We start from the raw sequence: 72,089 nt of genomic DNA, 5'->3' as shown, positions 1-72,089 counted from the left end.
TGATGGGAAAGGAAATCCCCCACTACCACCATTGCCACCAGTTAAAGGAGTGAAATAGTGGGGCTGGGCAATGGGTTGTGTGTGTGGTGTGTGAAGCATCTTTGACATTTGGCAGGAAGGAATGGTGTCCTGCCCTGCCTCCCTCCTGCTGCTGCTTCTGGAGAAGTTAGAGGATGGGGCAGTGGGGGGGGGGGGGATATTTTCAAGATTCTATGTATAGAAAGAAAAAAAATAACTGAAAATCAGGGGATGATCCAAACTTTATAAAACTTGATGGGTTAAAGATGGTAGATGTGACCTCCATGTGTTGTGATTTTCACCAGATGGTAAGGGGAGCCTGGGTAAGCCCACCCATTGCCTCCAATGGACTAGAAATTATTTTCGGCGGCAGAACAAAATTGCCCATTAAGAAAGGCAACTATTTTCGTCAGGTGCTTGAAAATCAAAATGGGGGCCTTATGAATGAAACAAACAGAAACAGATAGTGATTCTATATGAATGCACAAGTCTACTCTCTATCAGCAATTTTCAGGGGGCGGGGGCTAACTCATCACAAGCCTCCTGGCTCCTCTTGGAAACCGTCTTCGGGCAGGCGGGGAGGGGGGTGGATCATGGAGCTCACAAATAAGCCCATGAGAAGGCCTCTATGGCACAGTGGTAAGATCAGCAGCTTCATCCTTCCTAGCCCATTCAAGGACAAATCTTCCCCAAGATGTGGGATGAACCTCTGCCATTCAACATGGCTCACTGCCAGGTCACCCCTCCCCCTAGACTTACACTGACAAGGAGCTCCTCCATTAATCCATCCTGCCTTCCCATGCACTGAAAACCAAGAAAAAGAAGCATGGGCAGATCAGCCTTTACAGTTACCTTCTTTGATATCTTTGATATAATCCAGGAGGAGGGAAGTCTCTGATGGGTGGCCAGAAATGGCTTAATTGTCATGCTGAGTGTCAGGGTAGTGGTGTCAAAAATTGAGCTAACCTGACATAAATCTATACACATAATACAGAATTACAGTGTGTGAACACTTGCATTATTTGAGGTAGTTCATTTTTATTGATAGTATGCTAAACAAAAGAAGAGTATATGGAATGGAATGCCTTTAATAACACATAGGTTGACTCATGTCTCTAGTAGCCAGAGGTTACATATTATCTTTCCTTGGCAGAATTTCACAATTTGCCCGAGGTCACTAAGTAAAGGGATAAGAGAAAGAGCTGAGTGAAAGCCCCTCATGAGCAGGTGGTGGGAAGGAGAAACAGATTTTTTGTCATTCACTGTAGACAAGAAGAAAACAATAAAAAGCGAAGAGAAGCCCTTGGCCCAAGACCAGAGAGCAAAACTAGTAGCCTTACACAGAAGGATTGTAACTATTAGAAGAGTCTTTGTAAGCTAAAGTTCTACTTGTTTTCTCTCCAGAGTCTCAAGGAAGCAAACGATCCCTTATTTGCCACTTTGCTCTCTTTCCAGTTGAAGCCATGATCCTGACCCTGGGGTGAAATGAAAATTGCTTCGTGTGAAGGTGTGAGCTCTGCAAAGTGCCAGGGGGTAGCTGTTTTGCCTCTTTCCCTCTCCTTCCCCTCCTTTCCTGTCTCTTTGCCTGCAGCAATGGCTCTGGGCAATACGCGTACCAGTTAAAATTGGAAAAAAGTATCATATCATATATTATAGTGCTGACACTCAGCAGCTTCATAGTTATCCATTATAATCCCCTTTAATTCTCACTTTGGTGGGATAATGTCCTCTGCGGTAGGATAGTGCAGCCAGCGCAAAGTTGTGATTGATGAGAATTCAGCTTCATACTTATTTAAGCAAGCCCATTCTACTCCTGTTTGGCATTCAGTTCTCATTCTCAGAAGGCACAGGCATTGTGTTCTTTTAATTTCCTATATTGCTTTTTTGGTTTCTCCCTTTAATGGCTTCAGGCTGGCAGATCCCTATTGCTTGGGGAGACACATCAATTTTCTATTTTGCAAATGGGAGCAGATGATCTTAGTTAACACAAAAATACTGAACAACCACTATAAGGAAGGTGTGATGTCACCTGGAAATTTCATTAGCCTCATGAGAGTTGGAATCTCCCTTGAAATTCTTCATTGAACATCCTGGGTTGAGAAGGCAATTTTTCTTTTAATTTCATTTTAGGAGGAATCTAGAAACAATTTGCTGATATGTGAAATTTTCTTGTGAAATATTAATGATTTCATTTCTAAAAAAATACTTGATGTTTTTTTCCTTAAAATTTCTTAAAATCTTAGTTGGCATCCTGTTCATGGCATATGCAGGGATAAGTCCATCTTATTTCTGATAATTGCAGAGATTGATGTTCTCTTCCATTATTTACAATGACTTCCACTATCTCTGGCTACCAACTGGCATCCAATTGGGGAAAGTGGAAAGGTTTGGAGGAGTGTTGGGCTATGATTTCATAGTCAAATGCAGGCCAATGACATCATCTATTGAAACCTCTCAGTAAATTGCAATTGTTTTCAGTTTTCATCTAATTAAGGAAAAGGTGTCCCATGTTCCTGTCAGCAAATGACCCAGAAGTCAGATGCTTGCAAGGCAAGGGCTGCTGTGTATTTAACTCAATGTATAGCAGTTGGGTTATTCAGAAAGATGAAAGGAAAACAAGAGGCAAGTCATCGGCCAGTCATGCAACAAAGATGCCAGAGAGCTATTGAGAGATTTATAGGTAAGTGTCTCAAGACACCAGTTGCTTAATGAGTCAGTGTTTCCTATTAAATGGATATTATAATTTGTGTAGCATATTTTTATCTCTTTGGCAATCTTCAAAGGGTGGAGGTGAGCCTTTAGCAACAACCACCTCCTGCCGGGAGTCTCCCACTGTCTCATTCCCCTGTTTCAGAAGTGGAAAGGCCACCATAGTCTGAAACTATAAATTTCTGAACACATACGCCAACTATTAATTGCAAAGGATGGGCAAATCATTTCGTTGATCTGGATTATGTGGGCCATGATCATTGCAATACAGCCTTTAACTGGTTTAATTAAAATCACAGGTTATCCCCAATAATCCAGAGCAAAATGCAACTTTTGGCATATGTAAATGACTTGGCTGTTTACAAGATGGAACTGACTGCAGCTGTTTACATGGCTATCCTATACACCTCAGGCTCAGATGGCCTAGGAACAAGGGGCTGGCAGTATAGTATAGATCCACCCTACGTTTTAGTCTTTTGATTCTAGAGAGTGGGTTGACAAATATAGTCAAATGCCTCTCTGATCTCCTTTATTGTTCACCAGTAATTGATTGGCTACAAGGAAGTACCACAGCACAACAATGAGTATTGGGAGTGGTGACTCAGAAGCTATAGTTAGAGTCTCATGTGCAAAATTCTTAATCTACTCTCAACCATGTAGAATTTCAACCATTCAACAGTTGAGAGACTTAGATGAAAAAGAGTGACACGCAAAGGCCATACATAGTTTCTGGTTTCATTTGCTCATGTAGGATTTGAGGTGTTTTGGATGGGAAAGATGAACTTTCCACGATCCCAGTTTTTATGTTCCTGATATATAAACATTCCCCCTCCCTTACAGAACACTAGTTTATGATGGGGTCCTAAAAATCTAGCATTACTGTTGATGCTTTCTTTCTTTTGCATTAGGCCAGTGGTTCTCAACTTGTGGGTCCCCAAGTATTTTGGCCTACAACTCCCAGCCAGATATCCCAGCCAGTTTACCAGCTGTTAGGAGATTTCTGGGAGTTGAAGGCCAAAACATCTGGGGACCTGAAGGTCTTATGAAAATGAAGCTGGCATGACCCTGATGTTTGAAAATTGATGGTGCTGGAGACAACCAGCAGAAGCTGAACAGTTGACACTAAAAGTTCAAAGTAATGTAACTCTTAGCTTGTCTTGTTCTCAAATGGTAAACATTAAATTAGAAAATAAGTAAACAAAGCAAGAATTTTTAAAAAAGAAATCTTCATGAATGAGATGATAATTCAACCAATCTATTTTAAATGGAAATAGCAGCTATATTCAGATAATCATCTTTACATCCTGTTAGTTAGTTTCTAGAGCACAGGTAGAAAAACGTGACAGTTCTAGGAACAATTTTATGTCCCGAAATTCTTTAAAGTCTTTAATTCTGGCCATATATAGCAAAACAATAACAAAAGCAAACCCATTCATTTGTACACCCAGAAGTATATGTTCGCTTTTGAATGATACATATTTTTGTGTCAAAATGTGCAAGGAGATCCTGTGGATTTGTGCTTTGGGGAACATTTTTGGAGACACTTGAACCTTTTTGGCCCAGAATGGGCTGTCCATGGAGTTTGGAGCAGTTAAGAAGCCTCTGGAGGATTTTTTTTCCTGTGTTGTATCTTGTCTTCTGTGTTCTAGAAGTTTCTGCACAACCATTTTTGGAATGATAATCCTGGATTACATGGATCCTTTCTCTGATCCTGCAAGGTAGTTCTATATTCTTGCAAACAGGGCTTATAGGAAAAATAAATAAATAAAGCACAGCTTCCACTCAGCCAGCCAATTAGCCATGTCTCTTCCCCATGATGCCTTATTCCATTTCCCTGCCCCTTTCCGAACTCCCACAAACAACCATTCACAATTCTTTGTGACCACCAAGAAAATATAGTTGCTACTGCCCTCTTTGGGGGCTATTTTGGCCCCTTAGGGTTTTCTTTCCTCCCAAAGATCATCTTGTGTTTCTGCAAACCAGAGGGTTCTTGTAATGACAAGGTTGATGATACATCTATGCTGCACAGGTTTGTTCTTTTCGGCTACATAAGAATCTGTACTTTGAAAAGTGTGCTCTTTTTTGGTATCCCAACACAATTGAGCTGATAGTCTTTGAAAACTTTGGCAATATGATGTTCTCCCACAGAAACCAAGGCTAAATCTTTGTGTGGGTCACAGTACAGCAGGCAAGAATCCATACTGTATTGTGCAGTACAAAATTAGAACTGGGTCATGGAAAGGCAGATGTAATAAAGTCCTTTTTGGTTCCTATTCCGCTAAGTGAAGAAGGCTTGTTCTTCACAGCAGTTATTCTTGGAAAGACTGAAATCCAGAGCATATAGAGCAAACAACCACAGTAGGGCAATAGATCCAATTTCTTGCTATTCAATTTCTGTGGCTACCTGAGATTATTCAGTGGCAACTTGCTGTGCATTTCATCTTGAAGATTCGGTGTGTGATTATCTGGGGATGGATGGGAGGGAGGCTTGTCCTGCAGTTTCAGGCATAAATGGTTTGCAGTTCGAACTGAATTAGATAAGAATGGATTACTCATCCCAATCAAACTCAAACACCTGTGGGGATGGAAAGTACTGCCCAAACTGCCTTTCAAGTGGGGAAACACTTTTGAAGATAGTTGAACAAATCATCTCTCTGTTTGGGACTATTTTGGCTGTCAGTGGAAATGTATCCTGCTGTTTTGATTTCAGGTGTTACCTTCAAAGAGCTAATTTCACTTTAAAATCTTCTAGCAGGCCTGTCAGTTTGACATTAGCCAAATGTTGCCCTAGCATGCTGACATGAAGTAGTCTATAGTGTCTAAAAATAAATGTGATGGAAGGCAACTTGGAAATCTACAAATGCCTGGAAAATGTGAGGAAAGACTTTGATTTACCCCTTTTCCTGTGTCTCCTCTGTCTTGTTTACACAATGTGCTCATCACCTGAAAACTCAAGAATGTCTGTTTAACTCTATTCAGGTGTTCTCTCAGGGGCTTGAGGTGGCAATTCCATTGGTCTATGGTCCATCTCCTTCAAAGAAACACTCTAAGCAGAATACATTAAATAGTATCAGAATTTGTTTTTCCCATTTGTTATTCACCTTTGTTAATGTTCAGATGCAATTCACTATAGTCTTTTCGTTGTTGAACAATGCACCCCCCCCACCTCTGAGATTTATAGTTCACCAAGGACACCTAGGTCAAATTAGATGAAATAATTTCTTTTTTCTGTGGGATCTCCACGACCCCTAAAACAGACCACCAGCAGCAAGCCTCCCTCAATCACTCATCTCCCTCCCTCCCTCCCTCTCTCTCTCTCTCTCTCTCTATATATATATATATATAAGTGTGTGTATATATATATATAGGGCATGCAAAATTATCATTAGTCCTTGTAAGTCAGATCAAAGTTATTAAAATCATACTTATGACACAATATCTGACACATGGGTGTGACCCACACCAAAACTTAAGAATCAAAACTTACCCAATATTTTTCCTTTTAATTTTGTAAATCCTGGAAGCCTCCCAAAGTCAGTTTCATTTTCAGCGCAAGCAAACAAAGCAAAGCAAAAAATACTGCCTTTCCTCTTTAAAATAATGGTCTCTCACCATTAGGAGAGGGAAGCAGCAGGAAGAAAGCAGAGTTTGCTGGGAAAGAGACCGAGAAAGCACAGAATTCTGGGAAATGTAGTTTGGGAAGACGAGGAGCCCTACAGCAAATAATTCAAAAGGCCTTGCTCTGAACTACATTTTTCAGAACTCTGCTCAGCATCAGAAAGCCCCAATCAGGATAGGGGAGAGATTTGTACCCCTGTAGCAGCAGCCAGTCAGAATTCCAATAAACTGTTGTATCTGTAAAGCAGAGAACTGACTGATACTTCTAATAAGTAAAGTTCTGTGCTGTGCTGGGAAGGAATCCCTAAATGGAAGTTCCATTGGTTAATATTAGATACATTTAAAATTCTGTAAAATCAGTAGATGTATGAATATTTTTGAAAGTTGGGGGGGGGGGATGATCCCTTTCTATCTACAAGATAGCTCATATAATTATTTTTAAAGAAAATTGTTGTTCAGCCTGTGATTGTGTCTAATGATCAGGGCTCTCTAGATGTTGGGAATGACAATGCTGTTTCTAATGATGTTGGGAATGACAATGACAATGCTGTTTCTAATGATGAGGTTGCTTTAGATGCAGAGAATGACAATGGGATTCCTGTTCAAAGTGTCTTTGCTGATGAGAATGTTCCTGAAGAGTTTGGGAATGATGGGATGGTCTCTAGAGGAGGGCCTGATTTGTTACCAGAGAATGCCCAGGCTTTTGAGCCTGAGAAAAGCTCGGCACCTGGCCCAGCTGCAGAAATTAATGATCAAGAAGATAGAAGGCTGGTTTTCAGACAAAACAGAATTGTTCAACAATCTCTCTGGTGCTCTGCCAGACTGAGAGAAAAACTGATAATAGAAATAAATTTCTGGCTGGGATTTAGAATAAATTATGGGATAGAAGTGCCAAATACAGAATCTGTGGTCAGTCGAAGCAACATTTGGAACTGGATCAAGACATAGTGGCGAATCTTGCAGTCTTGCCTTGGAAATATTTAAGTTATATCTAGTTTGATTTCATGATTTAGAGGTTTACCTTGGAAGTTTCTGCTTTGGGTTTTTTCATGTACTTTGATGGATTTGTTTCCTGGATTATTTGTTCCTGCTTATCTTTCTACCTACTTGGATTTACCTATTTCTTTGGAGTGTTTTACTGCTAATGCTTTTTAAATTACCTACACCAGTGGTTCTCAACCTGTGGGTCCCCAGGTGTTTTGGCCTACAACTCCTAGAAATCCCAGCCAGTTTTTCAGCTGTTAGGATTTCTGGGAGTTGAAGGCCAAAAGATCTGGGGACCCACAGGTTGAGAACCACTGACATACACTAAACTGCTGGCATATATAATTCAGCTGTGTGGTGTTTTAAGTCAAAGGGCTTCTTCCTGACTTGGAGTACAACAAAAATGTTGTTTACAAAATTTTTGAAAATTCCCCAAAAATCCATGGATAAGTGAAATGTTCTGAAATTTGATGGGCTAACAGTGGTAAATTTGTTATACCATTATAGCAAGGCTCATTCCAATAGCTGTACAAATGAGGGAGAAAGAAGCCCCTGCCTTTCCCCACTTGCACAATTACTATAGCGAAAAAGTAATTAAATTTTGTTACTCTCATTACAGTAACAAAATTTTCACTAATGGTATTTTAGAAACACTTTAGAAATGAAACACCAGGACCCCCTAATTTTGTAATGATTTTTGAAACATTGTTATTGTTCACAAAGCCTATATATATATATATATATATATATATATATAAGGCCTGGGCGGTTTCGTTCGTTAATTTTGTAATTCGTTAAATATTCGTTAATTTTAGCAATTAAAAAACGATTACAAAACTTATTTTTAAACCCGGAAGTGTTTTTAAATATCGGAATGGCAGGCGCCAAAAAATTTTGTATTTCCGTCCATTTCGGAAATACGTAAGATGGCCGCCTGGCGATGCTTGCTGGGAGCTCTCCTCTCTCTCCTCTCTTAGCCAGTCAGAGGCAGAGCCTGAAAGAGAAGAAGGAGGAGGAGGAGGAGAGGGCGAGCGGCGAGCGAGAGGGCGAGTGGTGAGCGAGAGGGCGAGTGGCGAGCGAGAGGGCGAGCGAGAGGGCGAGCGGCGAGCGAGAGGGCCCGCCAGAGTGAGTGCCTGCCTTCCCTCCTTAATAATAATTTCTCCTCCCTATTCTAAATTAATAATTAAATTAAAAAAATATTTAAAAAATATTGAAAAAAAGGGCGCCATCTTTACAAAATGTTTTGTAAATATTTACGAAATTTCGTAAATACCGAACTTTTTTAAGGGAAAATTTTGTAATTATTTTAAATATCGAAACAAAAAAAACCCCCAATTACAAATCGATTTTAGAAACAAATTTTTCCGTTGTTACCCAGGCCTAATATATATATATTAGAACATTTATAGACCAGATCTGATGCAGAAACTTTTTTGCAAAGGTAAAAGCTCCCCAACCTTTTAATAGAATATATCCTTTCTCACTGATCTGCCTACATTATATCAGCTTTTTCTCATATTATATATTTATGATTTATTTCCTATTATAGCCATCTATCTATCTATCTATCTATCTATCTATCTATCTATCAAACTGTGTTAAAATAGGATTTCTGCCAGAGTGAGCTACCTTCCCTTGATCTCACATAGGAATTTCCTGGGCTCTCAGGGCTGGGTTACTCCTTAAACAAACATAGCCATCAAGAACCATTGTGAGCAAAGCTCAGCAGGAGGTTTATGTGCACACATTTGACACCCAAAGCTTGATTACAGGAGATCAAGGCTAAAACCAGCAACACCTATCATATTTGTATCTGTTCACAGTGGCTATCCATATTTGTCTGTATATTTCATCTATTTCATAGATCTATAAAATGTATAAACTTCTTTATCAAAATATAACCAGATAGGCACAGAGACATGCATCTCCCTGGACAAAAAGGGGGTAACAACCCACCCCTACCCTCTGCTGCCCCTGGGCTTTTTTCCAAGCCAAAGCAATTAGACAGATCCAATGTTTCAGAGATGAGTGATCTCCCAGCCAAACACAAGCCTGTTTATCTAGCAGTTTGTCTGTCAGCATGTATCAAATCTCTTTTGTTGACATCCAAGCCTTTGAGTACCCAAGAACAACATCCATGCCTTACACCTTTCTTTGACATGGAACTGGACACATGGGTCCTTTGTTTCAATAGAAAGCCCCTAAACTCTCCAAATATGGGCATAGAATTCCTGGGCCTGGCTCCTTCCAGGATGCCCTCCCCCTTGATTGCTGATTGGCTCTTCTTGGGGTAAATCTGTCTTCTCCTCCTTACCAAGGAATTACCACCTGAAGGTGGCAAAACAATCTCCATTAGAATGGGACATACATCACAGCACCAGCCAATCTCAGGAAGGGGCAGGAGAATTGAGCTGGGGCAGGAGAATTGTCTCACATGTTGTTTAACATCAACATGAAGCCACTGGGGGAGATCATCTGGAGTTTCGGGGTGCAGTGTCATCTGTACGCAAATGATGTCCAACTCTGTCACGCCTTTCCACCTGCTACTAAGGAGGCTGTTCAGGTCCTGAACCGGTGCTTGGCCGCTGTGAGGGTCTGGATGAGGGTGAACAAATTGAAATTGAATCCAGACAAGACAGAGGTACTCCTGGTCAGTCACAAGGCCAAACAGGGGATAGGGTTACAGCCTGTGTTGGACGGGGTTACACTCCCCCTGAAGACGCAGGTTTGCAGCTTGGGTGTGACCTTGGACTCATTGCTGAGCCTGGAACCCCAGGTTTCAGTGGTGAGCAGAGGAGCATTCTCACAGTTAAAACTTGTGCGCCAGCTGCCCCTGTACCTTAGGAAGTCTGACTTGGCCACAGTAGTCCACGCTTTGATTACATACCGTATAGACTACTGCAACGCTCTCTATGTTGAGTTGCCTTTGAAGACTGCTCGGAAGCTTAAAATGGTCCAACGCTCAGCAGCCAGGATACTAACAGGAGCGGCACTCAGGGAGCATACAACTCCTTTGTTGTGCCAGCTCCACTGGCTACCAGTCTGCTACCGGGCACAATTCAAAGTGCTGGCATTAGCCTATAAAGCCCTAAACGGTTCTGGCCCAACTTACCTGTCTGAACACATCTTCTCCTATGAACCAGCTAGGACATTAAGATCATCTGGGGAGGCCCTACTCTTGGTCCCGCCTGCATCACAGGTACGTCTGGCGGGGACGAGAGATAGGGCCTTCTCAGTGGTGGCCCCTCAGCTGTGGAATGCCTTCCTACAGAAATTAGATCGGCCTCCTTTCTATTGGCATTTCAGAGGAAAGTGAAGACCTGGTTGTTCAAGCAGGCATTTGAATAGGCAATCTAATGCATATAGGAATACGGAACAACGGATGATGAGATTGGATCTTGATTCTACTTTGAGACACTAATGAGATGTTATATTGATGTTTAACTGTTTATTATGTTATTGTTTTAATTGTTTTTAACTGTTTTTATGATGTTGAGCATTGAATTTTGCTATTGTTAACCACTTTGAGTCGCCCAGGGGCTGAGAAAAGTGGTATATAAATGAAGTAAATAAATAAGTAAATAAATAAATAAATAAATAAGCAAATACAATTTTAGCAAATGTGTTTTTACTGTATAAAAATGCTTGCAAACCACAATGTGGTTATGCTTGAATTTATCTCATTATTCCATAGCATTGGGTCAGGCTGTTAAAATTGTGTCAAACAGAATTAATTCTCCAGTGTAGATGCATTCTGGGAATCACAGAATCTTACAAAACATAGAAAATCACAGTTAAAACAAGCATAGCTAAAATGCAAAAGTTGAGAACAAAAGAGTATTAAAGTAACAAATGAATTTAAATCTCTTAAAATATTACTTCAAAAGGGTGTTAAAATCAATATAGTACCATGTAAGGCTTCATTCTTGTTAATTTCTAATTCTCAAAGGCTTGCTAAAATAGAAAGGTGTTCAGAAGCCATAAAAATGCAGCAAAGAAAGAATACAGTAGAGCCTCACTTATCCAACCTTTTATCATCCAATGTTCTGTATTATTCTACACAGTATGCCTCCTGCCAGGATCCACAACTATTTCAATACACTGTGATGTTTCGGTGCTAAATTACTACATAACATTACTGTGCATTTAACTGCTTTTTCTCTCGTTTTTGTTGAAAAGCATGATGTTTTTGTGCTTAATTTGTAAAATCATGATGTAAACCCTTATTATCCAACATTTTTTGCTTACTCAACGTTCTGCCAGCCCGTTTATGTTGGATAAGCAAGACTCTACTGTAATCCTAACATCCTTAGGGAGGGAGCTCCACAGTTTGGGAGCAGCCACAGAAACACTAAGCTGTACCTGCCAAAGATGCCTATGAAGGTTCTAGCATGGAAAAAGGTGACTTCTCTGAAGATCTTAGCACTCCAGCAGATTCAAATAGGAAGAGAGGTTCCTCCAGATTATCTAGATCTGACCAAACCCAACTTTATGAACACTAATGTCATGTTTGCAAATCTCCATGCTGTTCTTTGGCCACAGTAATAATGTGCAGTATGTTTTTACATCAACTATGTTTCTTCTAAATGAAATCAAGGGATGTTGACATCATTAGTGGATGTGGCATTTTTCCAGATAACACAAACATGAAATAGATTAAGGTGGTAATTGCCTGGCAATGGGGAATTACTGAGCAGCAATTAGACCCAATAATGCACATGCAGTGACCTATCTTCATCTTATTGGGTGACAGATTGCACAGGACTTACATACAAAATATTCCTTCAACTAGTGTTTTAAAATAAGAACTATTCCCTTTTGTACATTCCCTTTCCAGACATTTTCTTTTTATTTTGTGCAGAACCAGGATTTACCATGAAGGGGAAAAAAATAAGCATAGCATCAGCCAATTTTCTTTAGTAGAGAGGTTTGCAATAAATCTAATTAGCATCCAAATTAAATTCTGGGAATTATTATTATATAGTAATGTACTGTACAGTACTCAGAAATGATTTATTCTGGTAACTGATCAGGAAATGAATCTCTCGTGTCCATTTATATATATTTGTCTGAGCTCTAATTGTGCACAGAGAAAATAACAAGTTTTAGGGGGAAAATATGGCTGAAAACAGAAATGTTAAGAAAAAGCATTCTTCATTAAGATAAAAAAGGCTCTCAGCTGCTTAGAACTGTGGAAGCCAGACCATTGTGGTCATTTATCTTTTGTTGAATGCAGCAGTTTATCAGTTCCTTTTTTGCCCTCTGTTATTTTTTCTCTCGTTTCTTTTTTCCCCCATCTCATCGAGCAAGTCAACCTCCCTAAGGTATTTGGCCAGCAAGTGATAAAATAACTTTTGTTCTGCTATCTATCTTAAGGGAGATATTTTCTCCTATCCACTTTACTACTCTTCTTCAAACCCCCCCCCCCTTCCTTTTTTTTTTTTTTTTTTTGGCTTGGGCGTTTAAGAGTCTTGTTAAAAGGAATGACTGCCAGGTCAAACTTGGCTGGGTAGCTCAGACTCCAGTTACTGCTGGAATCAACTCTCCATTGGTTGGTTGTGCCTGGGAGACACATGCAACATAGAATATGGACATATTTAGGATACTTGCAAAGTTGTGTTCTACTAAAAATTGTAGCTAAAGAAAGGGGGAAGAGCTAGCAATACATTTTAACACAAGAGGCATTGCAGAAAATGGTCCGCCAAATGTCATAAAATGCAAAGTACTCAATGCCAGTCAATTTATTTTGCCACTTAGAGAAGAAAATCCCATCCCAAGCATCTATTCCCATTCCTTGAAAAAAAAAAAACCCAGGAGAAACAAAGTAATTTCCTCTTCTTTATAACACTCCACAAATGGTGTGCTTATGGCAGGGTGGGAGAGATGGGAACTTCTTTCCACCAAAGGAAACATTCCTTTCAGACCCCAAATTTCTAGAATAGCATACAGAGTGGAAAATAAAAAGTTGGTCACACCTCAAACTCTTCTCTCTGCTATGTTCACATTCCCTTGGACATTTTGCCCACCTTTTTTCTTTAGGTGCCCAAAATGTATTTCTGAAGTTAAAACTGAAGTTCTTAGTTACTGCAATGCTTGGAATGTGAGACTCAAGGATAATTTCACTGTCAGGGTGAAATACATTTTTGCATGGGCACTGTCTTCTACCTGTAATTACACCTCAATATTCTGCATAATGGTAAAGCTAGCTCTGAATGAGATAACGTGACACTTGGCTACCACTTGGTATTTATATGTTGAAAGGTAGGATATACATTAGAATGTATGAAGAATTGAATGGATTTTGTTGGTAGATTCACGGTTCTTATATTTGGAGGGAGCTCACAAGTACTGTTCTATACATAATTTTATATCTAGCACATAGGAGGAAAACATCAAAGAAAACAATCAGTTAAAAGTTGAGGTTTCTCTCTCCCCCCCCCCCAACACTTTCCCAATGGCACTAACAAATTTGAAGTATATAATTTCCTTTTATACATGAGCAAAGACTGTATATTTAAGGAGATACATCTTCTTGGAATAGGATGTATATATCCTATTCCAGGTATCTATTGGTATGCCTTTCATGACGATGCTTTTGTTATTGCTGGATTGATATTAGATTGTGTCTTGTATTTGCACCCTGTCCTCTCTATGTTGTACACCGCTGTGAGTCGCCCCCGGGCTGAGAACAGCGGTATATAAGCACAGTAAATAAATAAATAAATAATTTCTGAGTAATTCCAAAATATAGGACTTTATTGCATGTCATGGAGTAGGGCTTACCATAAACTATCTCCATAAGTATGGGATGTGCATACAGAATATTGTAGCTTAAAAGTACTGGTAAGAATGACAGTCCCTAAGTAATACAAAATTTTACTCTTAGCATCCATTTTTACTGAACAAATATGGTGCTATGATTCCGCCTGTATACTATAGTTCCTTCCTGTGGAACACTAATATTTCTTTTTCAGAGGAGCATTTAGACTTCATACCGAGAGAGCTCTAGTGCTTCAACATATTACACCCTCCAGAATTCAACTGGATGTAGCTACAGCAGATAAAATGGAATTATACTGCTATAACTAAGTAGCATATAAAAACCCTCCATCAATCACATTGTTCCCCAAAATGTCCATTCTGAAAATAGGAACTCATTGAGTATTTCTTCTCAAAGCAGAGCCTTACTTAAAGTTATGTAAGTTTTTTTGGTATCAGAGCTCTATGTAATCTCTTTTTGGATATACTGAACTTCATATAGTAAACAATTGTGAGGAAGAGCTGGAGGTCTAGAGTCAAGGAGCAGGAAAGAAAGTGAAGACAGAATGGCCTTAAACAGTCCATCTTGCAGACAACAACAGATCAGGAAGGGAGGATTTTTTTCATATCATCCTGCTTAACCAGAAAACATACTTCAAAGGATTAATATTGTATTTGATAGCCATTGGAATATAGGAGGATTTTGACTTTGAAGTTCTTTACAGTACATCGAATGCAAGCCTACTGAATTCCTTTTCTTGCAGTGCTTCATTTTGGCTTACTGGCATTTCTGTTTTAAAACAAAACACAGTATAAAATCTGACAGTTATAATTCAAGGTTGTGGAAAGGTTTGTATCAAACTTGATTTTATTTCCAATTGGTAACTGAACACTTGACTGACTGATTTTTTTTTGTTTTGTTTCTTCAGATTGTTTCCAATGAATGGAGACTCTAAGGTGAGCATAACCCCCTTTTCTGTTTGCCTACCTCTGAGGCTGAGAGAGTGAAACTTGCCCAAGGTTACCAAATGTGTTTCCATGGCTAAATAGGGATTTGAACCCTGTTTTCCAGGACCATAGTCCAGTGCTTGAACAACTAAACCATGTTGTTCTCGCTATAGCATGATGTCCATGGTACTGAGAGCATTTTTGTCAACACTTTGGGCTGGTCACCCTTTTCTGTCTACAACTGATGGAATGATAAACCTCTGGGTATATGTGTATGGAGGAGTGGGATTATCAGGAAGCAGCACTTGACACCAGCTTCTCTTTTAAAAGGGACTGAAGGCATCAGATCCCCTCTAATCCCAAAATCTAGGTAAAGTTCTAGATAGCCATTGGATATGAGGGATTGCCATAGAAAATTAGTCACTGCAGGAAGGCAATGTTAAACCACCACTAAATATTTTTTTTGCACAAGAAAACCCAAAAAAATGCATGGGGTCATCACAGGTCAATTGGAGACTACAAAATATACACATCCACACTCCTTTTGTTAACTAGAAGTTGTCTGAAATATAAAAAACACAAAAATACATGTCATAAAAGAAGTACATCATATATATGCAACCTATCCCATTTGATTTTAATAAATGAGTTATGAAATGGACTAGATCTTTTATTAGATAAACAGTGCAATTTGATTAAAATGTGTGTGTGTGTTTATATATCCATACTATTGTGTGTATAACAGTCACCTTTGTGTCTGAGTATGACAAAACTCACCAGTATCTATTATTAAGTATCTTCTACTGAATTGAATAAAACTAATATTACATTTTTTTTGTCAGAACTACCTATGGCAATTGTTTTGCAAAGAAAAGCAGTGGCAACTGGAGACATGTCAGCTGAGCAGTTCAAGCATACAAAGCTTTTGTCCTAACTTTAAAGGAGCTGTTCAAGGTGCTAAACCCCTTTTGGGGAATAATGTTCAGCACCCTGAATAAACCCTTTAAAACTCAGAGTGGAGTCTGGTATTATTTCCCTACCCCATTGACATAGAGACTCCAGTTACCACTGACAAAACACTTTTCTCCTTTGCCTGCAGTGAGTTAAAGTTTCAAGACACTTCTTCAGTCTCTGAAGACAAATTGCCACTCCTTAGTATCATGGAGGACTTGGGTTTCCTCAGTCTAATGCAGCTTCATTCATTTGCACTGTGTAGCTGTGTAGCACAAGGTTCTTATCTTTCACCCCTGTTATTTAATACTGATATAATGTATTATGCCACTCAGAGAAATCATTCACAGTCTTTTTATGACTCCTCTGCATATGATAAATCACTCTGGATGACAGATTCTTCCAGTTCAGAGCAGGATTGTCTTCCATCTCTGTCTCCTTTATTGATAACCATCTCAGAATGAAGAGCTGGCTGCTGCCCAGTTCTAATGAATCTGAAATAGTAGATTGTTCAGTGTGAAATGGTTCCTAGAAAACAAATACTACCCGCACTTTCTTTATTGGGCAAACACACAGGGAGTAATCATTTGAATTTTGATTTTGAAGATGCACATATCATGAACACATTCACACAAATACATTTCTACAATATTTCAGATATGGTAATTAATCTCATCTGTTGAAGAAAATGCTTTTATTCAGGGGATGCTGCATTTTCCTTTATTGGTGTGCTTATTATTTTTTATTTTTCATTTTTGCAGAGGTCCTGTGCTTCTAACCCAGTGAAGGTGGAGGGCTGACTGTGCTGGTACAGCTGTACCAGGAGCTCCAATTTTGTTTGCTTTGCATTGAATGTTTGTTTGCAATCCCAGACTTGGGATTTTGCAGCAGGGTGGCTTCCTGTTGTAGTTCGCAATCATAGGGCAAGCCACCTGTCAATTATAGTTAGGTTCCCTGGTCCTGCCCCTTTTTGAGTTTTGGAGGGAATAGAAGTCTTTTTGAGTCAGTTCTCACAGAGAAGCCTTTCGCACTGGACATAAAACCAAGAGCTCCTGTAGAAAGCTTCGTCTTCTATGGCTTGGCCGGGGAGATATACAGCCTACAGCTTGGCCGGGGAGAAAAGGTCCCACAGCTTGGCTGAGGATTTTACAGCCTTACAGCTCTTTTGCTGAGGAACTTCAGCCAGCCATCACAGCAACCTGAACTCCTTCTTTTCCCCTGGAAGTCTACAAAGCTCTGCTTGGTAAGGGTCGCTCATGGAAGCCAGACGCAGTTGGTACCGGGTGCAGGGGCTCCACGCCAACAGAGGCAAGTACAGACTGCCCAGATTAGAAGTTAAGGATTTCCCCATTAGTTAGTATACAGTTATGAAGATAGTGCCTGTTCCCAGTGAACAAGATTGCAAGAGACAATAGACGGTTAAGAAAGCTTTAAAGTACCTGTTTTGTTTTCATCAATAAAGAACTTTGTTGGACTTACTTTAAGCCTCTACAGAACTTTGTTTTAGGGAGGTCCAAGGGCCTTTAATCTGAGGAAGCCCCAGCGTCCCGTTGGGCACACATAATTTATGTCCTGTCTACAGTCATATGCACAGGCCCAGAGTGCGACAGCACACTGACTGTATTCATAACTCTCCAAGAGTGTTCTGGCCTATATTTGCTCATGAGTATTTTGTGAAGGTTTCTCAATATTCCAGAAATGTACTCTTGTCCATTATTTGCATAATTCAAAATGTTCTTTCAATCTCCCCCTGGGTCTTTCTGGTTGCAAAACATGTGTATCACCACAGAGCAATGGCATTTTTTTCCATGCAAACTCTGAACAGAGAGAGAAACATATGTAGCCTTGTGCATGCACCAAAGATCTTTGAGGAAATTCTGTTCTCCTTGCCCTGAGTAATGGGAAGTCTGGAGGACTGTCACGGAGGTAGCGTCAGTGTGGTACTTGCTTTTTATTATTATTAGTAAAGCTTCACTGCTCTAGAGGAAGTCTGACAAAGATGTATTTTGTTGGAAGGGTTCTTATACCCAACTGAATTTCACCGCAGGTTTTCAGAGCTGTGAATTATTTCCAGAGTAGCACTGATTTCACAATCCAATTTTATTGTCTCCGTTTGCATAAAACAAATGAATACAGTTTCCTTTGTACTTCTGTTCAGCACACTGGCTTTATGCATTTTTTACCTTTGTGTTTACTGATGTTTCATGTTATGTTTTATTACATATTTAATGCTTTACTATTATGTATTGGGAAAAGTAGCTGGCTTTGCATGGATTGGAATAGCCTGAAGTTTGTTACACATACACCCCTGAGTAAAGCTATATTGTTGTAAAGGTTTGGATGCATTGACCTAAATACTGTTATTACTCTCAACTAGAATAAATCCATTGATTTTTTTTCTATACCTTTGCTTGATGTAGACTACTAAGTATTATACCCCAATAAGGAATTCAACGAACCAGGGTCAAAGTGACCTCTATATAATATACATGATAAACATGAATTCTCTGCATCTCTTTTTACCCCAAGATTAAGTATTTATACAGTTTCAATCATTTCTAACAATATTATTAAACTACTAAAACATTTATTAGTTTAAAATATCTCCAGACTTTAGGAATGTGCCGAACCCATATATTACAAACAATAATAACAATGGATCTGACAAGTAGCGATTTAAATGGAATTAATTTCCCCTCAGGGTTTCAGCAAACCCATAAACCAATCAAGCCCTCTTCTTGTGTTATATTATATGGTTGGATTCCAAAAGCCTTAGTGAAATTATTTCCTTGTAAATCACTGCAGCTCATCCATTATGCTGAAGAAATATGATTTTCAAAAGTGAGAAATAGAAAAGGCCATAGACTTTTCCTCACTCTACAAATATCTGCCAGAAATCCCTTATGCCACCTGAAGGGCCCAGAGTTTAAGCAATTGGATCATAGAAATGTGGGGAAAAATCCACAATTTGAGATAGGGCAGAGACAGAATACACCATTAGCTTTCCACGTGCTTCTTTGTTGCCTGCAAATTTTTCTCTCCTTTTTTGGATAGTGCCTTATGAAATGCATGCAGTCCCCAAGTTACAAACATCTGACTTACAAATGACTCATAGTTAAGAACAAGGGTGAGACAACAGGAAGTGAGAGAAATCTACCCCTTGGAAGGGAAATTCACTCCTGAAAGAGTTATCATGGGGAAGAGGTGTCGCAATTGAAGCTTTATGCATTTTTGTATGTCTCTGCTGAAAGTTAATATATAAAAGCTTAATTATCATGGCTTCCCCAGTCATCCCATATATCATGATCCAAACTGCTTTTGATGTTGCCTCCACCATTCTAATGATCAGGAGAAAACAAAGAATCATTTCAGGCATTTCCATCCACAGACGTCTTTAGAACACGTTGTTTAGAAGTCTGTATTGTGGTGTTCACACTAGTACAGCCTAAACTTCCTATACTGGCAGACCACATCCTTGTTATCTATATGCAGCATATATAGACTGCTATCACTCACATTTTTAATATGACATCAGACTTACCCACTCACAAAAAATATATATACTTCTATTAACTTTTTACCAATAAGGTGAGTGTGACTGAGGATGAGTCACCACTGGTCTCTACATCTGTGGCCAATCTGTAACAGAAATGCTCATGGCTGGCCTGCAGGGACCCACATGCACCCTACTAAATGCTTAACATTATATATAGGACCTATGTAGATTTTATGAGTAATGCCTGGCTCATGTATGATGGGCATTTCTGCATGGATGTGATCAATACCCCATGATGAAGTAGGAGCTTATTGATAATCAGTTGTGTATGCAGGTTATGACTACATCATGGCCAGATAACAGGGAGAGACCAGATAGTGGACATATGATTCAGAATTCAAAAGGGGGGCAGTCTTTTTGTCAGCTGGCTGCCTTCTAGCAGTAGCAACAGCAGAAGATGCTTTGCTGGGAGTTCTTTGCCCATGGGAGTTCTTATCCCATGCCAACAATGGCTGGGGGATGGTGACCTGTAAAAAATGGATGTGGCCCAGAAAAGGGTGAACTCAGAGATTTTCAAAACACTGGGAAGAGAGTTTGTATTTTATATCCATCACAAGGACATCACCTACCACAAGTGTGGCTTGCTTTTCAGATGGTACTATCAATCTCCCTGAGGAGGACAACCAACAGTTTCTTTGTGATATGCAAGGAGGCATTAGGTCTGTTTTGGCAGACTTGGTGGAGGATAGAGACAAAGCGGACACTTTCCCCTAATCTGTGGAAGGAAACTGGGATGGAGTTTCCATCTCAGTGTGCATCTAAAACACTCTGTTTGGTGCAAGCCAGGAACGGGAATTCTTCCCACCTGTGTGTTCAGGCAACCAAGGTGGGGAAAAACATTATTTCAGTGGTGGTGGAGTAAATGCCATTATAGAGTCATGTTTTGTGTGTATGTGCCTTCAAGTTACCTGTTTCATTTATCAACTCCTTTTCTTGAAATATAGCATCTAGCACCTGGTATGGGCAGTGGACCCCCATACAAATACTAACCACCTTATAAGTGCCATAAGTCAGAAGTGACGTGAGGGCACACAACAATAACAGATAAAGATTTGTGATACCTTTGAAATAATCAGGGACTATTAAATATCACAACAGACATCAACATATTACCACGAATGTGTGCAAGTCCTTTTTTGTTAGAACAAAATGATTTGTGCTGTTTGTTGGGTTTTACCCATCAATGAAAAGGTGCACTACACTAATGGATGGGATGCAAATAGATAGGAGGATAGATTAGATATTGTGTGATACTACTGTTACCCTGCCCAAATTTTTCTTTGCTAGCTTTCCGTGATAAAGTCCTCAGTGGTGATTCTACAGAGGCTTCTGTGGGCTGTAGTCACATCTACTTACCATATTTTCACAATTTCACTCCTCTGCTAAGGTTAATCTCAGAAGTTCACCTTATGTTCAAGCACAAGCACCAGAATGGGGGAAAAGATTTGCTATGTATTCATCTCCAGCACTTTCTAGGTTCTTCCCACTAGGCCAGAATGTCTGCACTGAAAATTTGTCATCCTTATGTCCATAAAACAATATATGACTGCTATCTGTTCTTAGAGAACTGGGTTATCACACTCTGAGATATCTATTCCAGAAAAACCATATAGATTGGAAGCAATTTATTTTGCTCTACAACATGACACATAGAGTATACCAAATAAAGGATATAATAATCTTCCAAATGTCGATAAGAATTATTGGAAGGTAAAGGGTTTTGCAATCTGATATCTGCTCTCTGATATTTTGGGTGCTTTTTATTAAATTCACAAGAGATATTATTGTCTCCTAGATAACCTGCTTTGTTTGCATTTGCTCTGAAGTTTCATTTCCTAACTTTTCTTTTTCCTGAAGATAGCAAGTGAAGTTTTCCATGGCATGATATCCTCTTTGCTTCTTTGACTTCCATTGTTTCTAGACTGGGTGGTATGTAGGCTTGTTGCAGTGATTATGAAGAAACAACATTCTTATGGCAGTATCATCTTCCTCCCCTACAAGATCGATAAGTGCCACATTGATTTTGCAGGGAGTATTGCTGGGAATTAAGAATTAAATTGCCTATTTTGAGGTGGCCTCTAATTGTGAAGAGTTTTCCATTTTGTCATAAATATTGCAGTGGTCTTGCTTCTATTTGGATGATCTATTTCAATGAGTAGTGCTGGGGGATTATTCACATCTCTTGCAATAATTATATTATGGGATTCCTCAGTGTCTTATGTGTTTAATATAAATTGATGATTAGATGCAAATGGAGGTGGTTGAAATATGCATGTGATAACTACAACAGATGTAACCATACCTCCTATTTATATGTAATCCAGGTAAGGGAGTGGTTGTCATGAACAAGTCTTAGGGTATGGTGATGAATGGATAGGGATCATAAAGTTGGGAGTGATACCCAGAACCACCCAGTCTACCCCCACTTCTCTATGCAGGAATATACAACTCCATTCAGCCTCTGTTTAAAAACCTCCAAATGACACTCCACCACACATATCCTGATGTTGAACACCTCTTACTATCAGCATTTTCTCCCTAGGTGTTAGGTGAAATCTGTTGTTTTCTGTAATTTGAATCAATTCCACTGTGACTCATGGAACTACACTACAATTTGGTGTTCACTGCCATGGCTCAATACTATGGAATCATGGAAGTTTTAGTTTGATGACGCATGAGCGCTCTTTTGAGGAGAAAGCTAAAAAAATCTTGTAAAACTGCAACTCCCAAGTTTCTATAACATTGAGCCATGACAGTGAAAGCTTTTCATAGGGCTTGACTTCCAAATATTTTATCACTTTGGTTGCTCTTCCTTGGACACATTCTTGCTTGTTAATATGCATGACACTGGAGTTACTAATATTGGGTGACCTTTTGAATGGCATTGAATCTAATTTAAAGGGATTGAACAAAGGATCAGGTTTGTTATTTGCAAGTGCTTCTAAATTTAAGGTTAGAAAAATGTAGATGATGGGCTAAGTGTGACAACCACTTATCAAATATGACAACTGTCCAGTATCCCAAAGATTTTAAAAAAAGAATTATCACTGACACATTTTTTTTAATTTTTGAAAGTATTGACTCAATGGTTTGCAACTGAAATTTGACAGCAAATGACTAAATGCACTATTATCGGTGGGAAGCCAAGACCAAACACAATAATAGTTTAATTACAATTGATTTAAGTACATGTCAACTTTGTATAAATACAATTAATGAAATATGAATATACAGGCTTTTATTTGCTTTATTTGTTCATGAGTAGGGAAACTTTAAACTAGGTAAATATTATTTACTAAAATATTTGACATAATAATTTTAATTACTCTCAATCAATATAGATTTTTAAAAGATATTTCAGCAGTTATCCCCCGCCCCCAAGCAGTGCAGGGTTTAAACATATAATACTAATACCCGGTTAATGTTTAAACTGTATCTTGGAAAACATTAATCCCCTGCATTATTCTACTTCTCAATTTTCAGGCAAATCTCCTGAACATCACATTTCTCTACAGAATAAAGCTGAATGTCAAGGGTATAATATGTAGATTATAGATTATTACAAAAATGTAATAAACAGAAATCATGGCCCTGTAAAAGTATAATTTTTATCTTTTTCCCTTTTGCCATTGTCAATCTATTTTAGTTTCCCCAAAAGACCAATTTGCCTTTTTTAAAAACTTCATGACTTTGCTGTCTTCCCGTACTTAGCAAACTTTTTATCACATGAGTGGATAAGTAGATAAAGTCTTTGTGCAATTACGTCTTATCATGGGAGTTCTAGTTTGGTGAGGTATCAGCACTATTTGGCAGAAAAGTCTGAAAAGTTTGCAAACCTACAACTCCATGATGCCATTGTGAAGTTTGCTTACTTTTATATATGTTGATATGTCTTTGCACTTTTTTAAAAAAAAATGATTCTTTAAAAGAACACAAAAGTTAATCCCTTGACTAATGTGAAATCTGCCCAGTCAGTCTTAGGGCACATCTACATGGACCGCTTACTGCAGGGGTCCTCAAACTTTTTAAACAGAGGGCCAGGTCACAGTCCCTCAAACTGTTGGAGGGCCGGATTAAAATTTGAAAAAAATGAATGAATGAATGAATTCCTATGCACATGGCACATATCTTAATTGTAGTGCAAAAAATTCCACTTAAAAACAATATAACAATTAAAATGAAGAACAATTTTAACAAATATAAGCTTATTAGTATTTCAATGGGAAGTGTGGGCCTGCTTTTGGCTGATGGGATAGGGTTGTTGTTGTTGTTGTTGTTGTTTGCTTTCAAGTATTTTCATACTTAGGTTGACCCTGAGCAAGGGCCGGGTAAATACTTTGGAGGGCCATATCCAGCCCTCGGGCCTTAGTTTGAGGACCCTTGGCTTACTGTGAATGTCTGGTGAATCAACTCCACACACAAATGATGGAATTGATCTGGGTTAATGTGAACCAAAGCTGCTCAATTCTAACCATACTAACTAAACTCACAGATTGCTCCAAAATCTCCCCCAGAAACCAAAGCAAATCATGACATGTAATCAGTTGGTTCCACTTGGAACCAGCTGCAACAGTTTACATGGGCATCTTGTGTTCCACAGGCTTTCCTGTGTTCTCCAGACTTATGTAGCTGGGGGACATGGAATGACACTCATGGTAGTCTCTGGTTTTCTTTGCTACAGCAGCCTGTAGGCACAACCTTTATCGTACTGGCAGCTTTTTACCTAGAGTGATGCTGAGTGGAGTGATGAAATGATCAGAAAAGGGATGGAGAAGAGAAAGAGAGGATTCATCTTCTCCCTCCTTCCTTGTTGCTCTAGGTGCCCCTACTGATGTTACATCAGATATTGAGTGACTGGCACAACCCATGCCATGACTGTTGACTGCTGTGATAAAGAGAATGGAAAAGAACAGTAAAAGTGTCTGTCCAGCAATACCGAATTGGATTACACAGTGCTCGATGGTCAGGATTTCCACCTTAACAGCATTGGGGGAGGGAGCAGTTAACCATCTCAGGGCCAATCCAGTGTTTGCCACTCTGGATTGGACTCGAGATAAGTGGTCCATGTAGATCTTCCCTTAAAGTCAGCATTATGATTGGAGACACAAAAGACCTCATTGGCTTGTGTCCATGTAACCCTAATACAATATGTCATCAACAATTTTAATCATACAGAATGACCTTGCAACACTTAGCTAAACCTCATGTATTGTATATGGAACTATCTTTGAAAATTGTCTGAAAACTCCCTTTAGTTCAAAACTAAAAGGATTGTCAGAGCTTATTCATTCATGCTGGCACTTGCTTCCTTGTGGGACAAAATTCAAAGTGCTGAAGTTAATCTTTAAAACTCTAAATGGCTTGAATAACATATTTAAACAGATGTCTTCTCCCATATATATTTACCTGGACCTTCTGGTCATATTCGGATGTCTTCTCTTGTTCCCATAGTAATAGAGGTGAAACAACTAGCTTCTTGAGAGAGAGAGAAAAAACCTTTTTAGTGGTTGTTTTTCAAATATGGAATGCTCACTTCAGACAAGCTTACATTGTTCTCTTGTTGGCACCATGGAGAGACCTTGTTATTTTCCTGGGCTATGAAGTCCTTCATTTTTCAAAGCACGTTAATGCTTTTTAGATACTTGCTGTGCTGGTGTTTTCCTCTGCTGGTGTTAACTTGATTTTAGTTTGTTTCCGCTTTCATTTGTTTTATATTTTTCGTCATTTTTTATTTTTATATATATGCACTTTATGCTTTCAGTATCTATTTGGTGAACCACCCAGAGTGTTCCAGCAATTGGGCAGTATAAAAATGTGTTGAATAAAAAAAGGGACAAAAGCCACATGAGGGCACATTCAAGTGAAATATTCATCATGCAAATAGACATTGCATATTTTTTCTGTTGTAATGTGGATCTTTGACTGTAGGAAATAAATTCAAAGAACCCTAAGTAACTTTACTGTGTTGAATAACATGATTTGTTAAAAGGCCCATCATCTGGTTGTGCTTGAAATAGCCCAAGCAATTTTGAAATGGAAGGAGAAGAGAGCTATCAGACAAGGGGGTTGTCATATTCTCCAAAAGATAGTTTGTAACCTTTTCTTGTTAACTATACAAGTAGTACATTCCTTGTTCAGATTTATCCAGGTCCATGCCCATTTCTCAACTGTATACTGATGAGCATGCTACAAAATTCCAGTAACCAAAAACAAAATGAGTCAATGGTATATCACTTAAGGATCCCGGTTTAATTATTTGTAGAGTTATGAGGTTGCTGCAAGAATCTGTTTCTAAAATCGATTTGTATTTGGGGTTTTTTTTTGTTTCGATATTTAAAATAATTACAAAATTTTCCTTTTAAAAAGTTCGATATTTACGAAATTTCGTAAATGTGAAAAAAATTACAAAACATTAACGAATCGATTTCCGAAACAATAACGAATCGATTCGTTAATGGCGGACGCGACCGCGAAATACGCTAAAAAACCTCCAAAAACTTCTGAAGCTTTCCTCTCCCTCTGTTGTTGACTGTTGGTGTGATATTATATTTTTTTTCACTAATTAAACAAAAAACTTGCCCCAGACATGCGGAAATAATAATGAAACGACCTCAGAACAATAACGAAACGAACACAATAACAAAATACGAAGCATTTGCAAAACGTGTTTAAAAATTCGTTTTTTTAAAAAAATGCTCCAGAATGGTTCGTTATCGTTTTGTAATTGAAAAAATTAACAAATTATTAACGAATTACGAATTAACGAAACGAAACCGCCCAGCCCTAATATACAGTACGTATATAGTGCATGTGTTATGCCAATATTTTGCTTCAAATGCAGGTTTAGAATACTTTGTATGACCCTGGTTAAACTAAGGTTCCAAGGAATTTTAGGGTGCATAGAAAGGATTATGACAACACTACTATGTCCAGAAGAGGAAACAGAACAATCTCATTTGGATCCACATTGATGCAGGTTGTAATGTGAGGTTTCCCAGAAGCAGCATCTGCCCCTCTCTAGCAAAATCTACCCTATTAAATGCTTGCATCAGTATAAGGTCTAGGACTGATTGTCACCTAAAGTGAACTTTTGAGGCAACTTTGGAGGCTATTGCTAGGTAAAAGAACACATGAGGAATCTTGAGGGAAGAATGACAAAGCATGTTTATAAGATTAGCAAAATCTCTAAAAGCACAGCAGAACATCCTTATGGAAGGTATGTGACTAAATTGTCAATGTGTACTTCTTGATTTTTAGTACACATTTTCAATTTCTCTGTAACTTATATATTTAATTATAAAGTGCTTACATTTATTGGATATTTTAGAACTGATTTATCAACATATATATTTCTGCTGAAAATGATATCAAAAAAAATAAACATTTGATGCTGAGGAGTCCCTCAGCTTGCTTTAGACTGGAAGTTGGTATTAGTTTTAGATTAGAGATAAGATAAACAAAACAATTGCAAATGTGAATCTGTCTATTTCATTTATATGCCACCTCTTCTAGTGTGTCACTATCTATGCCGCCATTAGGCCCCAAGTGGCAACCAAACTAAATTGTTATGTAACCCAAAGCACTTCGCCAGTACTCTGAAGCTTGCAATCTCCTCCTTAAGAGAAAATGTTAGCCTCAAAACTGTTTATAAAAATCCTAATTTGACATGAATGAAAACATCCTCTAGAAGCTGTCCAAGTGGGGAATCATTTATTTATTAACAGCATTTTTATCCCACCCTTCTCACCCCGAAGGGGTCTCAGAGCAGATCACAGAACACATATATGGCAAACATTCGATGCCATTATACACATCTTTGGCATCTTGGAGGCTGTGCTTGGTTCCAGCCACTGGGTGTGTTTGTGTGCTGTCACTCCATTTTCCCTGCCAAAGAGTTTTGTTCGTAAACTTCCTCCTTGATTGAATAGCTGGCATTTTTCTGGCATTTCCTTATGGGTGCCTTAAATACCTCCCTTTAAGCAGTACCTATTTATCTACTCACATTGCTGTTTTTGAAACTACTAGGTAAGCAGAAGTTGGGCTAAAGGCCAGGAGCTCACCCTGGCCCAGGCATCAACCTTTTGGCTGGCAAGGTTTACTGCAGCTGGTGGATAACCTGCTATGCTAAAGCCCGACTAAAGATTGTGCTAAAGATTGGACTTTAGCTCCCATGCAGTGGCTCATTTCTGATATATATCCCAAATACATATATTATTATTCCTTTTGGACATTTCACCTTTACAGCTTTGGCAGCTTTACCATATATTTGCGCCTTATTTCACATCTGAATCATTTCTGTTTTGCAAAGTATAATGCTCTTTACCCATATAGCCTGGTTCCTTCTTTATTGCCTGTCCAGAGTTAGACATTTTGATTCTACCAGATATTAAATAATTCCTTAGACTCTTTTTAATTTTATTCTTCCTTTGCTTCATATGTGACTTTACATATTGCATTACATTGATTTTACACTGTCTACTTTTCATCATTTTATATTCTGTTTTCACTTCATAAATAAATGTTGGATATCTTATCAAGGTCTTGATAATATGTTTAGCAATCGTCTTTTGACTAATAATACTGTGGAGTTGGCTGAATTGTAGGCCTGGGTAACAACGGAAAAATTTGTTTCTAAAATCGATTCGTTTTTTGGGGTTTTTTGCGTTTCGATATTTAAAAGAATTCCGAAACTTTCCTTTAAAAAGTTCGATATTTACGAAATTTCGTAAATGGTAAAAAAATTACAAAACAATAACGAAACAATAACGAATCGATTCGTTAATGGCGGCCGCGATCGCGCAATATGCTAAAAAAACTTCTGAAGCTTCCTTCTCCCTCTGTTGTTGACTGTTGGTGTGATATTATAATTTTTTTCACTAATTAAACAAAAAACAACTATAAAACTTGCCCCAGACATGCGGAAACAATAACGAAACGACCTCAAACCAATAACGAAATGAATACATAACGAAATACGAAGCATTTACGAAACGAATTTAAAAATTTTTAACGAATTACGAATTAACGAAACGAAACCGCCCAGCCCTAGGCAATAGATGTTGGATGGATGGATAGTTATAGATAGATGATACATTGATCTACATTTTCTTTACATGTTAAGTTCTAAAACTCTTATGGAAAGCAGTGGAAAATAAGTCAACATTTATTTGTGTTCTATTGTAGTCCTACAGCAAGTTACTTGGGTTTTAGTTCTATTAAATTGAGTAGATATGCAAAAGATTCTGATGTTAAATGTCAAAATAGGGCAATAGCAAATGGCCTATGTCTTCCAGCTATTTATGTTTTTTTATTAACAGTACTTGATTAAAAGTATTTGTACCACTTAGCTAGGTTTTAGGCCAGCAACTGAGGGAAAAAACTATTCAATTAGGCATCTATGCAATCAAAACAGATCACTCATGTACCATTATAAGAAAAGGCACACTATAACTCTTTTAGTATTAAGTGCCATTATCTTTTTCTGCATTTATTTTTTTCTGAACTATGGAGCTAAATGGATGTGAAGTATCAGTCTTGATGGCACATAATAATGAGATAGGCAGGCTGTATCCTCAATTTACAGAATGTGGACTTACTTCCAAACAATGTATTTTTATTTAAATAATAAATACACGAAATAGCTCAAAGGAAAGTTGGGAATATTTATTATTCTCTGAGAAACCTATATAGCTTTGACAGGGTTCTACTCTGTGTACGTGGCAACAAAGGAGTTCTAGAGATGCATTGCAGCCAGCAAAGGAGACAGTTCTTCAATTTTTTGGGACAGCCTCCTTGCTGCACTTGTACCATCCTGTCAGTGTTGACACCAATTTTGAATAAACTAATTAGCATATATAGCAAAGTTCAAGTGTTCAAACTGCTGAATTGGGGGGGGGGTGTTAATGGGTTTTAAAGCCATTTTAAGTGTATTTATATTGCATTTTAATTCTGTTTTTACCACACTATTTAATATTTTTTTTAAAAAAATGTATTGTACTTTTAAAACTTGTCTATTGTGGGATTGTTAGCTACCTTGAATCCCTGGGAGAAAGGTGGGGTATAAATAAAGTTAATAAATAATAATAATAGTAATAATAATAATGAGTGGAACCACTTGTTCATTCCTCTTGAATGTTTCAATAGATTTCACAGTGCACCTGTGTGCTCAGAACTCAAAGCATATCATGAAATATAAAATAGATATCCATAACCCATTCTTCACCACTTCACCAACCTCTCAGTCCATTTCTAAAATAGGCCCATTAGGGGTAGAAGACAGTATTCTTTGGTTACTTCAGATATGCCTCCACTCTACTCATCATATAGAGCAAGTCAGTAATTTGTTCACTGACATGTCGCTGGTTTCTACCAATCAAGATTGTATTTACACAGACCAAATAAAATTGACATACCTCACAACTGTTTCTGGGAGTCCATATGATATATGTCTGGATTTGTAGCCAAAGTGCATCATCCAGTCATTACTGACATCAAGAAATATGGGATTGATATGGGATAATTTTGGTGTTTTGGTGTATACAACTGGATTAGGTTGGATCAAGACCGTTTCGAGTTCCACACATCCAATGGACTCATCACTGTATCATCAATTAGAAGCAACGTATTATTTATTTATTTAGTTTGCTTAATTTGCATACCACTTTTCTCACCCGGGGGAAAGGGCAGACTCAAAGTGGTTTCCAACATATATACAGTAAAATTCAATGCCTCACATATATAAAAACCTAACATAAAACAGCTATCAATTAAATCATAAAAAGAAAATGACATTTAAAAATGTAAAACTGGAGTTAAAAACATATTAAGATAAACATTAAAATCACACAACCCAACAATCCTAGTCCAGGGCCATTTCAAATATAAATACAGTATCTACTGCACATGATCCTGATCATTCCTTGTATTGGTGACTGCTCAAAGGCTTGGTCCCTTAGACAGGTTTTTACTTTTTTCTGAAGGCTAAGAGGGAAGGCACTGATGTAATTTCACTAGGGAGGGGATTCCATACCCAAGGAGCCACCACTGAGAAGGCCCTGTCTCTCATCCTCACCAGTCACACTTGCGAGGGAGGTGACACAGGATAATCTTAATTTCTGAGATGGTTTATAGAGGGAGATACATTCAGACAGGCAAGCTGGGCCCAAATCATTTAGGACGTTATAGGCTAAAGCCAGCACTTTGAATTGTGCTCGGTAGCAGACTGGCAGCCAGTGGAGCTGGCGTAACAGGGGGGTTGTGTGCTCACAACTTCCTCACAGAGGCTTGCTAGCAGTGTTTCTTCTGGTGAGGCGACAACAGGGCTCCCAGCCATGCAACCAGCAGAAGCCATGTGTCCAGCAAACCTATGTGAGGGTCTCTTCTGGCTGGAAGCACAGCAGTTCCAGTTCCAATGCACTCTCAGCCTGGCCATCAATCTTCATGTCGAAAGGAGATAGATTTTCATATTTTTGACCAGCCAAAAGAAGAACCCTTAAAAAGCTCTAGGTAGATCCATGTTCCTCCCTCTCTTCTTCCTTTCCTTTCCTTCTTTCCTTCTTTTGTTTCTTTCACTTCTAAACATTTCACTAATCGGAATCCTTTGGGAAAATGGATACTGCTTTACAGTCTAATGTATTTTATGGGCTCTGATACAAAAGGAAACTAAGCCCTGTAGCACTTTCAGTTGGTAGGAGAGGAGAGTGCACTGCATAACACAAAGCTGCACATAGATCTAAAATTAACAAATTAATGATATGCATTCACAATGTGCTAGAATTTTACCTGAAAGGTTTCTGAAGGTCTACAGCTCACATACCATACCACTTTGGCGTCCTTACAATGCAATAAAGCTGCTTTCCTATATTATCTCTTTATTTATTTATATATGTGGATCGCTTTGACAGGACTTTGATGAGATTCCATTGTGTGGAAGTCTTATCATAGCATTGCAGCTCTCCCTCATTAACATTAGTGGAGCATGCAAGAGGAGTCATAGCGGGGGAAACAATTTCTGTTATGCAGTAGGTATAGCTTTTATGTTAGGTCTTCAAACTGTTGGATGGGAAGATCATTTTTGTGTTATAAATGGAAGCAAACATACAAGGGAAAGAGAATCTTGGGTGATAACAGTGGCACACTGGATGTGAATAAGCTTCAGAGTGGGCTGCAGCATCAAATACATTAATAAGAATTTAATTGCCATGTCTAAGTCCATTCAATGATTTCTTAACACTTTTGTAAAGATAACCTCATCTTATTCAGCATGAAGGGCACTTGGAATTTCTTTTACTTTTCTTTGTACATATATAAGGCTTCAGTCACCAATCTATGCAACTCTTTCCAGACAACACAAAGAGAGTCTTAAACTACAATGGCAAGTCAACCCAAGGTATTTCATGCAGTGTTGTCACTATGAAGGTGTACACCAATGTCAACAGAGGGTGTGAAACCAACCACGTGGGGTTGGGAGAAAGGTGGCAAAGGCAGAGTAGAATACTGGAAAAGGTGGAAAAGACCCAGTAATGCTGAAGAGCTGTTTTTATTCCTTCTGCTCATTGAAGGGTGGCAGGGAAAAGTTAAGTCCTGACTCTGTCATTTAGAATTCTGTACTGCAAGTCACTCCAGCAAAGGATCGCTGCCTTGTTGTAGTGCTGGAGCTTGAGCACCTCAATGATGTCACGAGTGAAATCGTGAAGGGCCACCCAAGTCGGGACAGTAATGGCAGAAAGGTCAGACCAAGCATGATCCCTGGGGAAGGCAATGGCAAACCACCCCAGTATTCTTGCCAAGAAAATGAAATGGACCAGTACAACCAGAGATATGTCGGTATACCATTGGAAGATAGGACTCCCAGGTCGGAAGATGGCCAAAATGCTACGGGGGAGAAGCAGAGGATAAGTTCAACTAACCCCAGATGTGATGACACAGCTAGCTCAAAGCCGAAAGGAAGGCTAGCGGCTGACGGTACTGGAGGTGAATGACGAATCTGATGCTCTAAAGATCAACACACCATAGGAACCTGGAATGTAAGATCTATGAGCCAGGGCAAACTGGATGTTGTTATTGGTGAGATGTCAAGACTAAAGATAGACATTCTGAGGGGTCAGCAAACTGAAATGGACTGGAATGGGCCACTTCACATCAGATGACCACCAGATCTACAACTGCGGACAAGAGGAACACTGAAGAAATGGAGTAGCCTTCATAATTAATAAGAAAGTTGCTAAAGCAGTGCTTCGATACAACCCAAAAAAATGACAGAATGATCTCAATTTGAGTGCAAGGAAAGTCTTTCAACATTACAGTGATCCAAATATATGCCCCAACCACAGCTGCTGAAGAAGCAGAAGTAGATCAGTTCTATGAGGATCTGCAGCACCTACTGGATAATACATCAAAAAGAGACATTATTTTCATTACAGGAGACTGGAATGTCAAGGTGGGAAGTCAAATGACAACTGAGATCACAGGCAAGCATGGTCTCGAACAACAAAATGAAGCAGGACACAGGCTGATAGAATTTTGCCAGGAAAACTCGCTGTGTATAAAAAACACTCTCTTCCAACAACCTAAAAGGCAGCTTTATACATGGACTTCAGCAGATGGTCAACGCCAAAATCAGTTTGACTACATCCTTTGCAGTCAAAGGTGGCAGACATCCATCCAGTCGGTGAAAACAAGACCTGGGGCTGACTGTAGTTCAGATCACAAACTTCTGTTCAATTTAGAATAAAACTAAAGAGATCGGGGAAAACACACAGACCAGTTAGATATGATCTCACTAACATTCCTAGCGAATATGCAGTGGAAGTGAAGAACAGATTTAAAGGACTAGATTAAGTAAATAGAGTCCCAGAAGAACTGTGGACAGAAGTCTGTGATATTGTTCAGGAGGCAGCAACAAAGTATGTCCCAAAGAAAAAGAAAGCCAAGAAAGCAAAATGGTTGTCTGCTGAGACACCGGAAGTAGCCCAAGAAAGGAGAAAGCAAAAGTATTTATTTATTTATTTACTTTATTTGTATACCACCCCTCTCAGCCCAAAGGCGGTTTACATTTGGATATAAATGGCCTATAAGATAAAAATATAGTCAAAACAATTACATATGAAATAACCATGTAAAACAACAAACAATTAACAATTAATAAAATAAATACAAATCTCAGCGTCTTATCGTTAAAATCATTTTCTGTCGCATCGTCTTGTCATTCCATGAATCTCAATCAATCAGTTATACTAAACAGTGATAAGGGGAGACATGCCCAATTAAATGCGCAATTCCAGAAGTTAGCCAGAAGAGATAAGGAACTACTTTTAAATAAACAATGCATGGAGGTGGAAAAAGACAACAGAATTGGAAGGACAAGAGACCTCTTCCAGAAAATAAGAAACATTGGAGGTAAATTTCAGGCAAAAATTGGCATGATAAGAAACAAAGATGGCAGGGACCTAACAGAAGCTGAAGAGATCAAGAGAAGGTGACGAGACTATACAGAAGATCTGTATAGGATGGATAATAATATCGAGGATAGTTGTGACGGTGTGGTGAGTGAATTAGAACCAGACATCACGAGGAGTGAGGTTGAATGGGTCTTAAGAAGCATTGTTAACAACAAGGCAGCAGGAGACCACGGGATCCCTGCTGAACTGTTGAAAGATGATGCTGTCAAGGTGATGCATGCCAGCAAATATGAAAAACACAAGAATGGCCATCAGACTGGAAATAATCAACTTATACCCCCATACCAAAAAAGGGAAATGCTAAAGACTGCTCAAACTTCAATACAGTGGCCACCCTTCCACCGCATGGATGACAAGGTGGTGTGGAATATACCATTGGGTGGCTCCAGGGTACTTGAGTTTGTGTGTGACCTGGAAACAGTCGATGTAGCCCCAGGAGCTGGAACAATTTATTCTTCCTCAGCCTGCTCAGGGGAACTCTCTTGTACTTGTTCTGCAGGCTGAGAAGTAGTAGCTTCTTCCATCAATGGTTCTTCAAAGCTTAGCTGAGGGAGCTACTGGGCACTGCTGGACTCTAGCTTGTTTGCTGAACCTTCCACCAGCATCTCCTTAATCTTGCTTACCAGGCTGTCCATGACACCTGTGTGCTCTCCCTCTCTCACACACACATATACACAATTTCAGGATGCAGGAAATATTGTGGGTATGGATATTTGAAGAATCTGCTAATTTAGCTACAATATTGAAATACAGGATGAAATGCATGACGTGACATCATGAGTTACCTCACTGGATGGTACCAATCTTAGGGATGTTACTGGTTTCATGAGGCTTACCTCAGGTAAATATGTATTGTATTTCAGCCTAAGAGTGCAATCTTGTACACATTTACTCAGAGGTATGCCCCATTCTTTGATCTCCTCTTATTCCAACATTGTTGTAAGCTTCAAAGAGGATGTAATATACTTGAAAATACTAAAATCCAATATAGCTCTAGACCAGTCCCTATTTCTACAAGATAAAGAAAACTACACAGACAGTAAACAAGAACCAGATCTCCATTCCACTCACAACAGCCCTTAGCATTCAGTGTTATGACAAATTGCTTTAATGACAAAGCATTATTTCTCTAGGCCTGATGCAACCCTATCACTTGATCTTCTTACCTTTTGTCTGTTTTGAGAATCATAGAATCAAAGAGTTGGAAGAGACCTCATGGGCCATCCAGTCCAACCCCCTGCCAAGAAGCAGGAATATTGCATTCAAATCACCCCTGACAAATGGCCATCCAGCCTCTGCTTAAAAGCTTCCAAAGAAGGAGCCTCCACCACACTCCGGGGCAGAGAGTTCCACTGCTGAACGGCTCTCACAGTCAGGAAGTTCTTCCTAATGTTCAGATGGAATCTCCTCTCTTGTAGTTTGAAGCCATTGTTCCGCGTCCTAGTCTCCAGGGAAGCAGAAAACAAGGTTGCTCCCTCCTCCCTGTGGCTTCCTCTCACATATTTATACATGGCTATCATATCTCCTCTCAGCCTTCTCTTCTTCAGGCTAAACATGCCCAGTTCCCTAAGCCGCTCACAAGGAGGTTGTTTTGGGGGGGGTGGGACCCTGGAATATTTCTGTTATTTTCTAGTTCCTTTTCCATAAGCACCTGTCTTTTCTAGTTGCCTAATATGGATTTATAGGCAAGTATGGCAGTATGGAATATATGTATAATAAATATTCAAGTGTAATGAATGTCATTTAAACACATTCCTTCTCCCAAAGATATCATGCCACTTTTTGATGAAATCTAGAAATTAAAACCTAGGTTGTTGATTACCATATTCCCTTGACATTCTACTTTGAAACTTCACAAAATACCAAGATTACTAAATGGGAAAAAAGGCTAACCAACTTGGTTCCCCATATGTTTACGTAAGTCTAAAGGGAAAGACCTAATGAGGTTTGTGTTATCCGGTCTTCTATAGGCACAAATGGAATTCTCAAATTGTTTTGGTTAAGTATTGAAATGAAAAGTAGAAAGAAGATTTGCAATTTTATCATTAGCTGGATTAATAGGTTATATAACTGGGACTATTTCCAATTGAGTTTCTGCTTAAATAGCCGTAAATGAAAATGTGTCTTTTCTAGCTCATAATAAAACCCTCCTTTACACTATTTGATTGAAAAGAAAGTATAACAAAGGGAAGCTGCTGAGATGTCTGTGATCCCACATAAATACAGGGATCTTAATGATGAAATTATCAATTTGACAGCTACATTATAAAAGAATGAATGAATGGAGTCTCTCAAAAGATGTTTTTAATTTGGTTGGGAAGCAAATATAGCATGAAATCTTAAACGTCTACTATTAGATGATGTTATCAGCCATGAAACCCCTGAGCTGACAAATTTAGAATGTGTATGAATAAATATTCCCAGTTATTTTTAAGAAGGGAAAACATCAATTTATTTCTAAGTGATGTTATGGATCTGAATTGCCCATATGCTCTTCCACATTATTATTCTCTTGTATGAATGAGTACAATTCACAACAAAATTAAGTTCAACAGGGTCAAATGCAAGTCACTCCACTTAGGCAGAAAAAAATGAAATGCAAAGCTACAGAATGGGGGATGCCTGTTTCGACAATAGTACGTATGAAAAAGATATTGGAGTCCTCATGGACAACAAGTTAAACATGAGCCAACAATGTGATGTGGCAGCTTAAAAAGCCAATAGGATTTTGGCCTACATAAATAATATCGTGTCTAGGTCCAGGGAAGTCATGCTACCTCTCTGTTCTGCCTTGGTCAGAGCATACCTGAAATACTGTGTCCAATTCTGGGCACTGCAATTGAAGGGAGATGTTGTCAAGCTGGAATATGTCCAGAGGAGGGTGACTAAAATGATCAAGGGTCTGGAGAGCAAGCCCTATGAGGAGTAACTTAAAGGGCTGGGCATGTTTGGTCTACAGAAGAGAAGGTTGAGAGGAGAAATATGGGCCATGTATAAATATGGATGTCAGAGGGAGGAGGGATGAGGCTTGTTTTCTGCTGTCCTGGAGATTAGAATGTGGAGCAATGGCGTCAAACTACAGAAAAGGACATTCCACCTGAACATTAGGAAAAACTTCCTGATAGTGAGAGCTGTTCAGCAGTGGAACTGCCCCAGAGTGTGATGGAGGCTCCTTCTTTGGAGGCATTTAAACAGAGGCTGGGTGGCCATCTGTCGGGGTGCTTTGAATGCAATTTTCCTGCTTCTTGGCAGGGGGTTGGACTGGATGGCCCACGAGGTCTCTTCCAACTCTATTATTCTATGATTCTGTGATTCATAAACAACAGTTGTTGGGGATGTGTGTGTATGTGCTTTCAAGTTGCCTGTCAACTTATGATGATCCCATAGGAAATATAAGAATGTCTCTTACATTATGTAATAATAATAACATTAATGATAATGATAATGATAATAATAATATGCATTTGTACCCCGCCACCATCTCCCCAAAGGACTTGGGGTGGCTCACAGAAGAATCCCAAGTACCATATGCAGACAACAATACATAAGTATAAATACAATGACATAAGTATAATGTATAGGTCAATTATGACCAGATGTATCAGTGCAGCAAAATTACAAGCTCCTGAAGATGGCACATTCTGCACACTGACCCAATGCAATATTCTCCGTGGGCAATCTTTAAATAAGGCATTCTCAGAGGAGTCTTCCTCTCTCAATGGACTAAACACCTTCTTACACAACTGCTGTCAGTTGTTGGTGTCCCTTCTCATCACATCTACCACCGTTTTGAAGAGGTAATGAGCAAACATGTGGCTTATTATTAGTGCCATTGATTGATTTTTATCTTTTCAATGAAAAAAGGACAAACTGGCAAATAGGCTGTAATTACAGTGAAAGGAATAAGGTGTAAGAGAAGAAGCATATTACTGAGAAGAATGAGCAAGTCATAATTTACCTTGTTTTGGTAGCTAGCTACCCATCTATACTGACTTTTGATATCAACCCTTGCTGCTCCTAGGAGGAGGTCATTCTTATTCTCAGTTGTATGAGTGTACCACAATAGTAAAAAGAAGGTTTTTTTAAAAACGTCAAATAATGTGTGCTTTAGTAATCAGAACTCTTGGAAACATGGACCCACAATGTATACATCGGCTTTGTTCTTATATAGTAGCTATAATAGTCCTACCTAGCACATAGAAGTCCCCAATATAACACATTTGCCCACTAGGAATAGTTTTATTCTGAGCATCAGAAAACCAAGGTGTGTACAATAGAAAGCCATTATCTGGCTTTTTCTATCAGGTATGTCTTTCCTGTTCCTTGCTAACCAAAGATAGAACTGGTCATAAAAACAATCTATTCCCTGTCCACAACTTCATGTTTGATTCAGTAGGCTTGTTAAAGACATCCATGTATATCCAAAGGTGCTAGCTGGAGGAGAAAAATTTGACTTTATTTATAGGTCTGTCAACAATCCTCTTTCTTTTGTATTAGAGGGGAAAATATGTCTTGGGGGATAGCAGAGGTTGCGCATAAAGATAGGGAAGTCGACAGAAAAAAAATCACCAATGAAATATAAGCAATGAATAAGGATTTAGTTTGGATGAACACAATCTCTCGTTGTTTTTGTGGAATGATAGCTGTCAGACAGATCGGTTATAATGACAGCATCCCTTGTAAATTATTTCCAGGGCTTATATAGCTCTCAGTTTTTCACTTATGAAACAGATTTGGTGAGGAAGAGAATATTGAGATACTCTTATCCCCCCATCTCTCTCCCTCTCTCTCTTGTCTAGATGACTGAAGAATTACTCTTAACACGAACCTGCAGTTTTTCCTAGCATGAAAGACAATGGAATCTTACTAAAGAACACAATCCTATTCACACTTGCCTTGAATTACAGTGTTCTTTTATTCTCAGAGGGGCTTAGTGCTAGGAAGGTGTGTTATACCATGTCAAATTGAAAGGTAAACCTTCTTGTTATTAAATGCATTTTCTATAGGGGTGGAGATGTGATTTACATTTCAGAACATTGTATATGTAATATACTACTAGTAGTAGTTTTCTAAAATAGTTACATCTATAGTATAATTTAAATTGTGTTGCCTACTCTAACTTGGATTGTAATTTTATTTTTTTTAATCTGTTATACATCACCATTACTAAAAGATTGAGACTTGGTGTGTCATCTAATAGGAAGACCTCCCAAACACACACTTCATATTTCTGATTTCTCTCTCTCTCTCTCTCTCTCTCTCTCTCTCTCTCTCACACACACACACACACACACACACAAGCTATTTTTGTATTTTTGACCAAGCATAACGTTTATGCAGAAGTTACTACTCAAAACATTTCTGTGCAGGTTTAGAACTGATACATAAACTTTTTTTGAGAAAACTGCTGTGCTTGGTTCATTTTGCATGGAAGGGCATATGAAACAAATAGTAAGGATTATAGATACTTCTGCTCAAAGTGAAATTATCAACATCAACTCATCCAATGCCATGTAAGCTTAACAATCACAGGCGTGACATACGAAAGTTAACTTTTAAGATAGTAATGATGCCCACATTTCTAATCAAATGTCGGAGAATGGTCCTGACATCCATATTTCTTAATGTGTACAAGGGGCTGTTGATAAGTCTTTGGCTTTGTGGGTTTTTTTGTTTCAATGGTAACAAATGTTACATCATATGAAAGACTTATGTGTACAATATGTTTTCAAAATTTTGTGTTTGTAGTTTATGGCAACAGTGATCTAGGCACACAGGAAAGCAAAATGGTGGAGTCTAAGGCGATATTCACAGCAAATGAGAGCAGAAGAGTGATAAAATTCTTCTTTCTCCAGCTCCCCATTTCACCATGGAATATAATAATTTGCTACCATGGAGTGCCTCAACTAAGAGACTAGATCAATGCCTTCTTTCCCTAAAGCAACAGGAAAAGTCTGTGAAGGATATTCATGGTGATATGTCGCAGACATTTGGTGATTATGCCCTTCATATTCTATAATTAAGAACTGGGTTGCCACATTTAAAATGGGCCACTTCAGCACCAATGATGAGGAATGTCCTGGACGATCGAGAGTGGTTGTTGTTCCGGTGATCGTCGATGCTGTGCACAAACTCATACTGGAGAATCAGTGAATTTCAGCTAAAGGAATAGCAGACATCATGGGGATTTCTTGTGAATGTGTTTGTGTCATTATCCATTAACATTTGAACATGAAGAAGGTATCTGCAAAGTGGGTCCCCAAATGTTTGACAATAGTATCAGAAAAGCAGGCAAGAGAAAACTTCCCGGTCCATTTATCAGCGTTTCTGGACTGATAAGAACTTTCTGGATTGACTGGACACTATGGATGAGACCTGGATTTATTTGTATGACCCTGAAACCAAGGAGCAGTCAAAAGAGGGAAGGCATAGTGATTCTCCTTGTCCAAAAATGTTCAGGGTGCAAAAATCAGCCACCAAGGTGATGGCATCTGTGTTCTGGGATAAGGAGGGTGTGCTGGTAGTGGACTGCCTTCAAAATGGTTTCACCATCAATGTAAGTTATTCCAATGAACTTTTGGACCAATTGAAGGCAGCTCTGAAAGCCAAAACATGCAGCAAGCTATCTAAAGGAATCTTGTTCCTGCAAGACAATGCCTTTGCTCACACTGCACAAGTGACCATGGCAAAACTGGTGGAGCTAGGCTTCCAGCTGGTTGACTCCTCACCTTATTCACTGGATCTAGCTCCCTCCAACTATCATCTGTTTTCAAATCTGAAGAAACACCTCAAGGATACAAAATTTCTCATCATTTCTGATGCCACGGCTGCTATGGATGACTGGTTTGAGGCATAACTGAAACCCTTCTTTTTGCAAGGCTTACAGAACTTGGAATACCAGTGTAAGAAGTGTGTTGATATCAGTGGAGAGTATGTGGAATAAATGTAAAGTTTCATTTTCCTATCTCGTTTCTCTCTGGATAAAGCCAAAGACTTTGCAGCCTCACATATACCTAGACGTGCTCATAATTGCAACAGCAAAATGTTTTGCAATTGATGGGTTGCGTATTCATCATTTTTGTTGTCTTTGGTAATGAAATTATTGGTAACTGCCAGGAAAAAGGCTGATACAGTATACCTCCCCTTCTAAAACAATAAAACCGGAGTTAGTGTTGTTATTTGAGATAAAGCTATCACTTCTGAAACCAGGAAGAAGCTGTGAATTCGGGGAGCTATTGGTTACTATTCCAAGCACTGGGTGGAAGTGCAATGTGTGTTGTTAAAAGGATTCAGTCATTGCCATAGTGCAATGAACCTTAGTTTTGCTGTATTTCTTACTTTTGATTTGATTTTTTTTGCAGTTTCTTCTCCTTGTTTTGTTTGCTTTACACACATTACACAGTACTTCATTCCCCTTGGCTTCAACAATATTCCTTTCTTTCAATAACCAGCTTCCCATTTCACCATGGAATATAATAAATTGCTACCATGGAGTGCCTCAACTAAGAGACTAGATCGATGCCTTCTTTCCCTAAAGCAAAAGTAAAGGATAGAACACAGTGAATTTGCACTGATGCGTCATTCACAGCCCTTGCCATCAAAGTAACCATTAACATCTCTTGAACAATGCATTGATTGGTTTCTCCCTGACAACACTGTTGATGATGATTCCCCCTCTGATACCTCTGCTATAAATCAATTCAATACCAACACAGTAAAGGAAAGTCAAATTAAAATTGGAGACTGTTTATTAAGCTTCATATCAAGGTATACAATAATGTATTGTGTTGGGAACATAAATGGTTTTCTTTTTATTAGAATTCATTTAAACTGATTAGCTACATTACTCTATAATTCTATCAATCCTTCCAGACCATTCAAACTTATTTCACTCCAGCAATGATAATTGTTCTGTTGTAAAATTGAGCGCACTGATAAACATGTTGGTTAGCTGTACTAGCAAATAGGATCCATCTAGAGTAATTTCCATAGACTTTGATGGTTATCACTGCCTTAACTTTTAGCTGTGAAACAGTAAGATATCAAGATTGGCTATGTGGCATCTTGTGTTGCCATCACCTTTTGATATCAAGTTTACAAATGTAAGGTGGGGTTTTCTTTTTGGTTAAAATTGACTGTGTAGGTCTGATGGAAGAGACAGGACTTAAGTTGCATCTTGAATTCTGACAGCTGATTTAACTGTCAGATCTCTATCAATGGGTCAATCTCTACAGGAGGTGGCTTTCTTTTACTCCTACCACCTCCTCAGGCTTGGTTGGTGAGGACCCAAAAGAGCTGCTTCCAGGCTGTGAAACTCCCACAGAGGGTCTGCTTAGTCCCTTCCCTGCTCTCTTTCCACTGGCAGGTGAAGGCATTTCTATTAGGCAGGCTTTGAATATTAATAATGGAGATATAGTGAGTGTGTAAAATGTTGGACTGTATTTGTAATCTTTTAATGAAATCACGTTTCAAATATCTGTTGTTTTAATTTATATATTAACTGGATTCTTGTTTAATTATGATAGGCCATTTTATACCCCAATTTAGGAGGAAGTTGGATATAAATCTGCCCATTGGTTCCTCATTCAGCCTCTACAACAGGGATGTCAAACTCATTTTCATTGATGGGCACATCAACTTTATGGTTGCCTTCAAAGGGCCATTGAATCTACAGATGGTAAATCTGTGAATAGTAGACCACCTATAATTTTTTTTACATAGTGGTCAGTTCTTTTCAAGTTTTATCCAGTTTGGGTTCCTGAATGTTACTGAATGACATCTCCCATCACTTTTGATTACCCACCATAGAAAATGGAAACAACAGGAATTGCAACACAACAACGATTGTCACTTTGAGGTTGGCTGAAGGGTATTGTTTCATAACTCAAACCCCATTATCCCAACTAAATAGAACACACTGCTACCTCTCAGGTGTTACTGTATCAAAATTTCCATCAGCTCTAGCCATGATGTCCAATGAAGAGGAATACAGGAGTTATAGTCCAGCATCTCTAAGTTTACATCAAATAACATGGAGGGCCAGATTTGGCCTGCTGGTCTTGACATGTGTGTTCTAAAATCACCTAGCAGTGTAGCCGGTTAGTAGTTATGGGAGTCCAAAAAGATCAGAAGAGCCATATCAGCCTCTCACAATCAGGAAATATTGATAGTGATTTGCTTTCCAAGGCCATTGTAAGAATTATTGAGTTAGTGTTTAATGCCATAATATTTTTTTTATTGGTCCACCACAAATAGATGAACCACTAATAATACATGTCTGTTGTTACCTTCCCCCAGCTACGGAGCTGCTGTCACATTTTGCCTAAAACTCAAATGCAAATTTTAGGGTCTTCTTCCCTAGATTAATATTCTTTGATACTGTATCCTTTGGAACAAAAATCAATGGAAAGGAATAGAATTCAGTAGGGAGGGAAAGGTCTAGGGAGCAATAAACTGCCATTGAAATTTTGCCTAAGGCAAAAGCTCCAGTGATTGTGGAGGGTTCCACTCAGTTGAAGTAGCTCCTGGGAGTTTTGAAGAAAAGTTCTAGATGTCTCAAGATAACTTAACACAATTCCATGCAGAGTAATCTCACAGTGATAATCATGAAAGACAACATATTCTCTTAAAGGTTCTGAGGATATATTCCTACTTGGTGGGCAGACACAACCCAATCGTACTGTCTCGTAAAAAGGCAGTTCTGATATGTGAATCCATCATGGAAGTCAACAGCCTATAGACCCCAGGCATTCAGAATCCCTGGACTCTGAAATTAAAATGAAGGATGAAATTCTCCTTATCAGTGGCACAATAGAGATTCACTGTTGTCACCTGGCTTCAATTATGCATAGTCTCCATACCAGCAGCTGAACAGCTATTCTGGCCAAGATGCTGAAGAGCTAGTGAGGTGTGAATTCTATAACAACCTGAAATTAAGGCAGCAGGGATGACTTTGGAAGAGGGATTCGTGCTGTTGAGAGTAGTGGTGTGTCCACACATCAGCCAATCTAAAGCCAGTTTGTTGTGCTGCTCAAATAAGGGGAATAAGGTGGCTATTGTTGGAATGAAAACAATTGGAAATCTGGAACTTATAATAGCTATATTAAAAGGAACTGTGAAATACTAGTCTTTTCTCTTTCCCATGCTGCCTTTGAAGGGAAGATGACTCCTCCTGCAGAATATGATTTTTCATTTACCACAGCATTATTGCATGAATTTTACTAAAACAAAATCTGCACAGAGTCAAAAAGGAGCATTGCAGATCTTCCGACCAAGGGATATGTTAATATAGTCTCTACTTCAGTAAATGATTCTTGTACTTCACTTTTGAGACTTGTACATTCAACTTTTCAATCTAATGCCCCCCTATCTTCTTCTGTGTCCCTCCACAACAACAAATCAAGTGACAAATGCACTCCCAATTGTCTGGCTAGCCTACAACAATATTTTTCCTTTGAATGCAAATTTCTTGTTGTGGAACATTTGAATCAAATGCTTCCAGGCAGTTCTGAGAAAGGCACCTGTTCATGTAAATGTATTTGAGTAAAACAAGGTGATTTCAATTTAAATTCCATATAGCCTGAACAGAGTTTTCAAGGCATATAAACACATCCTTAAGTCCCAGATGAATGGATTTTGTTAAATAAACAACGTCTCTCTGAAAACAAAGAAGCATGAAGATATTTATGAAAAGAGAATAAGGATCATAGTTAATTATAAAAGTTAAAATAAGCAGAATATGTTTTTTTTTACAGATCGGTATAGGAAATCCTACAGATTTAGTATGTACTTATATTCTTCTTAATACCAACAAAAGGCACTGATATTTTGCTCCTCTACTGCTCAGGGAGGGATAGGAACTAAAACTGTCTTCTCTCTGATGCTCCCCCAAGCATTAATTTGCTTCTTTGACTGATTTTCTAAAGCTTATAATTGGGCCATCCACAGGAGCTAATCAGCTATCATGGAAATCCAGGCAATATGAAGATCCAAGAGACAAGTTCATGGCTCAGATGAACATATATATATATTTTAAAAAAGAACCTCTCTTTGCTTAAAAAAAAACCATAGTAAAGCCAGCAATTAAAATCATCACAGTTATTTAAGCTTTTCTTTTAAAAAAGCAGAATACCCTTTGCCTAGGAAAAGAAAGAAATTCAATCCTCAACCATGTACAAGAGTAGGAGAAAAGCAAGTTTAATCTGTGGGTGATCTTTAGGAGGCACTGCTGCACTGTTAATAAAACATTTTTATCTGCATAAATGCAGCTGCTTTCAACTGAAAGAATTAGTTGTTCCTGCTTCTTATGATGCTGTCTTTCCAGAACTGACATTCCTTCTTCCACCACTATAGAGGGCATAGCAGCTTAGCTTTATCCTGAGTAGTGTTGACAGTTTCCAAAACATTAATATTTAATCTTTAATTTTCCATAAGCTTGTTTGCAGTTGAGGATAGACCCACAGGTGCTATCAAAGTCACAGATTTGCCATTGTTAGGATGTAATGAATCACTAGCATCTTACTGACTTCAGAGCTAATATCTTCAAATGAACAAAGAGACCTCATTGATAGAATAAATTGCATATTCCAAGGAGGTGTGTGGGGGGAAAGCCACCATCTCTAGCCAAAAAGGAAAAAAAAGCCTCAGTGGATGACAGATGCAACTCTTCAAGCAGTTAAGGACATAGTGACTTGTGTGCAGGAATTACTTTAAAAATCAAGGAACAAAAAGGAATGGCAACAAACAATGAAGAATGATAGACCACTTCCACATGATTCCAAAAATCAAAGGGAAATTTAAACCAAGAGTGAGAATGGTCTATGACCAGCAGGAAAGCACATTACATGACCAAGTATAGGAAAATAAGTTTATTGTTTAAAAATACAATATGGCAGTTACTGCTACTGTTAGAAATCCACTCCAGATGTTAGCCCCCTCCCCTCCCCAATTTAGTGGGAAAATGCATCTGCACCCTTCACAGGAAGCCCTAACACCTTAGTCTGATCAACTCTTCTTTTTTTGATTCTGAAATCCCTGGAGCCAAGATTAGGTTGTGACTCCAACAGCCTCACACTCTAAGTATCAAGAAAAATTAAATGAAAAAAAATCCTTAACCCTGTCACCCCAAGAAACACCTACACACAGACACACACACACACATGAAATCATACATTTCTTTAATTAACAAATCAGACTGGGTTCTTCCTCTCCACTGGAACTGTCTCTTTCCTCCCCCCCCCCCTTTTTTAACTTCTTCACTGCTGTGGAATTTTGCATAATCGAACTGCTTACCATTCTGTTTCTGCATCAGAACTCATGCAGTACAATGGACCCATCAGACCCAAGGTTATTAAAATACCATAAATTATATTATGCAGTGCTGTTTGACTTCAGACTATGTGCCTGTCTTGGGAAACAACACAGTAGGTGAGGAGACTCCTCGCTGCGAGACTGATTGCCAGGACCTGGGACTCATCAATTACTTTGGACCTCATCACATGAGTGAGGGCCAGAGTTGCAATTCTCCAGTCTTTGTGGTGAATTGGGGAGGCAGCAGGGCAATCCCAGCAGCTGATGATTCCCCCTCATGTGTGAGGAAGCTTTGCCACATGGCTTAAGCCTGCAGTAGCCCTGTTGTTTCTTACAGAACATGGACAGGCTCTCATGTTGACAGCGTAGCATCCTACCTTGCTGCTATGCCAGTTCACTCCTGGTGCCTCATGAGAAGCCAGCCTACATTGCCTGTTGGGCAGCATGGGGCTCCATGTGTGTGCACTAGGGCAGAAGCATCCTAGGACATTTATTTTTTTTTCATGTGTGATGAGGTCCAAGCTTCCAAAGTTCATTAGTGCCAAGTACCCATTCTTTCTAATCTGGATAAGAGAGCTGGAACCTCCCAGAAGTGGGCATGACAACAGACCTTTAATTTTGAACTGTTCCCATCCCAGCTGTTATCTCTTCCTGCCACAAAACTTTCTACCTTGGTCTGTAACGTCAGAAGGGAGCCTCGGCCAATGAAAAGGCCGGTCCAGAAGGCATATCTCTTGACCAACATAGGGGAGGGAGCGGGACGTTTGAATACTTGTCAAACTGTATAAAATGTACTTCACTTTTCTGTATGGGTTATGTCTGAGTCACTATTTGCTTTTAATCTGTGCTAACACGACTTCAAAAAATGTTGTCAGTGCAGATGATGAAATGGAAAAAGAGAGAGATGGACCCCTGTGTATTTTTTAAAAAAACAGTGACAGAGTGGTCATACAAAATGATGGACACGTGTGTGTGTGTGTGTTTTACTGAAGCCACTTTGGCTCTTCCTTTATTATTGCTCATTGTTTAATTTGTTAGCTGCAGTGATACAGGGGATGACTTTAGGCATTAGTACATGTGCAGGATGTAGACTGTTGAATTCAAGGCTTTGTGTGTGTGTGTGTGTGTATAGTAGTGCCATATGTTAGAATTGTGAGGCTCTTGTTTCATCTTTCTCAGTGGGATAAATTAGACAAATGTGGGTTGCCATGAGATTTCATTAGGGATGTATAAGTTTTGATTGCTTTGTTTTCTGCAAATGAAAGATTATTCTAATTATTTTATTGCAGGATCCAGAAAGGAGGGCCAAAGAAAACATTGGCAATATATTTGTCAATCTGTTAACAAGAGCTGTGTATTGAGATAAATTAAAACTGTACCAGCAAAATTATTTGTTAGCAACTGGCTTTCTGCATCAAGTAAACATTAAGAAGCAGTAGATTATTTCCCTATTGTGGATAATAGAATGCATATTATGAAAGCTCTAACAGCAGTCAGTATGGTCTTATGTAATAGAAGTTGTGAATGTATGTTTTCTGTAAACAGTGCCAGGATGGAAGAATTGTTCTGTTTCCTTTTTCCAGAACATGGCCAGAACATACCACAAAACAAATGGTCCACAAACATTCCTTTCCTTCTGAAGCTTTTACGATGCATTGTAAACATTAACCAGTTCAGCAACACTTTGTTTGTGCTTTTCCTGCATGGTAGGGATTTGGACTAGATGGCCCATGTTTTTTCTTCCAACTCTATCAACCTTATCAGAAAGGCCAGGAGAAGCGTCCTGTTTCACTTAGCTTCTGGCAAAAAAGAGGGAGCAGTGGGGAGCAGCTCCTTCTCACAATGCTTTCGCCATCACGAGGAGACCTTGTGCTGGCTCCCGTGTTGGGATGAAAGCATTGGATGACGTTTTCACCCCAGTTGGGGGTGGGGCCTACACACATTGTCATGTGATGTCTGTCATCCCCCAGATGGGTTGAAACCATCCCAGGATGCTGCTTTCACTGCATCAGGTGAGGTTGTATGATTCTAATCACTTCTGGCACATTTCTAGGTTCTAATGTTGTTTTCATATGTGGGGTTTTTCTGGGATTATTATGTTGGTACCTGTTTGTTCTATGGAGGCATTGAATGTTTGCCGTTGTATGTTGGAATCTGCCCCGAGTTCCCTGGGGAGATAACTTTATTATTATTATTATTATTATTATTATTATTATTATTATTATTTCTAGACTGTTGATTTTGTAAAAAAAATAAATCATACAAAGCTAACATTTAAAAGTAGATTGAATTATTTCTAAATGAAGTAGTTCTAAATCTGTATTCTCTTAAAATATGCATTTATAAATATCATTGGATTTGGGGGTTTGTGCGAAAAGCTACAATGGCATGTTTCAGGAACAAAATTCACTTAGAATGTAGAAAATACTCCTTTCTGTGGTGAAATAATGTTGTTTGTTATAGCATCGGATTTTCATCTGCTGGCTTCCCCGTAGTGTCTGACAGTTGGCACCAGAATGCACAGAGCTCCAATAATCCTAGTATCTCTGTTTTCTCTTATTGGCTTGAAATTCAGCAGCTAAATAAACAATAAAAAGCTCACAAATTACACATTACATATGCACATATGCATGGTCACATAAACATCATTACAACATCAATGACAGAAATATTTATTATTTTCTTCTCTTAAGGCAAAAAGTACATGTTATTTTTTTGTGGGTAAGTCAATAAACAAGCTAAATATTTGCAAGTATTGTTTGTCTCATGATTGTTACTAAGCATTAATGGATCTGAGAAGAAAGATGGCCAATAACCTGATAAATATGCTACAGCTTGTGCAGAATGGTTTGAATAGCCAAACTAAAGGGAATATTATTTCCCTTTGTTTTGTTTTAGTTTATTTCATTCACTTATGTCTCTGCTACAAAATCAGCATTTTGATGTATCTTGTTTGACTGCAAAGTCAATATTGATAAGAATTGTACATCTATTGGTTTTCCTCAAACTTCAGCAGACTACATTGCAGATATACCACAGGGATAACTTTTCACATGCAAACACAGAAAATGTATGTAATACCATAACAAAGTTGTTAAATTGGTTTCCATTATGCAAAGACCTTAATTTCAATGTCAACCAATTAAATAGGCAGTACACCATTTCCTGTTAAGGCTCAATGATCCTTAGATGCCCTTTAGGATGACACTCTGGAATTTTTCTTCGAAAGAGCTGATGAAGAAAATAGTTAAAAGAGAAAAACATGTATTTTCTATGAAGGTGGAAGGAATATGTTGCTACAAGATGCTTGCTTTTGAGTTCAATGGTAGTATACATGCTCATGTTTTAAAAATTAATATTTCATGCTTTTGAGAATTGTGAGGTATTTTAGGCTCTGTGGTCCTTAAGAGCACCCGCTCCCAACACAAACACAATATCTCCACCACGCTCCCTCTCCAATTCTTCAATCCTAAAGCCTAGAGTATTTAATTTTGGTTTCTCATAAGTTATCAGACTCTATTAAGTTCTATGGTAATACCTCCACATGTGTATAACTCAACTTGCACCATTTCACCATACCCCTCTTCCCCAAAATAATATAATTTGTGAAATGTACTAATTCATATACATATATGTTGTGAATATGTAAAATAATAGCACATGGAAAATGGAAGGAAAGAAGGAACTACTTACCATTAGGCACTTTATTGTAAAGGAAAGGTGAACAGCAATCTATTGTAAGTGTGAGTTTGCTCAATGGTCCTTATAGTCCAATTAATGGATACAACATTATAGCCTTAGAGCATATATAGCAGGAAGGAAACTTTCTTGAACTTGCTTATATTGATGCCTAAACCAAACTGCGTACAATTCTTCTGTAAGCAGGTAAAGAGAAGTCACCTTGCTCTGAGTTCTGAGGGCACTCTGACTAACAACTAGCCACATAGCATTAGTGTGTTCTATACGGAGTAACTTTTAGTCTTGAGTCTAAAGACATTGTGAGCTACAACACTCATAATCTTCAACCATCGAGCATGGTGGTCGGAAACAGTAAGGACTTTAATCCAATATTTGCTTGTTGCATTGCGTGGTACTGTATTATACTGCCATTCTTCACCACTGCCTATGATAGTTAAGCCTGCTGGGTATTGTAATTTAACAACACTTGGAGAGCCTCGTGGTTCTTAGTAATATTTTAGATCTTTGCCTTCCCCCCCCCCCCCCAAAAAAAGTTAGTACATGTATTTATGACATTTATTAGCTTCTGGGGTTTCTATGGGTAAGAAATCAAATAATTTCCCCCTCAATTTAATCATCCAAGGTTGGAAAACATTACTTTGCAGACACAAATTGAGTCCATCTGTTGAAATGAAGGAGAGCATCCAGTCAGCCAGATTAATTTCAGTTGCTCATTGTTCAGTGGACAGGAGAGACCCTTCGCTCGGTCGCACCACCATCTCAAGCATAGTTGGTGGGGACAAGAGAGAGAGCCTTCTTTGTGGTGGTGCCCTGGCTTTGGAAAACCCGCCCGAAAGAGATTAGATTAGCCCCCACCCTTCATTCCTTTTGTTCTAACCTGAAAACATGGATGTTCAAACAGTTCTTTGACCCTGAGTAGGCTGAATGTGCCTATATGATGCTGACACTTGGCACCTGTGAATTGACAACAGTTAGTTTTATCTACTGTTTTTACCGGTTGTATTTGCTCTGTATTTGTATTTGTTTGTTTTGCTCTGTTAGAATTGTAATACAATGGTTGCTGATGACACGATAAATAAATACCGGTTGTATGTTATATGTGCACCCTGGAGTGCTTTGTAAGCCACCTTGTGTCCCTTCAGGGAGATGGTGGTTGGGATATAAATAAAGTTTTAATATTATTTATTGTTATAGTTTTTCCATAGTAGGACATTCTCTGAAGAAAAGCAAATGCTCATATCTAGCAGAGCCAGTTTGTTATTAATCCCACAAAAACATGTTACAGCCCAACCCAAGTGGATATGAATCACAACTAAATTATATTGATTCTGATTGCAGTCTTTTCCATATATCATGGGTTTCAATTATTACACTTCGTTCCTACTCTTTAGAACTTTCATTTTCAAAATGGAGGGCTATTTGTAGCAATATTCCAACACTTGGCTTCAGGGATACATTTAAAAGCATTTGCTTTTAAATGCTTGCAGGATTTCTGTAATGACTAGTTGATGAAAAATGCCTTTGGCTCCTAAAATAAAAATCTTCACATATAGCCAAATATTTTAAAAACCAGACTGTACATAACAGAGTCAAGTTTTGCATTCACAGTTCATTTGTATACATCACTTACACGATCATATAAATATATTGATGGTACTTGAATCAGAACTACATGCATTTTTAAAAGAATAATTTATCTCTCTTCCCTCTCTTGGAAATGCAGATTTACCATATGCAGCAGTGATTGGTAAACTTCTCAGACTTCACTTGGGTTGGTACTGATTCAGTAGAGCAATTTCTTAAAATAAATAAATAAAATGGGAAAGATCTTTTCTAAATCCAAGCCAAGCCAAATCAATTCATGCCTTGCTGTGATCTTGATTTGGGATTCAGCATAACCTGACATTTCTCTATTCCCCATCCCAGCATGTCCCATATCCTTTTTGCCTTTTGATGTTATGCAGATGAAAATAGGGTGAGAAAGCACTAAAAAGTTTAACATTTGAGATGATTGAGACAAGACATTGTTAATATTTCATTTTTGCTGGCTCAGTTGCTATGTGATTCACAATTAGGAACTGAATGAAAAACTTTCCAATTTCTCCCTGTAGATATTTCCAATATACCATCTCAAAACTGGCACTCTCTATTGGGGATGATTTTGCCTCACCTAATTTTCATCATTGTTCATTCTTCATCATTTTTTTGCTGTTCAAAGCCCAGTTCATCTGCTCTTGTGCCTTATCTATTTCTTATCAGCTCCTGATTCAGATAGCACAGACACGTTCTTCAGCTATTTTGGTACACCGATATGTAGTACTTTAATTCTTTTCATTAAACAAACAGACCTGCATTTATTGTTCCTTTTCCACCTGCATACACAAAGGAATGAATGATTTGGTGGCTGATCTACTTTCTTATCCTTTTTTCCTTGTACTAGCCAGGACACAGGCCTGTAGCCAGGATTTTGATTCGGGGAGGGGGCTGAGTTTGATTCGGGGGGGGGGGGGGGCTGAGTCTGAGTGAAAGAGGATCTACCCTAGCAAACCTTTTGTATCGTTACACCAATACCCCCATGCATATGGGATATATTGAGTATGGTGATCAGATCATGATATGAATAAACATAACAGTTTAAATAATGCACCAGTAAGACCTTCTCGTGGACCACCATGAGAATTTGGAGGGGGGGGTGTGAAGCCCCTCGAGCCCCCCCCCCCCCCCCGGTTACATGCCTGCCAGGACAGGAGACTCATCCCTAGTTTTACTAGGGTACTTAAACACTCAGTCCGTCTCAGTTCTCTTTATTGACATGATATATTGACTCAACTCTTGTTTACTGTTTTACATAACTCACAGGGGCTAGTGATGCATTTTGTCAAGATAGGTAAAACATGATCTGTAAGTTGTATGGCTCCGACCTTTTAAACTTAATAAAGCCCCTAGAATTCCCAAGTCCTTCCAAAATAGGTGAAAACCATTGCAAAATTTAAAATTCAGGATTTTTGTAGCCATTCTTCCCCAAACATCTGATCTACCCCCAAAAATGTTTAAAACATTGGAAAGAGATCAGCAGAAAATGAAGCCATAAGATATGTGACATCACTTTGAGACATGCTGGCTGGAAAAATGTAATTTGAAAAATGTTCCCCTCCACAGCTGCTTTGTTGCTGCAAGACTAATAATAGCTAAAACATGGAAGGGGAAAAAGAGTTAACTGTTAAAGACTTGAGAGTTAAATTAGTAGATTATATCCAAATGGCCAAATGGACAAATAGCAGCAGAGGAGAAAATAATGAAGAATTTGTAAAAAAAAAAAAAAAAAAAGGGGGGGGGGTTGGCACTTGGGTATTTTGAAAAGAAGACAAAAATATATTTGAAGATTGCCATAAAGGGGACTTAGTGAAAGAAGACATGTGGGTAGTTATGGGTTAGTTTTGTGATCCATATTGAGTGGCGATGGAGGTCATGGGGGTTGGGTTCACAGGTGTGGTGTTGGGTTCACAGTGTGGGGTATAATAACAGTGCAGACAAAGTTGGTTTTTCGTGTGTTCAACGAGCGCTGACTGTGTACCATTCTGTGGACTTGCATATTCTTTTGTATATCTGTTTCTTTTTGTTTTTCTGTTGTCTGTTTTGTTTCCTGTGTACACCATAAATCAATAAAATTTTTAAAAGTTTGCTCATGCCTGCCTGATATATATACATTACATATTATAGAGTATATAATATATAAATATTTATTGGGGCTCCACAAGAAACTTTTGCTTCAAAAGGGGCTCCATGGCTGAAAATGTTTGAGAACCCCTGACAGAGTATTGATCTGTAGTATATTTCATGTTGTTCGTAAAATTTAAAAATAAAATAATTAAAAATATATAATTTCTACAATTGTCTTTTAGTATTGCAACCTTTTCTTCCAGTTGACATTTTTAAGCAGTCTTGAGTCCTAAATGTGACAGTAAAGTGTAATAGAAATCAAATGAATACACTGATAAATTATCATACACAAATGACATGGGAACCTCTATCATATTTTGTGGGTGATGTGTTTCCCCTTTTTGGCAATATGTAAGCAACTACCATGTCTGCGGATAAAAAGATGGTGTTAGAGTTTTGTTGTTATTCTTATTGTTCCAATTCAACTTTCAATTTTCTGGACCAGTCAGCAACCAGTTAGCTCAAAACAAATACAGCATATCAAACTACTTCCTAGAAGTTCCCAGCTGTAGGCTTCAAGTGCCAGTGGTTGTTTTATTTCATCTAGCCTCTTCTCTTCTGGCAGTCTATCAATTTTCTATTTTCTTTCAGCAGATGTCTACTTCACAGGCTTCCTTTCCAGGAGTTCACTAGAATCAAATTCCTGTTGAGTTGCATCAGCATTTTCTCTGTCATAGTAAACATCTTGTCTTTAAGAAAACATTTGAGCAAGTTCAGTTACTTTATATGTGAATGTTCATCACTTGAACCAATAATGATTGGTGTTTATGGACTCACTAACCTTAAACCACAGGTAGGACTTTCATGCAACCTTCAAAATGTTGTTGTGGATCCCAGGCACTTTATCTAGCAGGACAGGGTATGAGTGATCTATACCAATTGCAGTTCCCTATTCCTATTAAAACCAATCACAAGTAGCCTGACTTAGTGCTGACGTATGCTAGGAATAGCAGTTCAACAACAGCTGAAGAAGCAAAGGTTCCCAACGTTTTCATGTTGTGTACCATTTCAATGGGCCACCTAATTTCACTAAAAACATTTTAGGAAAGTGCAGGACATTGCATATGGAAGGACAAAACAGAAAATACTCTGTTCTATATGTGGAAGGAAATTTAGGATCCATTCTCATTTTTAATACAGCCATGTATTTGCATGTAATCAGTAGACATTACAATTGGTAGGACACTGAATTCATAGATTCTCTCCATCAAATTGGGGGTATCTGCCATCTGAACTGGAATAATCTGAAATTCTGCTAACTCAGTCTACTTCTACTTAAATAATGCATAGGATTCTACTTCAAGGTATTATAAGGTAATGTGACATAGTTTAAAGGTTCATGCCATTCAAAAGAAAAGTGAGCCACATACTTAAATTGAAGCCAGTTGGTCTTCAACTGCTTAATTGTGGTAGGGCTGTGTTCTCAATCTGCAATGCTGGAACTGATTGAATAAAGGGCATCACTTGACTGATTGATTGATACATGAGACACGGATCTGAAAGAGAGGGCAGAAGACCATTCATTTTTCAGAAGGGAACACAGCAGCATGTGCATGAAATCATTCTGTATAAAACAGTGGCCATGAATATCAAGTAGCCTCATTCATTTCACTTCACAAACTTGGAAGAGGAAGACAGTGGTGTTTCATATATTTTTCCTGTAAATTCTGCCTTCATCTTTTTAAAAAGGCAAGGGCAAACATTTTTTCTTTCTCAGGGATAAAAGGAGAAGAAAAAGAACTAAATGAAGGAAATGGTCATTTACACTTGTTATGGCACAATGGAGACCACTCAAGCATATTGAGGTTAGTTTGGCATTCTCGGGGGGAAATGTGCCTCATGAAATAAAGAATATAAACTGTTTTGAGAAAAATAGCCATGTAAAACTTTAGGTTACATAATCTCCTTTCAAACGGAAATAATATTCCTGTGAGTGTCCCAGAGTTTGTCTGTTTGTAGCATATTATTATTTTGATTGTTGTTTACAAGCTCAGGAAAGGGAATTCTTCTATTTCTTCAATTTACTTTTGCATTATATGTGCATGTTCTAAATCAGCTACCATGCTTTTTAGTCTTTCCAACATTCATTAGTAAGAGAGTCATGGTGGTTCTAAACACATTCACTCCAAGGTTTACTGAGCCACAGATTAACTATCCTTGGTTGTGAAATTCTCATCACTATAAATGTTTGTTCTTGGAAGGGGATCACTTGAGTGGTTTCTCTGTAGCCCTAAATGCTAATTTGGGAATAAACTCCATTAAATTTGATACAAACGCTGAAGACTGGAAATATTGGAATGACTCAAATACAACTTCAATAAATGTTGACAGGGTGAAACAGGCAGGATGTCAAGAAGGCTTTAATGGTCTTTTATGAACCATTGCCTTAGTAATACCTAAGTAATGGCTTTCTGAATTTGTTCCTGCACTGTGGAATTAATCCAGTTTGACACCAGTTTAATTGTTATGGCTGAATACTATGGAATCCTGTGAATTGTAGTTTTACAGGGTTTTTAGCCTTCTTTGCCAAAGAGTACTAGTTCCTCACAAAATGACAGCTTCCATGACTCTATAGCACTGAGACATTGATGTTTTAGAAAGACCCCCTGCTCCAGAAAATTATTAATTATATCATGATATTACATCTGGACCTTGGCAGGATATTCAGGGAGCACCATGCCTCAAAGACTGAAGAGCTGGGGAACCAGGGAAGATCTACAGCAGCTACCAGCACAAGATGATACTTTGTCTCCAGATCTCCTTTATGAAATGCAAAATAATCCCTTTAATAAACGGACACTCTGATGACCTTTTGCCTCCACACTTGTGTTTGTTGCACACCAGGGCTGGAAAGGCACCCCTAAACCAATCTTACACTCCAGAGTTCAGTGTATAAGCAAAGCAGTTCATTAAAGAATAAATGTAGATTCAGCAAAAAGAATAAAAGTATGAGAAGTAATACAAAATTTAGTCCATGTAAAAACAGGCACTTAGAAAACTTGAAAGCAATGATCCAAAAGATCAAGGTACAGGCAAGAACTTTAAACTGGAGTCTTGGCAAACATAACAATCCTGAGGATCAAAGGTACATGACAGGTATAGCGAAGATCCAAAACTACAAGAGTCCATGAAACCACTTGATTCTAGGAGAAATACAAGAAACCATGAAAAAAACACTTGATATTCAAAACATGAGTCTATAAACACATAGGAAAATCCAAGGCTTGAGTCCATTAATCTTAAAATAAGAGAAAGGTACATAGCAGGGCCGTAGCCAGGATTTCGTTTCGGGGGGGGGGGGGCTAAAAAATTTTCAAGGGGGGTTTCGGGGGGGGGGCTGAGTTTCGGGGGGGGCTGAGTCTGAGTGAAAGAGGGTCTAGCCTAGCAAACCTTTTGTATCATTACCCCAATACCCCCATACATATGGGATATATTGAGAATGGTGATCAAATCATGATATTAATAAACATAACAGTTTAAATAATGCACCAGTAAGGCCTTTTCGCGAACCACCATGAGAATTTCGGGGGGGGCTGAAGCCCCCCGAGCCCCCCCCCCCCCCCCCCTGGCTACATGCCTGGTACATAGGCATGTTCCCTTTAACTAGATGTTGATTCCTTGAAAGGATCAATCCAAATCAACCCTCATTTATACTTAAGAAACTATGTCTTTGTCCTTGAGAACTCTGAGGAAGGCCTTTTTTTATAACAGCCGCTAAGAATTGACCCTCCCTTCAGCTACCTGTCTCTATTGACAATCTATCTCATTCTATCTAACTCAGAAGGATCTACATCTTCAATTAACACATTCTGATCAAATTCCAACCTTGGTTCTCTTGGGAAAGCTAGCTCAGGCCTGTCACTCTCTGAATCCGTCTCCAACTGAACATCCACTGTGGCTTAACAATCCCACAATTCTCAGCCCCATCAGGAGCACTAGACTTCTGCCCAGAATCCCCAAACTCAGACTCCTGTGGGTCTGCAAAGGTTTGTTCAATGTTCTCTGAAACCTCAGACAATGAAACAATCACAGGCTGAACCACAACAGTGGCAATGTAGTTTTCTTTGTCTCTTTTTCCTGCCATGCAGCCATGCTAGTCCCAGATGAAATCCTTGCTGCTCCTCTTTCCCCATTCCCAGTATCACCAAAGACCCTGTTATTCATGACCAGAGACCTCACTATCCACCATGGATCAAATGGTATCAGGACCTTTGTGTGGTAATGTGTTATGTTTTTATGATTATATGAAATACTTTTGCAGCCATGGAGCCATCACAAAGACCCTGGTGACTTTTCACTGGCAATCTATGATCTGGGATTCCTTTTGTATCTTCCTGGCCTTCAATTTAACAAAGGACTGTAGCACTCATCATTTTTAGCCAGTAAGAACCAACTGCACCAAAGGATAACCACACCCTTAATTGGGCCAACCTTCTTTTGTGTAGCTACCTCGACATGAAGGACTAATTATCATCTAGCATCCACCTGAAGTTGGGAGGCTCTGCCACTGTTCTCCCCAAATGCCACTTCCCCCTTTCCCAGGTATGGATTACGTAATCTCAACATGTTGGACAATATACTGACTTAGTCAACAATGGACAAAGGCATCATGGGTGTCAGACCCACCTGATGGGTCACTCACTGGACACTTATGAAAACAACAAATCTCAGGGACCTGATGGCCCTGCTTTGTTAGTCCCAAGATTGAGACACTACTGTCCATTTACCAATTCATATTTGTCTTTGTTCCCCATGATCATGCCCCTGCTTGCCATTGGAGGGCCACAAATCTACACTGATGTGGGGAAAGCCCTCTGATAGGCTGCCAGACACTGCAGTCCCACAGAGGGAATCCCCCAGTTGGCCATGATGTCAGTGCCAGCTCTACCAATCAGCGTGAAGCCAGACTCTCTGGGGAGGGCATGGGAAAAAAAGGATTGCACTGTATAAAATTTGTGTATTATTTGTATATGGCATGTCATCTTATTTGAGTGGCTTACCGCTGGCTGTCATCCTTTCTGACTGGATTGACTAAATTACCTCAATGGCTTCTGCTTCAACTGGGGAGACTTCTTTGATCAGGAACTTTGTGTTTTAGCTTTAGTTTTGACCTTCGTCGTGATGTTTTATCTGACCATGGATTAGCAATCAAGACAACGAATTGGATGATGATTTTAACTATGAGATGTCCCGATCTGTATTGGTGGCCCAATACTGCGTATGTTTTTTGTATGTATTCTTAAAATTTTAGTTTTATATGCTTAGTGAATTGTATATTTTAACATTGTATATTTTAACATGTTGTAAACCGCAATGAGTCGCCGCACAGGCTGAGATATTAGCGGTATACAAGCATACCAAATAAATAAATAAATAAATAAATAAATAAATAAACCTCACCAGGCACATACTCAGTTTCTGTGTTCCGGATCTCACTATCCATGAACTGCCCTAAATTGCTCAATAACAACATGGCAATTAAAGTGCAATCAACTGCATTAATTCTTAGAAAAGCTATGCAGCTGAATAGAGACTCTTTGGGGACTATGGGGAACAGGCCATCTACCCCTTGCAGCAAGAGAACATGAGAGCATGAGAGCTTGAGAGCTTTGAGCTTGAGAACTTGAGGACTGCCAAATATGAAGAATCTGATTAAGATGCTGTTCTTGTGAAATCATTGAAGAAGCATGATCATAATAAATCAAAAAGTCAAAGCACCAATAAATACAAGATTCAATTAGTCATTTCTTAAATTAATGTCAAGTAGATATAAAGGAGATTTAGAAGGAGTTTTTCTGGGGATAAACCTTGATAAAATCCTGCTGAATTATAGTTCACATACAGAAAGATTAATTAGCAATTTCCACTCCACAATCTGAAGTCCCCATTGACTAATCAACAAGAAAAATGTAAAAAAAATATACAAATAGGTCCACTAAACAATTGTGTGGAGGATAACTGCTTGGCTGCCAAGGACCTTTAGAGAAAACAAAATTCTAAAAGATAACTAAACCTCACTGAGATGTGAAAGTTGAACCTAGAATCCTGCACACAACAACAGTCAACCACAATTAACTTGTCTACCTCAAAAGCAGACCCACTCTTCCCATTGAAATATTGGGAAATTTATGTGGCTTAAAATTAATCTTTATTTGAAATATTGTATTGTTCTTTCAATTTTTTTTGCATATCATATAAGATATTTGTAGTGTGTATATAAATTCATATTATTTTCAAACTATAGTCCAGCCTATAGTCCCTATCTAAAGGACTGTGAATGGACCCACTGCTTAAAAAGTTTGAAGACCCCTGTTCTAGGGAAACAGTGTCAGGACAAAAACGGTATGAAATTAATTTCCCACACTGAACAGTTGAAATCAGCAAATAGCAGAGGTGCCTTTCACACAAATCCCTAGAGTTGCCTGTCAGAAAATGTGATAGATTAATTCCCTCTTAAGGTCTCGAAATTATTGATAGAAGTGCTAAAAAGAAGGTTATATCCATTCTTTGTGTTTCCCAGTGAACTCGGCCAGTATAGATCCAATAGAAATTGGACCCAGAGTTTAATAGCTGAATCTGTCTCAAAATTTACATTATTGTCTACAAAGATCTATGTAGAGCCATACATGCCTGGAACTACACAGTGAAGAACAATGTAGGATAAGGGTGTGGTTTGATGGCTTTCATGATGAGAGAATCCAGATTTCTGTGCACTTGGCTCTGGACTTCAAGTCATTTTTTGCTTATATTCATTCAGTCATTTACTTTATTTTACCTCCCCTTTCTCCCTATATAGGGACTCAAGGGAGCAAATGGAAAACATGACTCGATGCAATTAAAACAAAGCAAATACAATAAAATATGAATGTTTTACAAAATCCTGTGTGTCACAGAACACAAAATGTTTAAATGCCTTTCTACCATAACCTCTACCACCAGTATCTTATGTTTCTTCTTATATTTGTTCCATATTGATTTAAAGGGATGCTGTGAAAATGGAAAATTAATTCATAGTTCTGTATGTTTGCATATGTTTTGTTTTTGTGTAGTTAAAGGTATTGATGCAACACTGCTTGTGTTGGACTTATTTTTAACAGAAGAACATAGCTACCTGGATTTCTTTGCTTCTTGCATTCACAACACAACTTCCGCTCAAATAAATAGAAGTCTGCTGAGGTTAAATTCTGACCACTTGCACTAGATCTCATTAAAATTCTTTAAACTACTAAGACATTACTAATAATACACAGATTTGTTAAAAGGCCAGCACTGAAAAAGTGTCCTTTTGAGAAGAAAATGAGAAATAAAGTACACATTAAAAGAGATCACAAATCTTAGCCTTTAGATGTCCGAAAGACATTTTCTCTTGGAACTGAAGTGCTTTTACTGTGTTCAAGGTTTCACTAAAGGCGATCAGTAAAAATCAATGCTCTTGCAAGATAAAAGGCAAAACAGTGGGACTTCCAGGGATCAAAGCATTGTGAAAGAATGATTTCCTCTACTCTCTCACCCTTGTACAAGTCATAGAAATCTTTTAAATAATATAGCTTATGTTGTTGTTATAGCTGGTTAAACACAGCTCTAAACAAGGAGCCAATAGCTCTGGTTGTTTGGGACAGTTGTTTGTGTGAAACATTTCAAATTCACACATCAAGATTTTATATAGATTATTTATATATTAATATTCTTGACACAATATGCATGCATTCCCATTTATATGAAGTGAGATCATAGCATGGCTTGCAGCCTGCATGATTTCAGAAAAATATTAGAGAAAGCAGATCAGTATTGATTTCCTTCTTTTAAAAATATTGGTTTTTAAAAAATTGGCAAGCCAATACACAAAATCTCTTAAAACACATCATGTAATGTAAATCGAATGAAAGCTACACCAACATGATAAAATGTCAATAGGAAAATTACAATGTAATTAAAACAGAAATTTGAATATATAAGCATCAGGTTGCAGGTATCTGGGATGCTATGTATATAGCATGTTGTCAATGCCTGCTGTTTTCACATGCACGCACACTACACTAGCCGTCCCCTGCCACACGTTGCTGTGATCCAGTCTGTGTACAAGTGTTTTGTGTGTGTATATATAGGTGTGTATATATTTGTGTATATGTGCGTTTGCATATATAATGGTTTTGCATATGCATTATAATGTTTTCTTTTGGCTTTTAAAGTCTCTTTTGCTGTGTTTTTCAGTGTTTTTATGAGTGATGATCACTCGTTGGCCTGATAGGTGTATTGTGTCCAAATTTGGTGTCAATTTGTCCAGTGGTTTTTGAGTTATCTTAATCCCACTAATGAACATTACATTTTTAGTTATATAGATATCTTACATTCTAGTTTTGGTTAGGTTTTTCTTAGTTTAAGGTCATGACCGTGATGTTAGTACAGGACAGGTTTTCAAAATATTTTTAATGGCAATGACGCATTCTCCTTAGCATAGACTCTGAAATAAATACATTGGAAGTCTATTTGTGAGCCTTTTTTCTTGGAAATTTTACTGATTTGAAGTTCTGATTTGTACAAAATCAATGATGATAATCATGCAACCTGTGGATCACATATGATACGGCATTTAGAAGCAAATTCTACTATTACCACAGGAGGAAAAACAACCCCATTCAAACGAAGTTTGTAACTATTGGCTGCTGAATATAGGTAGCGAACATTGAATTTAAAATGGTTGTTGTATACAAGGTGAATTCTGCAACTATCATGGATTTTCAAAATCAAAATTATTAAATTGGTCTCAAAAGCAATTCATGCCTAAACTCTTCCTAGGAACCAATGTGATTACCCTGAAGTTGTGCTTTGGTCTCATCGTGAGATGTCCTCACACACTGTAAAAAATAATGATAATGCGGATTGCTCCTAAGTAACATGTGGGGCACCAAAGTACAAAGGAGCATATCTTGTCATTTGAAAATAATTTTCATGTTGCTAGAAAACTCTCATCTTTGCGGTCTCACAGCTCTGAGCACCAAGCAATCTCTTAAATATTAGATTTGTTGGTTCAAATTCTTAGAAAGAAGGGGAAAAAATGGAAACAGATGTACAATATAATTAAACTGTGGGTTTTCTCAGATTATCTGCACTGTTCTGTTGAAATAAAAAAGAGCAAGAAAATATTTTTATTGCGATCTGAGAGAAACCATAATGCAGGTGACATATGTAGTGGGGTAAAAGAAGAAATCACAGTTTTGCAATGCAAACACTATGGGAAAATGGCAACATGTGTTGTTGCTGAATAAAACTCAAGCATACATTTAATTTTGTCCACAAATTATTCTTTAAAAAGGAACACTATGCAGGATATGAGTTTTCTTTCACACTGAAGATGAAATACAGATGGGTAAATATTCTAAAGTCCCCTACCAAAAAATTAGTTTCTTGGAGAAATACCAGGGAAACTTTTTTTTGCTTTTCCCTGAGACAAACTAAGAGTTTTGAAAAATGCTACTACCCACAGGTTACCGACTTAAGAAATAAAGAGCTTAGGCAATAAACTTTGCTTTAAACAAGGCCACTTATTTTAAACTACTGTACTTAAATTTCAAGTTAGGAGAGAAAAAATCTAGAGGCAGGAGTACCATCCTAACTATTCCTCAGTTTCTTTTGATAAAGCATTACAACACTGAACCCTAACCACTAAATTGGCTTGACATTCAGTAGCCTTTGTCATGAAGACCATCCCAAAGGTCACCCAAGACAGTCGGTCTGCCACCCTATCCCAGTCCTGTAATGTACTGGAGGCTGTGTCTCAGGGACCAAATGTATCTTTCTTTCTCATCTATAAGGTAGCATAACCCACAGGGGCACGTTTGGCAAGTTCTTATTCACCCAATCGGTGCCTAGGGGTGCTCAACATCACCACCTCTCCATTGTCCACACTAATCTACCCACTGATCACAGACAAATCACATAGTTTCTTCCAGAATACAATGGTGAGGGAGGGAAACAGAAAACAAAAAGGGAGTGGAGGATCCCCACCCTAAAAGGCAACCAGAAAAGGTTGACACTGGTTAGAACCTCAAAGAGGAGAAGGTTAGACAGAGCCATCTCTAAAAGCTTCTGGCTCCTCCATGCCATAACACCCTTAACCTCTGGTCTTGCTTTCTCCAGAATCACCAAACCCAGCATCTTCCCGAAGTTGTAAAGATGCCACATGAGCATCAGAATAATAATCCAGCATTTATTATTCCATCTAGTATTAACTTCTTGAATACATTTCCCAATTTCCTTGTGAAAGATCCTGTTTTTCCTTCTTACTTGCATAGATGGAAGTTCAGTGACAGATAGAGAATTATAGGGTGTGGAGTAGAAGTGTCGGGAAGCAATGAGCTGAGTAAGATTTTGGTGCACGTGAAAGAACAATTTAGAGAGATTGAATTTATCTGCCATTTGAGTTCAGCCTTACCAAGCCAGTTAGCCAAAATATTCTGAAGACAATAAATTATCTCTAATTTTGGATGGTTCTGGTCCACCTTACCTGAATGAACGCATCTCCCTCTATGAACCTACAAGAGCTTTAAGATCATCTGGGGAGGCCCTGCTCTCCGTCCCAACCACTTCACAATTGGTTGGGATGAGAGACAGGGCCTTCTCAGTGGTGGTCCCTGGGTTGTGGAACTCCCTGCCCAGTGACATCAGGCAGGCCCCATCCCTCCTGGCTTTTAGAAAGAAACTTAAGACCTGGCTTTTTTATGCAGGTGTTTGGTGAATAGGAGATTATGGAATGAGACTTCAACAGCTTGAAAAATGGACTACAGATTTTGGAAAATGATTGTGACATGAAATCATGACTCTGCATTTTATTCTGTTTGATAAATTGTTGTGTGTTTTAACTGTTTACATACTTAGATTGTTTATATTTTTAAGAGATGTGTTTTATTGTTTATCTGTGCAGCGCTAGATTTGTAAGTCTCCTTGAGTCTCCTCCTGGGTCAAGAAAGATGGGGTAGAAATGAAGTAAATAAATAAATATTGGAAGATAAGCATGATCAGCTCTGGTTAGCACTTCCATGGAAGACTACCGATGATTATCATTCCATTGATATGGGATCCACAAGCCAGTACTGGCGTCATCATGCCAAACAATTGCACACAGGTTTTAAAATAACAAAAGAGTGATAAAGAAAGGTAGCAAGAAATACTGTATATCTTTTGGGTTTTTATTGGTAGTTATTTCTCTTGTGCACAGGTAATAAATGAATTAAACTTCTTTGTGAGCAAAAAAAAAAAAAAGGTAGCAAGAAAAAGAAAGGAGAAATAACAGGAGGAGAAATAACAAAGGATGAAATAATTTGATTTCATTTGTGGATGATGACAGAAGGGTTGAGCTAATAGACTTTAGTATGTATGTTTGTGTTTATTATGGAGAAGTGATATTAGGCTTGTAGGAAGAGATGGGAAGAAAAGAGAGGAGAGAAGAGAGAGAGGTGGAAACCTTATAGATGTTGTGGGATGGTGCTTTAGGCATAAAGATAAATACATTCAACACAAACATATCTAATCCTGACTGGCAATGAAAAAGACAGATTGGACTTTAGAGCTACATGTGGATTTTCCTTTTAACGATTTTAACATAAATTCTGCAGCCCACGTGTGAGAATTGCTAATCATATCGGGAGCAGAGAATAGCTTAGTTTAATTTCTTTTATTCAGCCCTGGGGCCTTTTTAACTGCATGTAATTTCTTCCGCCTCCAGAGAAAGATGAATCTTTACCTTTCTGATTTGTTTCTATTAGCTCTAAGAAAGGCTCTTTCAGATGTATTACTTCATCTTATTAATTAATGTAATTAATATATTTATTTCCATCCCGAGAAATGCATAAAGTCTTTTTAATTATACTAGGGTATATATATATATATATATATATATATATATATATATATATAGCATGCCTTGGGAGACACAGACCTTATTTGAATAATGAAAGTTCATCAATCTTCAAAGCACAATTTCTCATCAGCTTGACTGAAATTGTCAACACCTCAGATCCCAGTAGAAGATTTGCATTCAAACCAAACCTGTATTATCATCATTTGCCAGACCCTTGGGGCCTTATCCAGATGCATTCTGGGAGTCTCCATTAATTTTTCACACATGTAGGATATGCACTAGAAATCAATCAATTTGCTGCAGGTAAGATTGGGAAGTGTCTTATCCTCTAAGTATTTGACAACAACTCTATTAGTAGTGCTAGTTATCATTGAAAGTGATAGCCTAACAAACTTGGGAGAGTCACAATTTCCTCATTCCTGCTTTACAGAATGCAGTGCTATGGGAAGTCTTCATGCACTTTCCAAATTCTCAGTTTATAAAAGGAATAGCCTGTGACATTATTATTCCAAAACAGATTCTATTATTCCAAAACAGATGTGAACTTGTAACACTATATAACTGGACAGCAGAGCAACTGATCTACCAAGTCATGTTAGGGAAACAATTTCCTCAGTGTTGCACATCAAAGCAAGTAGGTTCAAAACCAGAAGTTTATTCATACCTTGCTGGGCCTTCATTTATGACCGGTGGGCAGCATTCAACCAGAATGCATTTGACTGATAGAAGCTTTCAGATACACATCAGACCACTGGTCCATTTGGTTTGATGCTGTGGGTATGACAGACATTAATTCTGTGGAATTTCAGACAGAAGTATTTCTGCATCCTACCTGCAAATGCCAGGGACTCAATTTTCCATGCTGCATATAAATTATGTAATCTGCTACTGTTGTGTGTCTTCTACAGTGGTTTTGCAGGTTTTTAATGAATCCTTATGCTAATGACTGTGTCCAAAAGGTGACAAGTTCTTGAGTTGGAATGAAGCAACTTGAAGTCAAATAGCAAGCAGAATTGGTTTAGAGTTACTGCTGCAGGATTTAGATCCTCCTGAACCTAAAACAATACATGGGGGCCATAATATGTCAAGCTCTGTAGGGCGTTTGAGGGGAAATTGATGTTTTCCCAGGAGTGCAATCTCCCCCAAGTTCTCCTAGAGGTGGTGACAACCTTCAACAATAGCCCACTTCTGCTAGAGAGGAAGAGTAAGCAAAGAAGAATATGTTTGGATCATCTTTGCCAGTCATGCGGTAGTTCACAATACAGTGAAGAATGTTTGTCTAGCCTTTGAATTGTTTTACTATATACAGGGCCCTTCTTCCTAATACATCATACTTTGGGAATTTTGAAACATTTTTAAAGAACCTCCTTAGCCAGACCTTTAATATCATCAAGGTAAGAACCGTTTCATACTCAGCTGAAGAGTATGATAATTTTAATGGTTTTCAAAATTTTGAATCTGCATCACATAATTACTACACTGTTTGGGAGGACAGTGCTATGTAAAGGGCCATACAGAGTATCTGACCTCTCAAGTCTTATTGACTTGTTGATCTCTGGCTTATTGATTGCTTGACTTCGAGGCTTTATTGACTTCTTGACCTCCTGACATCTGCAAGTCTTTATTGAAAATTTTTGATTACTTGCACATTACTTCCATGTTTTTCCCCCCGAGGAAGAAAACTGGCACTTTGGAAAAAAAACTTTTTGCTTTAGGAGAAATCAGGATGTTTAAAATCCTTCCATTTGTAAGCATGGCTCTGAACCAGTTTTCTTCTTTATAGCAGCTGAACTGTACATAAGTGGTGTGAAACAGCAAGGACACTGGGGGCTGCATTTTTCCCCAGTGGCATATTTTGGGGTCACAGCACTGCACATGCCACTTAAGAGTTATGGGGTCATTTTTAATTTTTTTATTAAAAATATGGGTTTTTTTGTTGAAAAGGCTCCTATGCCACTTTGGGATTATAGAAGGTAACTTCACATTTATTGCCTTTACCAGGATGTAATTTCCTACCTCCATTAGTCCTCTCCTGTGTTCAAATTAGCCCAAATCAAGCCAAAAACATAACATTGCCTGCCATGCTCTGGGAATATGGAGGGATTTTTTTTGGCTTAACCTCCCAATTAAAAAAAATAGAGGAATGCTGGTGGGGATATATGGCCCCTGGACATAGTCCTCATTTCTTTCAAAGGGTGTATAATTCAAAAGTTAGAGAGAGAAAATTGTATGCATTAAAAACCATGTACATTTTAGAAGCCACTTAAAGTTACACACAGTTAAAAATGTACTGGCATTGAACATTTAGGCAATAATGTTTGGATTTGCCACTTAATTTTGCCTACTGCAAAATTAAGCTGCAAGATAATTCTGGATGGCATTACAGACTAAACCAAATGATTTTTTTTAAAAAAATCTCTATTCTAGTAGCAGTTACAAGGTTGTGTGTGTGTGTGTGTGTGTGTGTGTGTGTGTGTCAGGAGTCGCTTCTGGTGTGAGAGAATTGGCCATCTGCAAGGATGTTGTCCAGAGGACGGTCAGATGTTTTTGATGTTTTACCATCCTGTGGGAGGCTTCTCTCATGTCCCCGTATGGGGAGCTGGAGCTGACAGAGCTCATCTGTGCTCTCCCCAGATTCGACCTCCAACCTGTTAGTCTTCAGTCCTGGTGGCACAAGGGCTAACGGGAGCAAAGTTACAAGCTGTCCAGCAAAGACTGGAAGAACAACACATGGAAGGATGTTTATCATTTTCTCTGTATCACAATCCCAGATCCCATTGGCATAATGATAGTTATATTCATTATTCATTAAAATAGTTTACCTGTTGTGATAGTTATCACCAATGGGGACAATGTTTGTGGGACCACAAACGGACCTTCCCTGTGATAGTGGCTGATAGAGGCAGAGAAAGAGGTACAAAATCACTCTTTAAGGCTAGTATAGTTAGATTCATAAGCAAAATAGCTGTATGAATTTTAGGGAGAAAGAAAGAACCTCTTCCATTGCAAGAACCTATTAGGAGCAAGGCAGGCGAGTCAACAACCACGTGTCTTTAGATTTAGAGTTGAAATTGAATATAACATTTGCAAGGTTCAGATTGCATAACTTTGGCATGGTAAGCAGTCCAAATCAAGTCATTAGACAGTTTGGCTACTGATGGATACCTATGGCAGGTAGTCCCATGGTGAGTACCAATCATATGGACCCTTCCTGTTACCTGCTTGTGTGACAGGTTAGCTTTTTATCAAACATCTTTTCTATTCCATTCATAATTCCTTCTGGAACTGGGGTGCCCACACCCCTTCCTTTAGTGAATCTAGACCAATTTTTCTGGCACCTCTTAGAGCATAGTAAACATGTTGAACTAGGCCATAAGGAAGGAAAATTCACCATTGTATGAGGACTGATTATATAGGTTAGGGGTAGACAATTGTCCAAAATCTGGAGGCTTCACCAGCTCCACACCAGTTCCTGTGGGATCTTCACCCCCCCCCCCCAACCCTACAGACATGCATATTTTTGAAGTACCACTCAGGGCACTCATTTGAGTCACTTCCTTAGTCTCTCTGAAATGAAACATGTGACCTTGAAGAGCAGTCCAATGCTACGGGTTGCTCACATCAGCTAACCTTTCTTTGGAATGAACCGTGGGTCCTCACTCCCAAACCACTAAATGTCATAATAAAGAGGTCATCCGCAGGTAATCCCCAAGGGCCACCTTCTTTTCACACACCCTCCTAACTCTCAAGATCTAACAAGACCATTCCAGAGTAACACCCCTCATCTCCAGTGGATGCCAAGGTGCACATCAAAGTCTAATATCCTCCTCCTCCCCACTACCTACCACGGATGAAGGACACATGTCTGTTTTGTCCTTTTTCTCCACCAAGCCACCAAAGTGACTTTCATCCCCATTCCCCTTCTCTAACAAATGAATACCACCAGCCCTGTAGAAATCTAGCTGTTGAAAAACTATGGTGGCTAAATTCAGAGCATTCCCTTTTTACTCTCCCATGGGCCAGGTCATGACATTGGGGAGATCCATTGCCTCACCAAAGGTTTTGAGTGGAGCTGGACTGAACTTTAATAGCTCAGGCTCTGTCAACCCCTGTGCCGGCAGGACTGAAGACCAACAGGTTGCAGGTTCGAATTCGGGGAGAGGCAGATGAGCTCCCTCTATCAACTCCAGCTCCTTATGTGGGGACATGAAAGAAGCCTCCCACAAGGATGATAAAAACATCAAATCACCCGGGCGTCCCCTGGGCAACCTCCTTACAGACGGCCAATTCTCTCACACCAGAAGCGACTTGCAGTTTCTCAAGCTGCTCCTGACACGATAAAAAAAACCTACATGTCCTTAACATTGTGTCACATATGACCTCATCATATGGATAAATGTATCCATCCTACAACATTTTCATCTCAATTGAGAGATGGAGCCTGCTGGATCCCATCAAATGATATACATCTACTTATGGTGGGATTCCATCCCTAAACAGAGGTGAAAGTGTCATAAAAGGAAGCAATGAAAACATTTTTAATTTTTTTTATTATTATTAAACTTTATTTGTACCCCGCTAGCATCTCCTGAAGGACTGATGCAGCTTACAAAGGCCAAGGCCTCAAAGGCCAAGGCTTCTTGTTACCTACAACAGGTTGAGCATGCAGGGAAATGGTGGATTATCTCCCCATGGATAAGAAGCAATACAGGTGATGTGGGGCGTGCAACAACGGTTTCCCCACACTGCCCGCCCTATTCACTATGATGTGTGGTGAATCCCCCCACTATCCTTAATGTGGACCTCAATGTGATGAGGTCCATGGACTCATAAAGGTAAAAAAAATGCCCCTTCATCTTTAACATCATTCACTGCACAGGAACACAGAACTGGAAAGTTAAATGCAAGTCACTTCCACTTTTGAGAAAGCCACTTCAAGGTCTATAAGGCTCATGCTACTCATAGTTTTTGTTGCTTTTAAAATGCCCCAGTTTCTCTCTCCTCCTCTCATTTTCTCCCTTTATCTTTACATTTAACTGTTGTGACCTTAGTTCAAAGGGCAAAAGTGGTCTGTGCTCAAGTAACCCAGCTGGGAGTGGTGGAGAAGCTTGCCTTTCCAAGTAGGTTAAAGAAAAATCAACTGCTTCAATTTCTCCTAGTTTGTGTATTTTGCCTTATAAATAGCTTTTTCCAGCTTGCCTCCACTGCAATGTTGCTTGTCTATGTGTCTTGTTGGAGAGTATGTTAAATGGAGATCTCATCTACTTCAGAGAAAGCTACAGTATGGCCTACAGGTCAGATGAACCCATAGACCCACAAATCCCCATGATCACCCATGATCACCTAATATCCACAACAACCAATTGCTATAATTTTGAATATTCCCACAAAAAACATTCCTCCAGTTTGAATGAAAACACATGTCAATACCTCCCACAATCACCTCAGTGGTATGTACTAATTTCAAATACCGGTTTTCCTTTGCAGCCCCTCTCAAAATGGTGGGAAGTATTGCCATTTAGAGATAGAAAATTTTGAAAACACTTCTTTTTCTACTTGTCAGTGAACACTGAAAATACTTTTTTGACACGTTTTCTGTTTTTTACATGACTGAGATGCCTAGCTTATTCTTCCTAAGAGTAGACTGGACAACCAAAGTTGTTAGAAAGTTCTGTTCAGTTGAGACATCTGCAATAATTTCAAAGAAACCCAAAGAAAGATGGTGAGTAGCAAAATGCATTGGGTGTGTGCATATGTTATACATCTTTTAAAAATTCTATTCATCTTTCCGATATGACTGTGAAGTTCACTTTTGATTTGCTAGTTCTTAGTTCAACACTTTGAACTTCTAAATCTGCAAATTCACTGTTGGACGCTTATCATGTGCCATGGAGTAGAAACATGTTCTCAGAACCTGCTGAGAATCTTTCCACTATTATCAGTTAATTGCTGTGAGACATTATATAAAAGACCTCATTTACATCTACAGGATTATTTGGAGGTAGACATCTACAGTGGCATGCTATTTTCCTCTATTATCATCACTTATGCAGATTGTCTCTGATCCTGTGTGAAACTATATTCAGGTTCCTATTTCCTTTCTTTTTATTTTTCATGTTATTAAGCTCTTAGGCTGGTTGAATGCAAATAATGGCATACCAAATGCTAAGTAACTGCTAGATAAATGCAAGCCACACAGATCGCCATTTTCCCACATATTTTTTAAAGCAATTGCCACATATCATCATGTGGTATGTGGTTAAAACATCACTACAAAAACAGGGTGACACAGATGATGCCCAAGCTATTTCAGGATCAATGAGAAAATGTTTGCTCAGTGTTCAAAAATTCATCATTAGGTAAGAATTTTGTTTTGGGACATCCTAAGTGCATCAGGTCTGATCAGTCCTGGTTAATATTTAGATGTAAGATCACCAATAAATACCAGGTATTCTAGGGTGTGTTTCAGAGGAAGGATTTAGCAAACCACTTTTGAGCATTC

This window comes from Anolis sagrei, chromosome 5 (assembly GCF_037176765.1).
Source record: "Anolis sagrei isolate rAnoSag1 chromosome 5, rAnoSag1.mat, whole genome shotgun sequence".
In the NCBI taxonomy this organism is placed as follows: domain Eukaryota; kingdom Metazoa; phylum Chordata; class Lepidosauria; order Squamata; family Dactyloidae; genus Anolis; species Anolis sagrei.
Note: the sequence above shows the minus strand (reverse complement) of the source record.